General features: G+C 47.8%; 1 long non-coding RNA gene across 8 annotated transcripts; it reads right to left on the bottom strand.

Moving 5' to 3' along the window:
- Positions 1 to 36668: 36668 nt before the first annotated feature.
- Positions 36669 to 71710, bottom strand: LOC103351671 (uncharacterized). 8 transcript variants are annotated; one of them, XR_016226422.1, is made up of 6 exons: positions 71343 to 71704; positions 54423 to 54519; positions 51507 to 51638; positions 48399 to 48620; positions 41460 to 41566; positions 36669 to 36865 (listed from the first exon to the last, which is right to left on the bottom strand). It is a non-coding gene; the product is annotated as an uncharacterized LOC103351671 (long non-coding RNA). The 8 variants fall into 8 exon arrangements; XR_016226420.1 differs by having other exon boundaries at positions 71294 to 71702; XR_016226416.1 differs by having other exon boundaries at positions 71470 to 71691.
- Positions 71711 to 71915: the final 205 nt, after the last annotated feature.

Here is a 71915-nt window from a genome sequence, read left to right as displayed (position 1 = left end):
ATCACTTAAAATGTTTATTTGTCAAGGTTAGTAACAAATATTGACATGAAAGGGTTTTTTTTTCCATTTCTTTTCTTCTTAGCATCAGGCTCTCAGCAATTAGTGGGGCATACTCCAGAATCAATATGGCCCCAGGTCTGACGCAGTCCAATCCGTCCACTGTAGAATTAGTTGGTATAATGGCAATGACTCCATAAAGCAGGCACACTTGCAGCATCATTCAATTAGTGCTGATTAGCAGACAAAGGAGCACCAGTCAGGAGTGCCTTCTCCTTCAACTGGTTTTCTCTCTCAGACATTCTTGTGATAACCAAAATGGAGAGACTTCTTAATGGCAAACAATTTTATATTTCATCTTTACTGTTGAAAATATTTATTCCACAACGTATTCTTGAAAGTAGAGTGCAACGATTGAAAATGTCAGACTGCCTGAAGTCCAGCCATAACTCTACCATAATATTCTTTTTTTTTTTTTTTTTGACAGGCAGAGTGGACAGTGAGAGAGAGAGAGAAAGGGCTTCCTTTTGCCGTTGGTTCACCCTCCAATGGCTGCCATGGCTGGTGCGTTGCGGCCGACGCACTGCGCTGATCCGAAGGCAGGAGCCAGGTGCTTCTCCTGGTCCCCCATGGGGTGCAGGGCCCAAATACTTGGGCTATCCTCCACTGCACTCCCTGGCCACAGCAGAGAGCTGGCCTGGAAGAGGGGCAACCGGGACAGAATCCGGCGCCCCAGCTGGGACTAGAACCTTGTGTGCTGGCACCGCAGGTGGAGGATTAGCCTATTGAGCTGTGGCACCAGCCCTCTACCATAATATTCTAACTGTGACTTTGGGCAAGTTGTTCAACCTTCCTATCAGTTTCCTTATTTGTAAAATGAGCATACTAATCGTATCTACCTAATAACATAGCGTATATAGTGATGGAGAGAGTACATGCAAATGTCCTTATATGCAACAAGAGCTCATAATGTGCTTTAGTCAGGAGAGGCTGGGTAGGATGCAATGACATATAAGTCTCCCAACCCAGGGACTTTACTCAGTGAATTTAATTTCTCACTCAAGCTGGGGCCTCACCATGGGTGAGTGCGGGTAAGGGGCAACGAGAACTTTGTTCTCCCTAAGCCCTGTGAAATCCACCACTTCAGAGCAACACCAACTGGAACCATACACCAGGAGTGGGAGAAAACAGAAGAAACCCACCCAGAACTGTCATTGCCACCATCTAGGAGGGACACAAGTGACTTCCAACCTATCTCCCCCTGCAGAGCTGGTCTACAGGATGTCAAGGAGCCTGGGAAATGTTAGCTGCAGGCAGAATGTTCAGGGAGCACATTATCCTGCCATTATCATGACCACCACCATCATCATCATTGTTAATGTCATAGTTTCTATAAGGGAAGTTTCCCATGTGAAACTTGGAGAGAACAATTTGACCTGTGAGACAATGGAACCCCTGGAGAATCCAACCCTTCAATAGCTATTTATTGAATGCCTATGATGATGCATAATTGTCCCAGGTGTGGGGCAAGGGATGAACTTGACCAGATAAGGTTCCTCCTCTGGTGGATCTTATAGAACAAAAGTGATGAAACCAAATAAGTAAACCAGATGACATCTGACAGCATTCAGATAGCCCCAGAGGGGTAGTAGTTGGTGGGGAGCTGTGCTTGTGCTGAGACCTGAGTTATAAGAAGGAGCCAGCCAGAGGGAGATTTGCAGGAAGACGTTTATGGGCAGAGGGAAACCAAGGGGGTTTTAAGGGCTTGAAAAAGGGTAGTGTGGCTGGAGGGGGGTGGAGGGAAGTGGACTGAAGGGGGCATGAGCCAGCTCATCATGGCTGGCTTAATAGGCCATGGGAAGAGGTTTGGAACTCAGTCGGGGGCAGTTGGGAAGCTACGGGAGGACTTTAAGCAAGGAAGGGTGACATTTGGGTTTGTCTTGAAAAGAACTGTGCAAGAAAGAGATGGAGGCCAGCGCCGCGGCTCACTAGGCTAATCCTCCACCTAGCGGTGCCGGCACACCGGGTTCTAGTCCCGGTCGGGGCGCCGGATTCTGTCCCGGTTGCCCCTCTTCCAGGCCAGCCCTCTGCTGTGGCCAGGGAGTGCAGTGGAGGATGGCCCAGGTGCTTGGGCCCTGCACCCCATGGGAGACCAGGAAAAGCACCTGGCTCCTGGCTCCTGCCATCGGATCAGCGCGGTGCGCCGGCCACAGCACACCAACCGCGGTGGCCATTGGAGGGTGAACCAAGGGCAAAGGAAGACCTTTCTCTCTGTCTCTCTTTCTCTCACTGTCCACTCTGCCTGTCAAAAAAATAAAAAAATTAAAAAAAAAAAAAGAAAGAGATGGAAACAAGGTAAGAATGAGGGCAGTGAGGAGGCCGGCGAAGTCATCCAGGTACACGTGGTATGGCTTGCTTCAGGCTAGGGTGATAGAGAGAAGTGGTCAGATTTGCAGGGCATCTTGGCGGCAGAGCAGGTGATAATGGGTTCAGCTTCTCGATACGCCCTGCCCCAGAACCCAGCAAACACCTGGTGTGGAGACCAGCCTCTCTAAGGCTCCAGTGAAACTTCCCCTCCTTGAACGGGCCGTCGACACAGATGATCCCTTCTACTTCTCTAGACTTCCTTGGGTCCCCAGACAGAGTTGTAACAGATTCACTGCAAGTCTCACCCGCAGTGAAAAACAAGTCAGGTCCTAATGCTTGTTGAATGAATGAAGATGCCTAGTAGAGATCTCCGGTTCCCTGTAGCTAGAAATGCTTCAACGTACTTGCTGCGGTGCCAGGGGGGAGGCTGAGCATTTAGAGCTCCGAGGGGAATTAGAATCTTCTTCCCAACCACAGGCTTCTTGGTTTCCACTCATCCACTCAAGCTCTGGTTTTAGCTGAGATGAGGCTCAGCACCCCAGGGAACTCTGCCTGGAGCCTGGGCTTCCTGGCTCTGGTCTGTATTCTCACCTGCTGTGGGGCCTGGACGACATATCTGATGTCCCTGAAACAGCTCATGCCCCAGATAGTTTCAAGGGTCGGGCACAGGGCCTACGGAGACACAGAAAACAAAGTTGCTGACTTCACATACTTTATGGAGAGTGTGTGCAGAGGATCCTTATATTTCTACTTTTAGCTCCTGTCCATTTTCTAATATAGAGAAACCTCCCTGATCCGCTCCACAAGAGGAGGTTCGTGGAGCATGGAATGCCTGCTCATTTCCAGACCTGGATGCTGGTTCTCACCCATCATTTGCTCATCCAAGCATTAAAATACTTGTGTACCCACATGTCGGTGAATTTGTACACAAGAAGGGTTATAATAACTCCTCTCTGGGCTATGATGGGGATTAATGAGGTTTAAGGTCTATAAGGTCTTGCCAAGCAGGGTCAAGCAATCAGGAGTTTTTATGAATCAATTGCAGGATAAATCATGGTAATTAAGAATGATCTCTTTGTATAACAAGGACAAGGGCAGTAACCTTCTGCCGTAGAGCTGAGAATGCAGATGATGGTGGCTGAAGCCCAGAGCTACCAGTGCACAGGGTAAGTGTGCTGACAACACTTAACCAGGTCAAAGTGAGTTCCAGGGGTAGGCTCAGGCCATGGGTCAAGGGAAAAATGAACTGCATCCTAGTGGGTAGGGAGGCTGGTGCCCTGGGTATGGTGGGAGTCAGGGTGGGCATGGGGACAGTCACAGAAGTGGGGCCCAAAGTTCTTGAGAATGAGAGATTTGCACCATCTGTGGAATGGGGACAGTGAGACAGACCACCAACAGGGATCCCAGGAAGACTGAAGCAGTGTTGCTCACTTTTGGCTACAGCAACAGAATTTGGATTTATTCATTCAACTAGCATTGACCTATCTTGTTTTTCACTTCGTGGTGAGATGTGCAAAGACCTGCTCCCAGCTTCTGTCCAGAGACCTATGGGAGGTCTCTGAGAAGTAGGAGGGTTTAGTGGTATCATCTTTCTCCATGGCCCACACAAAGATAGGGAGTGTGTTAGTCTGTTTTTTGTTACTTTAACTAAAACAAACACCATAAGCTTCTTTGGAAAGAAAAGGTTTATTTGAATCACAGTTTGAGGTGACAGGATGGGGTGGCTCTGTAATCTGGCGTCTGGTGGAGGCTGGTTAATGGCAGACAGGGAGGCAGGATCACATGGTGAGGTAGGAAGCAGAGGAAACACAGGCAGAACTCAAATAACCAACCACCCCTTCGAGGGCACGCCCCCAGTGACCCAAAGACCTCCCTCAAGCTCCAGTTCCCAAAGTCAACATTAGATCAAGTCTCAGCCCTTTATCAATCAATCATTGGCATTGAGACATCAGAGTTTAAACAGTTGCATGAGTTTTGCAGAGACAAATCCTTTTCAACCCATAACTGGGAGTTGGGAGGGGTCCCTCCATCAGCCAATCCAGGTACTGAGTGATGGGGTATGGGGTAAGGGCCTTTGATGCTCACTCCATCATCCTCCACTCTGCCTCCAAAATCTCCCCTCAATCTGACCACTTCCCTAGACAAGTGGTTACAGCAGGCAGGTGCACCCATACCCCAGCGTTGGCATGTTCTACCTCTGGTCTTGGCTGCAGAGAGTTCCTGGAAAATGCTGGGATTGGAAGGTCAGCAGCATTTTCCACACTAAATATCTTTTTTTAAGATCTATTTTTTATTTATTTGAAAGATACAGTGACAGAGAGAGGTAGAGACAGACAGAGAGGTCTTCCATCCTCTGTTTCACTCCCCAAATGGCCACAATGGCCGGAGCTGAGCTGAACTGAAACCAAGAGCCAGGAGCTTCTTCTGAGTCTCCCTCGTGACTGCACTGAATATCTTAATAGAAAAATTCCTCTGCCTAAGTAGCAAGCTGAATAGTTGGGTAAAGGATATTACCAGGAAAAAATGCAGTTATAGAATTTTAATTGCGTTCATTAATTCTTCAAACATGAAGGAAGCACCTAAATTGAGAGTTACGAGGCTGAATTCCATCTGTACATGGTTTTCTACTTCAGGTATTGTTTCCCACTTAGTTGAATTTGAATGTCCTTAGGAGGGTATTTGCTTTCCCATTTGCTACAGTCCTCACTGCTTCCAAGAGCCTTATACCTGGTCTACCTCAGTCAAAGCGTTTAAACTACTTACCTGTTTCCTGAAATCCCTTGGTATGTGACTCCTTATTGGTGGGGAATGGAGCCAGCTCTTACTGACTCGTGACAATTGATGGTCACATTTTCAGAATTTTACCAGGGAATTCACATCGTATTGGTAGCTTGAAATCAGCGTGGGGGGGGGGGCAGCGTTGTGGCACAGTGGTGCAGTAGGGGAATCCTCTGCCTGCGGCAGCGGCATCCCATGTGGGCACAGGTTCTAGTCCCAGCTGCTCCTCTTCCAATCCAAATCTCTGCTATGCTCTGGGAAAGCAGTGGAAGATGGGCCAAGTTTTTGGGCCCCTGCACCTGCATGGGAGACCTGGAAGAAGCTCCTGGCTCCTGGCTTCGGATTGGCCCATCTCTGGCTGTTGCGGCCATTTGGGGAATGAACCAATGGAAGGAAGTCCTTTCTCTCTGTCTCTTCCTATCACTGTCTGTAACTCTACCTCTCAAATAAATAAATTTAAAAACATCTTTAAAAAAGAAATCAGCCATGGAGGAAAATACTTAAACCATGGAAATGTTAACATTCTACAGCTCAGGACCTTTTTTCCTCATTGGATGAAAGGCACTCCACTACCTTAAATACTATAAAACACAGGGCTAATGGGAACTAGAAGAGAGAGAAATAAGAGAGATAAAAATGTAGATCCAGTTCTTGCCTTTGAGGATATTATACTCTTTTAAAAACTGAATTCAAATCATTTCCAACTACTTCTGCTTAAAAGACATCCTATAATACTCTATATCCCATTGTGGAATTCAACCATGGTGACCACATACTGGCATCACATGGAGGCGTTAAGAAAAAAAATACCACATACGGGACCTACCCAAAGGAGATTCTCCTTTGACTGTACCTGGGCACCAGGGTGCTCGGAACCCCACCAGCTGACTGCAGCAGGGCCAGGAGCACATGTGTATGAACACAGCACAGGACATCTACTGCACCAGTTCACACAGGGCTCTCACAGTCCATTTTCAGTCTTTGTGAAACCAGGAGAGATTAACTGCTCTAATAAATGGCCCCCAACTCTCAGTAATAACACAGTAAAGGTGTGATGGAAAGAGTTCAAGGTGGCGGATGACTTTCCAAATTTACAGGCCACTCATCTGTAAAATGGGACAATGTGACAATCCCCACAGGGTTCTCACGAGGATTAAAGTCATGTTGGATGCTACTAGCAACACAAAAACTGAATGGTAGGTCAACATAGCGCATCGGGTTAAGCTGCCACTTACAGTGTTGGCATCCCATATTGAAGCTCCACTTTGGGTCCCAGTTGCACTGTTCCCAACCCAGTGCCCTGCTAATACACCGAAGAATGCAGTGGATTATTGCACAAGTACTTGAGCCTGTGACACACATGTGGGAGACTAGGATAAAGTTTCTGGCTCCTGGCGGAGGCCTGGCAGAGGCCTGACTGTTGCAGCCATTTGGGGAGTGAACCAGTGGATGGAAGATCTCTCTCTCTCCCCTCTCTGTACTCTGCATTTTAAATAAATAAATCTAGCTTTTTAAATAAATAAGACCCAAGTGAACATAGCTAGAATTTCAGGGGTAAGGCATTAATTCACGAGCTCAAAAAAATCACCAAAGACTCAGGCTCTTTCTACATTTCTGCTCCGCTATCTCCAGGGCCTTTTTGACCTTGGACTTAGGTCCAAGCTTGGCTGCTACCCTAATTTCGGGCAGCAGCAAATGCCCGAATGTGGACTTGTATGTGGACATGGCAACATCCCATGAAAGAAGAAAACACTTCTTCCCATTTGTAACATTTTATTGGTATGGAAAACTATTCCCAGATGCCTTCAACAGTGTTCTCGCTGGGTCTCATTGGCCAAGACGGGGGTCACACATTCTAGCTGGTTTCTGGTATTTTCAGTCTTTGTAAAATAGCAGATGGCTCTGCAAGCCAGGACAGAGGGGTGGGTAAGGGTTGTTGGGAGATAAATAAAAGGAGCCTGCCCAGGGCAGGCCACCGCAGAGCTCAGCGTAAACTACCTGTTCTCGCTCTTCATCCTCTTGTTCCACTATTGCAAACCCACCCCACCACCGGTTACTGTCACTATTTCTACATCAGTCTCGGAACTGGCCTCTCTCCCAAGACACAGAAGCAGCTAATGAACACCAGCAGGTCTATGACTCTCGTTAGACCCAGAGAGGCTATTACCTTGGCTATAAATATTCTCAGGTGTTTGGAATCCTCTTTCCCCTGGAGTGAAGCTACACACTAGCTGATAATGCTAGGTAGCTTTACCCGCTTCGCCACAATAAAAGATATCCAACCCTCACGGGTCCTCCAGTGCTGGAGCTATGGGATATCTTTGTCACACAGGTCCCCAGGGCAGGCCGGCCATCTGGAGAATTCCTACCTGCCAAGGAGACTATTGTGTTCATTACTGAAACCCCGCAGAGCAGTAATGAACTATTCTCCAGGGAGGTCACTCCCCGCAATTAACAACACACAGGTCAAATCCCGTTAGGGGCAACTCCTGCACCTTTCAGATTCTTTTGTTAGAATGAAATCAGGTCCTTTGGAACAAGCCAGTTTAGGGCTAGGATGAAAATGTTATGCTGCATGTAGTTTCAAGTCATACTTTCAAGTAATAAAACAACATAAGCACATCAAAGAAAACTTGGGAAATAAAGAAAAGACAAACCCAGCCACAATAATTCCACCAACGCAACCAGGGTTGTTCATTTTGTTGTAATTACTTTTCAACATTTTCCCATCACTGAAGTGTTTTAACCCAGCTATAATCATAGTATACATCCCATTTTATTCTACTTTTCCAACTAAAATTTAAGAAATATTTATTGGGTACATATTATAGCAGCAGGCTGAATCTTAGATGCTAGAGGTTCAATAAAGAACAAGACAGGCAAGGACGTAACAGACAAAGAGGACAATGCAATATGATAAGCAAGTGGAAGTATATGGCAGGGGTATGGAAACCTATTAGAGGCATCCCCAACTTGGATTTGTAGAAGGGAGCTCAAGGGACAGCTTTCTGGAGGAGGCACTCTGTAACTTTAGACTAAAATATGCAAAGTAATGAGCTTAGTGAAGAGGGGAAGTATTTGCCTTAGAGGGCAGAGTTTTTCATAACAGGGGCTGGACCCATTTTGAGCAAGTACACAGGATTTGGAGAGTAGGTCATGAGAGCAATTCAGTGTGGGGGGATCTCAGATCTAGCATAGACCGAATTGTCTCCCTCTTAAATTCATTGGCTGAAGCCCTACACTTCCACATGACTGTATTTGGAGACAGGGCCTTTAAGGAAGCGATCAGGTTAAATAATGTCGCAGGGTAAAGCACTCATCTAATGAGACTGGAGGCCAGTGAGAGAGAAAGGAAGTTGGTGCACACAGAAGAAAGCTCAGGTAAGAATGCAGTGAGAAGGCAGCTGTCCAAAGCCTCCCCAGGAACCAACCCTCTTGACACCTCGATCTTGGAATTACAAGACAATAAATGTTTGCTGTTTAAGGGACCCATCCATGGCACCTTGTCCATGACACCAAAACCTGAATTAGTCAAGGCTCTCCCAAGGCACAGAGCCAATAGGAGATGAAGGAAACATAGACAGATCATAGATAGATAAATATATAAATAGGTGGGTAGATAATTGTAGACATTTAGATAGAGAATTTGCTTATGCAATTATGGAGGCTGGAAAACCCACATGCTGCAGAGCGGATGTCCCAGTCGGAAGGCATGAGAATTCTCTTTTACTCTGGGTAATGTCAGCCTTTTTTTTTTGTTCTGTTCAGTTCTTTGATTTAGTGGGTGAGGTCCAAGCACACTTCAGAGGGCAATCGGCTTTGCTCAGTCCACTGACTGAATGTTAGTCTCATCTAAAATACACCTTCAAAGACACCCAGCATATCATTTGACCAACTGTCTGGGCATTCTGTGGCCTAGTCAAGCTGACACATGAAATGAACTAGTATAGGCTCCATGAAGAATAAAAGCATGTGGAAGGGATGGGGATGTTGGCAGGGGCCAGAGATGATTATGTTGTTTCATTAGCAAAAATAAGGAGTTTACACCCAATCCCCAGACCCGTGGGGAGGCACTGAATAGTTTTAATCAGGGAACATCATGTTCAATGTGTTCATTTTGAGACCATGCATTGAAGCTGCCTTGTATGGCTGGTCAGGATGGGCAGCACACAACCCTAGTGTGGACAGCATCCCATCCTGGTCATCTCCTGAAGTGTACAGGGTATAATCTGTAGCACTGCACACAACGGCCTGGAAACAGTAGAATGGGGCAAGACTGGAAGAAAAGAAACCAGTTAGGGATCCATGGCCACTCACTGTCTTTCACGTTTTGCACACGGTTAGCATTTGGTGGCTTCCTCCATAGGGATAAGCCATGATCTACTGAACCATTTCCCTGGCATTGTTTACAAGTCATGCTACATGTGAAAAAGTTTGCTCTGTATTCAAATGCCTCTTTAATGAGTACGACCAGCCCTTCCATCATCTCAACAGGACCCTTCTGTGGAAGAATGGGCTCAGTGCAGCCACAGTGAGAGAACAGGCACAACCCAGGCTGTCCTCACACCTGGGAGTGAATGGCCACCTTACTTAGCCCCCTCTGTCTCTGGATATCAAACCTGCTCTCCAGGGACTTTCAATTTCTAGAAGAACCAGGAACCGAGCACACACAATGCACTCACCTAGTGGCAAAAAGTTCTTCTGTGTCTTTCTGTGGATTGAAACCCTGTAATTTTTATGCTTTAGCAAAGTAAATTGCACTGTCTCTGTTTATTTATATTCCCTTCACATCTCCAGTGGCAAGAGACAGCTCAGAACATTTCATTCTCCTCCCACTAGGTTGCTGTGAATTCACAAGGGCCTTTTCTTTTTTGCTTTTGTTTTTATCTTCGGGTGAATGTAATCACCACCACCACCCCCAAGCCTTGATGGCAGGACTTCCAGATACAAGCAGACGGGAAACAATGAAAGACGGTTTCTCTGCTGGGTTTGAAGGAAAATCGAAAGAGGGAGTCAGATGCTAAATTGTCAAAATGATTTGACTGCCATATTCGATTTTTTTAAGCTGAGAATGACTCACTGGTCCTTCTTCAGCGTGAGGATAGTCTCTGTCTGCCTGTCCCTTTGCCTCTGACTCCAACAGAGGTATCCAGAAAAATATCAGTGTATGGCCACTCTCATGGAAACAGAAACGTCTGGGTTTCTTTCCAAACTTGCATGTACTACGGAGTTCCAACTTTCCTGGAAGAATGCGGCACAGACTGCTGCAGCTCACCGACATCCAGGTCCTGTGCTTCTTCCTGCACAGACTACATTTCCAGCCTCCCTTGGAGTTGGGTGTGGCCATGCTGTTGCATTCTGGCCCATGACACTTTCAGGCATGAGCCACATAAACCTCCCCCAAACAACTCTTGCTCCCCTTCCCAATCTTTCCCTGGAACAGAGAGGACTCTGAGGTCCTAGAGATGGGTGGATTAACCAGCTGGAAGGAACCTGGCTCTATTCCATGACTGTATCCCCAAACTGGAGCTACTGTTCCAGTGTGGAGTAACTGTGCGGCTCTCACGACACAATCTCCAAGCACAGTGTACTTGCTCAGTACAGATTTTGTCCATGCATGAAAAACACTCATCCTTCTGTAGAGAGCACTGTGTTGAGTAGCTGAGACGTGGAAATTGTCTGATAGAGAGTCCTGCCTGGCTAGGATGGACAAATGAGTTCATCTTCATCTCTACCCCATGAACTCAAAGAGATCTGAGATAAATAAAGATACCGAAAAGATTCTAGCAAATGAATTTTGCTGGGGTGCTCTCCACACTCATTCTGCTGCCTATCAGGACAGAGGCTCCAACCACAATTGCCTGCAGCTGTATCTGCTTCTTACGGGAGAGCCATGAGTTTCCTCTAGACCAGGAGGGCTTTTATTTGGCAAGAGGCTTGGTGAGCCATTTGCTGGTCAAAAGACAATCCTCTGCACACAACTCAAAGGCATGAAAAAAGGAGAGTTACAATTCCTCTTCATAATAACCCAACAAGTTTGGGGGTTTGGGAAAGAGATCACGAAGAACAGATTGGAGGAGAGACAGGATTGGAAAAGGTCAGAAATCTTCCAAGAAAAGAGAGGGGCTCTTGGCAGTGGGACTGAGAGGCCTGTTTGAACAGGGTTGCACAACGCCATTTTTAAGGCATTTACTGTCTGCTATAGCACATACCTCTCTACTCCCCAATCAGCAAAGCAGCTGCTCCGTTGGCTCCGAGTCCTCGTGTCGCTGGGGAGAGATAGAGGTGGGTCCCAGCCAAGTGAACCCAAAGTGAGTTTTGAGTGTTGGAGAGAAGTGACTGAAACAAGGATTCAACTCGGGAGTGCACAGGAGACAAACCCCTTCCCCCAAATAAATCAGAGAAGTGACTCTCGGGAGGGGTGCTGACATCAAGGTTCCATGACAAAGGTAGAGTAGGTTATGTAAAGAAAGATCAAGAAACAGCCCATCCACTTAGGGAGCCCTGCAAAATCACCCTAATGGCCAACTAAATAGGATGTCTACCAGCACATCCGATGGAGTAGCACATGGGGAGGTGGTAAATGTCACTATTGGTCAAGGTCAGGAGCCTCCACAAGGTGGGGAACCAAGTGTGTGTGACCCTCACCGAATATTGTACCTGCGCCAGTGCCGGGTTGTCCTTGAAGACAATTAATGGCTTTTTGGTGGGAGAGAAGAAGACTGAAGCTCTACTCGTGTCTGCTGGCTTTGTCACGGGGAGAGAGAGGGCATCATCTTGGCTGGAATTCAATCAGGCCTCTCAACTCCTGGCCCGCCACACTGGCCAGGCGTGAACCAGGCCAAGGAGCTAATGCAATTAGGGTGCCCGCTGGTGCAGCCACGCGCCTCCTCTCTCTGACTTATTGGCTGCCGTGCCCTCCAGGTGACCTCTTGGCGTTCTCCCTGAATGTCTGCAGCATTCTTCCTTGATGCTTCGTCAGCATGATAGGAAAATTCCTAGGATAATCACTTGGAGGCAATCACAAGTCATGAAGAAAAGAAACCACCAAATTCATCTTTTTCCTGCCCTGTCTGGGACATCCTAGGTGCCCATGGCTTCTTGGATGAGCTGTCAGCTTAGTGAGAATGCCATGGAGCCTGGCACTTGGTTTGTGTTGTCCCATGAATGGTGGCTTCTCTTTTTCTTCTTGCAGTCATTGTTATTATAATCCCTGCTGCTGTTATTATTGATGAGAACAAGGCTTGCCAGGACCGGGCCTGCCTCCTGACTGCCATGGAGGCTTGGGACTTGGTTAGTCCAATTGCTTTGCTGCCAGGATGTCAGCACGTCTTAACCCTGAAGAAAGACAGATGCCCTCCCAATGGCCCTAATGTGATAACACATCTCAGACAGCTTGGGAGGCAGAGGTCCCTGAAGGAGCTGGCCTATGCTGTCCATGGCTAAAGGAAGAGAGCTGGGGGCGCTCTGCTTAAACACCGAGCAATCCTTACCACCAAGAAACCATTCGGCTTTTCAGAATCTCACCACTTGTCCCTTATCCTCTCCCTCCTTTGTCTCCGTGAATGCTCTCCCTGAGGGAGGCCACAGAGCTACCTGTCCAGGCCCAGAGCAATAGCACCTGCTGCTTTCAAAACGCGATGTGAACAAACTGAATTTTAGCTGCACTCGCTGCTCTAGCAAGCCCTTGAGTTGATGCCGGTGGAGTCTCATGACCCACAGTCTTATCCTTGGGATTGCATTTTCAGAGAATCCAAGTTACTTAAACTCATTGGGCCTCTCTTTCCAAATCTGTAAATAGGGTTGGCAATTCCTATCTTGTAAGGTTGTCATAAAGATAAATTAAGATCCGAGAAGTTCTGGGTTCAGCGTGTTGTCCTACTTATGATACCCAAATGCTTAGCTGTAGTAGAAGTCATAGTGATGGTAGGGATAGTTAATCCAGAGTTTACTAAACTCAGCAGAAATTGATTCCACCTATCTCACAAGATCCCTACCAACTGACAAACTGGAGTGCCAATGAGAGGAGATATGCCTCCCTACACATAGCCTAGATTGTGAACACTTTCCACTGCAGGGAACGCTGTAGGTCTGTGTGAAAGCTCAGAGGGGGAGCAAATGCGTGCACAGGGAGTCAGCTGGTCTTCAAGGAGAATGATGATAAAGCCACTCTACAGCCCAAAGTCACGGCCTCCACTGAGAGGATAAAGGTCAGCTAACACCGGCCTGGTGGACGAAGATGCTGTCTTCACTCTCTTTTGTGCCAGACCTTCAGGAAGCCCTGCCCTCAGGGTGTCCCTCCTTCAGCCTGCCCAGCTGCCATCTCACTGTTGTGTGGCTGCCTGCCCCAAGGATGTGCAGGTCCCGATGATGTTCCCACATCTCCCTACTTGGACTGCTTTTTTCCAGGCCTCCTAGGTAGTACATTCACAAACAGTGCCTTGAGGTTGGTAACTTCTGCAAATGGGTATTCTCACTGTTTGAGGTTGGCTTTGAAAAAAATTTTAAAATTTATTGTATTTATCTGAAAGGGGAGAGAGAGAGAGAGAGAGAGAGAGAGAGAGAGAGAGAGAGAGATCTCCCATTATCAGATTTACTTACCAAATGTCCACAACAGCTGGGGCTGAACCAGCTCAAATCAGAAGCCCAGAACCCAATCTGGGTCTATCTATGTGGGTGGCAGGGACATAAGTACTAGAACCATCACCTGCTGCCTCCTGGGCTGCATAGTACTAGGAAGCTAGAATCAATAGTGGAGCCAGGACTTGAACTCAGAGACTCCAACACAGGATGTGGGCATCCCAAGGGTGTCTTGACCACTGCACAAAATGCCCACCCCAGATATTGGCTCTTTAGAACTTTGACTCTCATGGAGTAACCTGTTTTTTTCCTGATGATGAGCTCAAATTCAATGGATTCTTGCTTGCTTTCATCCCTCAGATATAGTCCTGTGCTACAGGGAGAAGGTGAGGGAGATGCAGGATGCTGAGGAGTTGGGTCTATATCACTCTTCCCTCTTTTATGCCACACCCACACCATCTTCAATACTGTCAAGGTTTTATCTGCCATCATTGAATCATATACATCTATATCTATGTCTATGTCTATGTCTATATATCTATGTATTCTCAACTTATAGTGCTGAGCTGGAACTGGCTTATAAGTACCTAGGAGAGCTGATTGTTAAATATGGAGGAGATGTACAATCTTATTTTTAATCTATTTGCAACCTGAAAGCAGCCTTGGTCACCATATTGAGCCATGGAGGTCATGGGGAATTTCTTCAGAGAGCAATTTGCCAGTAGACCAGTGGATGACACCCCTCTCAAATTCTGCCTGGTGGACATCTCCACCTAGATGACCCATGGACGTCTCAAACTTAACGGGCTCCTACATGAACTCAGTTCTTTCCCACTGCCCACCAACACTATCCAACAGAAGCCAGGGGCCAGGGAATTGAGCTATAAAAGGCAATGAGGCACGGGATTATTTCAGAGACAGGAGAAAATTCTTCCCTTCTCCATAGTGAGAAGCAGGAAGATCTGAAATCTATCAACCCCCCACATTTACTCTCATCCACTTGCTGTCAAGCCCCATTCGTGTCTCTTATCTCAAGCAACCATGATCTACCTCCCGACTCTCTGATTTTTCTAGGAATTTGATATCAATGAAATCAAATTCTCTATGTGTTCTTTTTGATCTGGTTTATCCCACAATGTTTCTTTCTTTTAGGACCATCCATGTCATTGCATGTATCCATAGTTTGTTCCTTATTATTACTGAATACTATTCCATTATATGGAGGCACCACACATTGCTTATGCATTTGCCAGCCAATGCCCTCTTCATAAATCCATTCTCTATTTAAATTAGCCAGAAGTGTGTTCTGTTAGCACCAAGACCCCTGACTCTGCCCTTCCCCACTGAGACTGTGAGCTCCTCCATGCCAATAGAATCGTCATGGCCTTTGGCTCCACAGTCCCTCGCATTGCTGGCACACAGTGAACGTTCCACACTGTTGCATTGGTGCATAGACCACTGATACTATCTAAGCCAACTCGGGGCAACGTTATGCATGTTAGCATTTACATCCTTTTGCTTCCAAAGAGGTAAAATAATTCTGTGTCCTTAGCAGGCAGAGATTCGCCTCAATTCAGTGGAATGCTGTTTGTGTTACCTCCACTCTCCCGCCCCTGACTCCTCTACTAGAATAAATACTTTCTTCCTGCATGACCTAGACTCATCAGTAGCCAACAGGTGATTTCTTGCTTTGGCTATCCTGTCTCCCTGTGCCTTCTTTCAACTGGGTTAGGAAGGTTGAGATGCCCTTCCCTGGGGGGCCTGGCTAATATATCCCATGCAATATTTATGCTCTGCATGAACCTGAACTTCCCAAGCTGTGCCCTACTTATGCATTCATGAGGAGGTGCCCAGAAGATTGTCATGTCGTCAAATGGAGCAGAACCATAGCTCCACTTTATGAGGGATTACAGGCTGTTTTTTCTTTATTTGTAAATGTGCCAGCCTGAAAATCGCTGTGTTTTGTCAGAGACAGCTGATTAAACACCTTTGAGGATCTGTCAGTGCAAACCGTGAGATCATTAATTTATGCTGTAAAAAGAATAGCTGGAGAAGTGTGACTTGGAGTGGTGTCATTCCTTTCCTGCTTTGAAACAAATAGCATTTACATCTTCGGAAAGAATGCTGTGAAAAAATCACCCTAATGGATGGATGTTTTCCAGAGTGACATCAGTGGTGTCACTTTGGTGCTCATCTATTTAAAGCCTCAAAGTGGATATTTTAGTCTTAAACAGCAGGTGTCCTGAAATGGAAAAGTTTCCAAATTTCCTTAGTCTTGGGAAGCTTTTGATCTTTTCTGATTGTTCTCCCTCTCACACCCTCCCTCTCTCCCTTCTTATTTCCTCATCAGCTACCAGAGTCTCACCATTACCACACAGCTTTGAAATAACTTTCTCATCCTGCTAATGTCTTGGCCTGGTTTTTGAGATCAAGGGGTTGTATCCTCTGGTGGAGTTTATGGGTTTGTTTTGAATGCTTGATTTTAAAGAAGTGTCAACTTGTAACTTTTCAAACAGATAAACATTCAGGAGGAGAAAACTTTTACTCGAAAAGTATATAGGTTATATTTACTGAGTTAGACAAACTGTTTATGAAGTGGAATGTGTCTATACCGTGTCATTTATAAACATGTCTCAAGAATCCTCATTCCATATAGAATTATAATTAACACATAGCATTTTTAGTGGCAGACTTTTTTTAATGTCATTTAAAGATTAATTTTATTTATTTGAAAGACAAAGTTAGAGAGAGAGGTAGATTGAGATTTAATGCTATAACTAGTACTCAAACAGTATTTTTCACTTTACGTTTCTGTGTGGGAGCAAACTGTTGAAATCTTTACTTAATGTATGCTAAACTGATCTTCTGTATATAAAGAGAATTGAAAATGAATCTTGATGTGAATGGAAGGGGAGAGGGAGTGGGAAAGGGGAGGGTTGTGGGTGGGAGGGACTTTATGGGGGGGAAGCCATTGTAATCCATAAGCTGTACTTTGGAAATTTATAAATTTATATTCATTAAATAAAAGTTAAAAAAAAAAAGAGAGAGAGAAAGAGGTCTTCCATCTGCTGGTTCACTCCCCAGATGGCTACAATGGCTGGAGCTACGCCACTCTGAAGCCAGGAGCCAGGAGCTTCCTCCTGGTTTCCCATGTGGATGCAGGGGCCCAAGGATCCAGGCCACAGCAGAGAGCTGGATTGGAAGAGGAGCAGCTAGGACTAGAACCAGTGCCCATATGAGATGCCAGTGCTTCAGGCCAGGGCTTTAACCCGCTGCACCACAGCGCCAGCCCAGTAACAGACTTTTTAATGCACTCCCTTTTTCCAATGAATTCAATGAATTCCAGAGTATATTCTCATCTCCGTAAATAATATAGGCCAGTTAATGAGGTTCATAACAAACATACAACTAATTGCTATTTAGCACTTTGAGCTTTATAAAGCTCATACTCTTGATTATTTTATTGATCGTCATAATAACCCTGTGAAGAAAACCAGATGCCATTCTGCAGGTGTGGAAAGTTTCAGACATTTCTGGAAGGACTGGTCCAGGATTGCGCAGAATCTGTGAACAGTTCAACTGAACATACAGTGACTTTGTGACATGTGCTCAGAACTAAAGTGTACAAAGATGAATTAAATACAACTTTTGCCTTCAAGTTCAGTTTAGCAATTATGGGGCCAGGAATTTAACACAAGTCTGTGTGTTATAAATTCTCATCTTCATCATCTAAGGTTGGAGCCAACCTTTGGCAAAATTTGTAAGTCTAAGAAATTTGCTTCCACGAAGCAGCATATTCTCTTAACCTCTTCATTAAACACCTCCTACTTTCCATGGCATTCTCTTCTATTTGCCTTCCAAATTCCCCAAATATTATCCCTCTCTCCTGGTCTCACCAAAACTTGGCCATGTGGATCTCATTCCAGTTAAGTATAATTTGCAAGTATCAACCTCTAGGGTCAGTTTCAAACTTTTTGATCATTACCTGTAGTAACAGGATCACTCACAGCCCACTCAGCTTCTATGATAAAACTTTAAAGCAGTGCCCTTCTCCAAGGGAGTCATAGCCCCGTAACTAGTGGCAGAATTTGACAACATCACAGCCCTTCTGAAACCCCTTAACCAAGTGCCTGCCAGTAGGGCACAACCTGAGCAATATAGGGCTGCCTGCACTGCAGGAAATGTGTTTGGTATTGCCACCGGGTCTGGTAGTTGTGCTGTTGGTTGAAGTGGTGAGGTCGCTGTCCGTGGTCCTGAAAAATCCAGTGTGAAAGGACATTGTGTCTTCTACCGGGTCTGGGACCCTAATGACATTTGTCCAATGTTCCTAACCCTCACAGGTTTTCTTTATATTAGTTTCCAATGTAATGAACAAACAGTTTGACTTTTTAAAAACACAGTTGCAAAACAAATAGGACTCAAGGTGCATGCAGAAGTGAAGCAGAGTAGATTCAGGTGTTGTGGGTTTGAATCCCAGACCCACCACTTGCTAATCAGATCTTGGGGGAGCTGCTTAACCTATTTGGATTTCAGTTTCTTCTTCTTTTAAGTGAGGATAAGAGTAATAAATAGTGTATATCTTTGAGAATTAAATGAGAGAATGTATGTAAACTGCTTTGGTAATGCATTGTTTGTAGAAAAAAATCAACAATACCTTACAGAAGTGATAAAAGTAACAATTCTGAATGTAGTAACTGACATAATTTTATAAGCTGTGCCATGTTTTCAACAGAAAACTTCCTTATTTTCAGGAATGTGAGGACACGTACACCCCTTCTCCACCTGTAACAGTCAGAATAGAATCAGCCAAGGCCTCAGGCAGGATCAACAAAGGGAAGAGATTGGTGTCTTCACAACTTTGAAGCTTGGAAGAGGGAGACCTCCTTGCCCCATGATGCTATTGATACATAATAGGAATTAAGAGCAGCAATATCTTGGTAGACTATTAGTCTAGGGACAAAGGAAGAACAGCCTCATATATGGCTTGATATACTAGATCCTCCATCTTCTGCAATGCATCTTGCAGGTGTCCTATTTTGTATATGAAAGCTGTTAAGAAAATTATTCAACAGCTGTAAAGAGGTGAAGAATGTTGCATGTCATCTAATACCTCATTGGAGCATTGTCTAACAGATATCCCCAGGTCTGCTTAATTCTCTAAGAAAATGTAACTGTAACTATTTACTATTTGTTATTAATTAGGGCCTAGACTATGCAAATTTCTATCCTAATTTAAGAAAGTTGACAAGCTGTAAATAATTTTCTTCAGTAGAGAGGCAAATCATCTCTGTCCAGTAAAAACATAAAAAATAGCACCTAAGATCACAGTTTTGTTGTCCTTTATGGCATTCACCAATTTTACATATCACTTAGTGATTTTATTGTGGCACTTCTTTCCTAGCAGACTAAAAATCTTGGATAAAGATGTTTCTGAATGTTCTTCAAGCTAGCATTGATACCCTGCAGATTTCTTCCTTAGTGAGTTAAATAAGCCTTTTATACTTACTCACTGTACAGCTGGATGAAAATCATGTTTTTAGGCCGGCGCCGCGGCTCACTAGGCTAATCCTCCGCCTAGCGGCGCCGGCACACCGGGTTCTAGTCCCGGTCGGGGCACCGGATTCTGTCCCGGTTGCCCCTCTTCCAGGCCAGCCCTCTGCTGTGGCCCGGGAGTGCAGTGGAGGATGGCCCAGGTGCTTGGGCCCTGCACCCCATGGGAGACCAGGAAAAGCACCTGGCTCCTGGCTCCTGCCATCGGATCAGCGCGGTGCGCCGGCCGCAGCGCGCCGGCCGCGGCGGCCATTGGAGGGTGAACCAACGGCAAAAGGAAGACCTTTCTCTCTGTCTCTCTCTCTCACTGTCCACTCTGCCTGTAAAAAAAAAAAAAAAAAAAAAAAGAAAATCATGTTTTTAAAAATGACCCTTTGATAAGAACTGGAATCAAAGAGAATATTTAGCCAACATCACAGAGGTAGAAAGTAGAAGAGTCAAAGTCCCACAAGTCAAGCCAACCCCAAACATGCATTATGACCTCTCAGCGACATTACTCCAGAAGGATCTGTCTCATAGATTATACAGGGAATTGCTGCCAAACACCTGCCCAAGTTTGACAAAACTGGGAATTAGCAAGAGTGACAAGCCAGTCTAAGTAATACTTAGGTAGATTTATAGACTGAGACAGATCAGAAGAGGTCAAGGGCTTATGGAAAGCAGGGAAGATTATGAAAATGGAAATGAGAGACCGAGGACAGCAGCAGTGTTGACAAAGATGAATTTTAAGACAAATGCCAGTATCCAGCTGTTTGAGAGCTGGACTTTTGGCCAATGGCCAGAGCTAAGCAAAGGCAAACAACTCACTTTCCCTTCCCTCTCTTCCTCAGCCGCCTCTCAGAGATTCCAGGATGGGTTTCACTGAAGAAAATGCCAGGCTGCTGGGCCAGGTCTCTTTGATAAAATCTTGAGGCATTTCCTATAGAACCAAAAGAAAAGGAGCTATTTGGGAATAACAAGAAACAGCAACAAGCATGCAGGTGGCTAAAGCAAACTTATATGCTTTGTTTATTTTTTTTTAGTAGCAGAATTTGACCTTCATCCAACTTTACAAATACATGGAGACATATGAACATAAAGCACTGTGAGCAGTATGAAAAAAAGACTCAACAAAAGAATTTTTCAAGGCCATCATGATCAATATGCCCACTCACTTGTTAACATTTTCACTGTGCTCTTTATAGGTGCCACATTGTGTTCCAGCCCCAGAAATACAGCAGAAACAAGAGCGATGAGGTCCTCACAGAGCTCAGTGAGAGATAATTAAGTGGTGAACATTTACAGTCATGCACCACATAACAACACCTCGCCAGTGATGGACCATATATTTGGTGGTGCACCCAAAAGATTATAATAGAGCTGAAAAATTGGCATCACCTAGCAACATTATAAATGTCAGGACATCCTTGTATAACACATTACTCTTGTATGTGTGCAGTGAAGCTAGCATGGACACTCTCCTGAACTGCCAGTCGTATAAAAGTGCAGCAAAGCAATTATGTACAGTACATCATACTCGATAATCGTGACAATAATAACTATGTTACTGGTTTATGTATTTACTACACTATCCTTTTCATCATCATTGTAGAGTGTATTCCTTCTTATAAAAAAGAAGTTTGCTGTAAACAAGTCTGCTGTGTTTTGCCAGCAGCAGCCTCACAATCTGCTTACTGCATCTCTCAATCACATCAAGAGGTCTCCTTGAGTGACTGACTGATGCCATTTAGGTTTGTGTGAGTGTGCTCTCTGATAGCCACACAACAAAGAATTGCCTGATAGTGCATTTATCAGAACATATCCACATCACTAAGCAACACTGACCATAACATAATTTCAGGTATAAGTGCCCTGAAGAAAATACAAGGAAAATTCCAAAAGTTTTTAGAAAACGGATGGATTGAGAAATATCTTGAAATCTGTGCAGTTTTTATATAATGTGCATTTTTTCATGAACTTTTTGAAGATGCCTTGTAGAGCGGGATAAAGGGTTAGGGTTGTGGTGGGTTTGGGGAGCTATTTTGAGCATTCAGGAAAGTCTTCTATATAAACTGCATCAAGTAAAGGAGCAAACTATTTGAAAATATAAGGGAAGGGTGTACCCATCAGAGGGAATAGTCACCTCAAAGTCTCATGGGGAAATGAATCTGGTGCTTGAAGAGCAACACCAGGCTGATGTGGCTGGAGTGGGCTCATCAAGGTGGAAGGCAGTAGGAGAGAAAGTCACCCAGGTAGCTAGGGGCCAGATCATACCAGGCATTGTTGGGTCAAGTAGGAGTTTGGGTTTAATTCCAGCCACTTTATCCTTGTCCATTTGTTCTGCTCATTTAGAAAATGAGGACACCACATCCCTCACTTGTTAAATAATGAACACACAGTGACTCTGTCCACTATTCTGCCCTGGCTATTCTTGAAAGTCTACAAAGATGAAAAGGGAGAGATACTTGCCCCCTCATGGGCCTCAAAACCCAGGATTCTCCTCCATGGGCTCAGAGAAGCAAAAGGTCTCTAGTCTTAGGGCCGCCAGCACTTTCAGGCCTCCTGTATTGTCTTCTCCTAATGCTGCTACTATTCACTTGCTGCTCAGTTAGAAATCTCATCTCAAAGTGGTCACCAAGTGCTACTGGTTGTATATCTTATCCAGTCCCCTTCCCTCCATTGCCAATGCCTCAAGAAATCTTTATAGACCCAGATCATTGCAATGGACGCCCAACTTCTCTCTATGACTCTGGGCCCACCACACCTCCAATCCAGGTTCCATGCTGGGGTCTTTCTAACACACAAGTTCCACTATGCCTCCTCTACTTGGAAAAAACTTCAGTGACTACACATCAACCAAAATTAACTAAAGCCAATTGCCTGTAGATCCCTTACCTTGGCTTAAGTTGCCTTTCTGGATTCCTGCTTTGCAGCCACACTGGGCTCTTGACACTCCCTAGCATACATTGCTCTTGCACCTGCCACTTCTTCTTTCTGGAATACCCACTGACCACTGACTCCCTGGAATAAAACCAGTTGACTGAACTCCTGCTTACCAGGACCCAATGCCAAACACTCTCTCCTTAAAGTGTCCTGCTTCCTCTCTGGGCAAAGTTAATTGTTTTCTGAAATCTTATCCATACGATGTATATTTACATAACAACATATTGATTCTATTGTCTCCTTTTATTTACTTTTTTTTTTAAAGATTTCTTTATTTATTTGAAAGGCAGAGTTACAGAGAGGCAGAGGCAGAGAGAGAGAGGTCTTCCATCTGCTGGTTCACTCCCCAGATGGCCGCAATGGTGGAGCTGTGCCCAGACAATCCAGAAGCCGAAGCTTCTTCCAGGTCTCCCATGCAGGTGCAGGGGCCCAATGCCTTGGGCCATCTTCTACTGCTTACCCAGGCCATAGCAGAGAGCTGGATTGGAAGTGGAGCAGCTGGGACTCAAACCAGTGCCTATGTGGGATGCCAGCACTGCAGGCAGTGGCTTTACCCACTAAGCCACAACGCCGACCCTTCCTTTTATTTACTTCTGATTCCCCTAGTACACAATGAGTCTTTGAATGGAAATAGCTTTTCTATTTATATTTGTATCACAGGCACATAGTAGAAGTTTTTTTATGAATAAATTTAGTATTTCCCAAGCTGCTTTTTAGATCATTAATAGAGGTGTTAATAAAAATTTTCCACACAAATAAGCTTAGCAAACAAAGGTTTAAATATAGTTAAATTGGTGATACTTGTATATGTATTGTGATCCCATTTGTGTTCTTGAAAATTAGATATACACTTCCAATTAGGAAATTTCCTGAAAGGGCTGGTGGGAAACTGCTAACAGCATCATCTCTGGGAATGATGGAAAGAGGGGAAGAGACTTTTCACCTTTTCTTTGCTATCACTCTGTGCTATTTAATTTAAAAAATAGTACATGCAATGGTTTTAAATAATTTATTTTAAAAAACATAGTAGCTGTATTTTAAAGAGCATACTAACCACCCTCTACTGAAAATGAGGAAAACAGTGATCCCTCTAAGTGTGTAGGGTGCTCCACCCTTTTACCTTGCACCCTGTGGTCCCCTGGTCCCCTTGCACCCTGTGGTCCCAGCCTTGCAGAGAACCACCACCAATGACATCGAGGTTTGGGGTCAGAGGGGCATCTGTCAAGCTGGTAATGGAGTTTTCATACCTGCAGTCAACAGAAACATGTCAGGCACTGTGCTGGACCCTACACTGTGCTGGGCAGGGCCTGGCTGCCCCGCTGAGCAGCCCCTGAAGTTCCTAACCAGTGCCCCGGAGTGGAGGAAGAGGACTTCTGTTGAGTGTGCCCAACACTCCCTCTGCACTGGAGAGCTGCTCCCTTCTAGCCCAGGTGTTTGGGAGTGAAAGCCAGACTTAGTGTCCCTCCACTGTGGGCAGGACAAAGGAGCCAGTGCTATCCAATCACGGTTACTCACACCCCACTCCCTATGATTGGTTCAAAGAGTGGGTGTGAGACCTTGAAGGTCCAGTCAGAGTCTTTCTAAGGACTTGATGGATGGACACCAGGAGAGAAAGGTTGCTGTTCCATTTGGATCTCAAACTGGAAGTCACTCTTAGAGTTGTTCTCAAGTTGTAAGCCATTTTCCCTGCCTGTGAAGAGGCCTTATACAAGGCAGGAGAGGACAAGATCAATGTACAAAGAAAGGGAGAAACGATGAAATCAATAACAGAGTTGTAGTAATATATCCTTGAAATATCACTTAAATTCCCAAATCCAGCCATACCTGAAGCTATTTGACCTTAGAAATTAACTTTTGTAAGCCAACAATTTCCCTCATTTGCAATCAAAAACTTACAATGGGAAACAGCCCTGCCCTGGGGAATGGAAGATCCGCCACCTTCTATTAACTGGTTGGATTTGTATTTCTTCTCTATGGGCCTTACTTTCTGCATCTGAAAATGGAATGAGAGACCACACTCTTTCTGACCAGGTGTCACCTCTCTTTAGCAGGTGAGATTGTCCCTGGGAACTTTTGGCTCCTTGCCCTTGATCCAAGCCATCAGAGACAGCTGATATAGCCAAGCCCATTTAAGGACAGAAGGGAACAGGAATGGATTCTTGGTCTTTGAGCCCACGGTCAAGTGACAGGCACTTTAAGATGGCTACTCCTTTTCTCTGTCTTTACCCCCCACCTGTCTCAACAAGATATATTGAACACGAGGAAGCCAGTGAGTAGTTGCACTTAAAAAGTGAACCTGAGAGGTTGGCACTGTAGCCTAGTGGGTAAAGCCACCACCTGTGGCACCGGCATTCATATGGGCACCAGTTCAAGTCCCAGTTACTCCACTGTGCCTGGGAGAGCAGTGGAGGAGGTCTCAAATGCTTGGGCCCCTGAACCCACATGGAGACATGGAAGAAGCCACTGACTCCTGACTTCCCACCAGCCCAAATCTGGTCACTGTGGCCATTTGGGGAGTAAACCAGCAGATGGAAGATTCTCTCTCTCTCTCTCTCTGCTTTTCAAATAAATAAATTAACCTTAAAAAATGAAAAGTGAATCTGTGAGGTTAGAAGATTCTTTGCCCAGCACACCGGGTTCTAGTCCCGGCCGGGGCGCCAGATTCTGTCCCGGTTGCTCCTCTTCTAGTCCAGCTCTCTGCTGTGGCCCAGGAGTGCAGTGGAGGATGGTCCAGGTACTTGGGCCCTGCACCTGCATGGGAGACCAGGAGAAGCACCTGGCTCCTGGCTTCGGATCAGTGTGGTGCACTGGCCGCAGCATGCCAGCTGCAGCGGCCATCAGAGGGTGAACCAAGGGCAAAGGAAGACCTTTCTCTCTGTCTCTCTCTCTCACTGTCCACTCTGCCTGTCAAAAAGAAGGAGGAGGAGGAGGAGGAGGAGGAGGAGGAGGAGGAGGAGGAGGAGGAGGAGGAGGAGATTCTTTGCTCCAGAGCCACGTAAGTTGCGGCCTTGTAATTGGATATTTTCCCCACATCATGGGAACTGCATTTGATTCACAGTCTTCTGCAGCTGTCCAGGTCCTGGAGGGCTGAGAGAAGTGCGGGCTCGGGTTGGACAAGTGATGGGAGTAGGGCAGGGGAAGGAGGGGAATCAAGAATGACCACATTGGGCAATACAACACCAGTAGATGCCAGTGTCAGGAAAAGTGGGAGAACTAACATCTGGCTTACCTCTTCTGCTCAGGTTTGGTCCTGGGTGCTTTACTTCGATTTTCTTATTTAATCCGCAATGGTTATATTAACTCCCTATTACATAGGTTAAGGAACTGAGGTTTAGGAAGGTAAAGGAATTCCCCAAGGTCACACAGCTAGTAAGTGGCAAACCTGCAACTCAAGCCATGTGACTTCAGCTGGGGTGAATGGGTGCATAATTTGGAACCAAAGCTTGGAAAAGTCTAGTGGCCAGAGCTGTGGTTTTGGGTTCAGTTGGTCCACTGGTGAGGCTGCCCACAGCCAGCCCCCAGGCTCCCATGGTGGGCAAGGGCTCCTCTGGGCACTCCGTGGTAAGCACACCCTCTGGGTCCCCATTCTCTTGAGGCCCAGTCCAGCAAGGTCAAAATAATAATGACAAATGATCACCTAAGGAAACAATTGCCTACTGCAGTGAGGGCTATGATTGTGGGTGAGAGGGAGGGCCAGAGGCCAAGGAGCCTTCCTCAAATATTCTTAGTTCCCTACGGCTGCTATAACACATTTTCGAAAATGTAAGATCTCTTTTTTTAATTTATTTTTTGACAGGCAGAGTGAACAGAGAGAGAGAGAGACAGAGAGAGAGAGAAAGGTCTTCCTTTTGCCGTTGGTTCACCCTCCAATGGCTGCCACGGCCAGCGCGTTGTGGCCAGTGCACCACGCTGATCCGAAGACAGGAGCCAGGTGCTTCTCCTGTTCTCCCATGGGGTGCAGGGCCCAAGCACCTGGGCCATCCTCCACTGCACTCCCGGGCCACAGCAGGGAGCTGGCCTGAAAGAGGGGCAACCGGGACAGAATCTGGCGCCCCAACCGGGACTAGAATCCGGGGTGCCAGCGTCGCAGGCGGAGGATTAGCCTAGTGAGCTGTGGTGCTGGCCCAAAAATGTAAGATCTTAAATCAATACAGCTGCATTTTCTCACAGTTTTGGAGGCGAGAAGTCCAAGACAGGTCTCACTGTGCTGGAAGCAGGGAACGTGGAGGTCCCTGGGAGAGTCTCGTTCCTTGCCCTCCCCAGGTCCTAGAGAACCTGCACTGGCCCAGCAATCCCACTGCTTCAGCCTCTGCTTCCACTGTCACATCTTCTCTTGTTCTCTTGTCATCACCTTGTAATGACACGGGGCCACCCGGGGAGTCTAGGATCAGCTTCTCAACTCGAGATTCTTACCTAATCCGGAGAGCAGTTCCTGTGGCCATTCCAAGTGATGGATTCACAGCCCCAGGGGATTAGAGCACAGCCGTCCTTGGGTGCCATTCTTCTGCCTACCACAAGGAGGAAGCGATGCCTACATGGAAAGAGCAGAGAGTTCATTGGGGCCAGTGCAGTGGCACAGAAGGCAAGCCTGTGCCTGCAGTGCCTGCCTCCCACATGAGTGCCGGTTTGAGTCTCGGCTGCTCCGCTTCCAATCCAGCTCCTTGCTAATGTGCCTGGGAAAGCTGCCGAAGATGGCACGAATACTTGGGCCCCTGCACCCACATGGGAGACCTGGAAGAAGCTCCTGGCTCCTGGCTTTGGCCTCGCCCAGCCCCAGCCGTTGCAGCCACTTGGGGAGTGAAACAGTGGATGGAAGTTCTCTCTCTCTCTCTCTGCCTCTCTGTAACTCTGCCTTTCAAATAAAATAACAAGTAAATCTTTAAAAACAAAATGAAACAAAGCATGGAAAGACGGCCATCTCCTTGGGGCAGAGATTTCTCCTCTGGCATCTGCTGTGCTTGTCCTTGCCACAGCCAGAGCCTCCTCCCGCAGCATCCCTGCTGCTCGTGGCAGGGCAGGGGCCTGGAGGAAGTGCACCCCACTCTCCAGGTAGGGTGACAAAGGTCCTGCGCCTGCTCATCTCAGGCTGGGACTCTCCCGGAAGCTAGGGGAGAAGGCCCTTCCAAAATGATAAAAGGAGCTCACACAGCCCACATGCTGAAGTGGCTCCTGCCAGGGACACCTGCAGGGAGGCGGCCTTCATTCCGAATTCCGCGGCACTGCTGGGTGCGGGGGTGGGGGGCGGTGAGCCCTCCAATTACATCTTCCCTACCATCGTGGGTCCGTGACTATGTCAAGGAGGAGCGCGATGCTGTTGACGTTCCTTCTCTCAAATGAAGACTCCCCCGAGCCTCTTCTCCATCCTCTCCAGACTATCTGGGGCCGCTCTCCTTGCTGTCTATTGTTATGTGACAAAACACCGGAATGCAGTGGTTTCATATAGCGATCTTTTCCTTAGGCTCCTGATCCCTGGAGGAGTAGGGTGGAGGTCAGCGGGGCAACACTGCTCCAGCTGGTGTTTGGCTGGTCCCTGATTTGTCCTGGAGAGTCTGAGAAGTCTGCACCCCTGTCTGGGGCTTGCGTGGGTGTGGCTGGACTGCACTCTCTTTCCACATAGTCTCTGGGCCTCTCACCTGGCCTACCCCACAGAATAATCAGACTCATGGCGTGGGGCTCCAAAACCACACGTCCGCAGGAGCAGAAGGTGGGAGCTGTCATCCCTTCAGGCCTAGACACTGGCAAGGCGTCTCTACCAGCTCTTCCCCCTCCCTTCCACTTCCTCTTCCTCCTTTTCCTATTATTATTGTCATTAATAAGATAATTATTAAAATCATCATTATCATTATCTTATTGTTCAAGGTAGTTGTTAACCTTGACCCAGATTCAAGGGGACACACTTCTCAGTGGAAGGAACATCACAGAGCATTTCCATCCTGGTAAAATAATCCATTACACCTGCCCCACAACAAAGGGACTGTCAGGTCCATTAACACTGTGCTGGGAGGAATGTCAGGAATTCTGTGCCAGGAAGCCCTCCCTCCACCCAGCAATATTCCAGAAAGGGAAGGGGAGGAGAAATGCGGGGGAGGAGGGACTCATAGTCACATCCATAAAAACTCCAGCCTGAAGTCTGGAACATTTCTCTATATGGAACTTTGCTACCTCACTTATCACCAAATAAATAAATACATTATGGATACTCTTTTTAAAAACAGATTTAATTATTTATTTTAAAGTCAAAGTTACAGAGAGAGATATCTCCTATCTGCTGGTTCACTCCCAAGATGGCCACAATGGCCAAGGCTGGGCCAGGCCAAAGCCAGGAGCTTCCTCCAGGTCTCTCACGTGGGTGCAGGAGCCCAAGCACTTGGACCAACTTCTGCTTTTCCCAGGCTATTAGCAGAGAGCTGGATAGGATATGGAGCAGCGAGGACTCAAACCTGAGCCCATATGGAATGCAGGCGTTGCAGGCAGCAGCTTTACCCGGGATGCCACAGTGCTGGCCCTGTAGAGAACTTCTGAAGCTAAAAGCAGTGTCTTTGCTAACTTCTGAAGAGCAAACCTGATTGTAGGACCCCAAAAGCGGTGTCCTTTTGTGATGACCCCAGAAACACAGACTCCAGACCAGACGATGCAAAAGAACAGGAGGTAATTTTATTTCATTTGCGCAAATGGGCCCTCTACTGCTGCAAGCAGCAAGCAAGCGAGAGGAGCCCCGAGCAGCTATCTCACACAGCTTTTAAGGGGCAAAACCACAAAATTAACATACCATAGGGTGGCGTAAGTTTATTGGGCAACTACAAGGGGAGGAGGTCGTCGAGGAGGAGGAGAAACGGAAGCTTGGATAAGGGGAGGGGGTCATTGAAGAGCAGAAAGGGGTGGCTACGTGCCCTACATGCCTCGCGGTTTTTTTTTTTTGTTAAGCTTGAACAAGCACAGGGGAGGGGACTTATCTACATAGCAGGATGTTCTGTTGCCCGTATCTGGTTAGTAGCTAACTGCTTTCTCTGTGAACCGGTTTACTCCCCATTTCCCAAGGCCGTCTCTGGAACTGTTTGTCTCAGGAGCCCCATTTTTTTTTATTAAGGCTACTTTTATGGTGGCTCACAGCCGCTTCTTTCACTGATGAACCAAGCCAATGTGATAACAAGCCTGGCTAACTCTGCTGAAAGTACTTCTGTTCTTGTAGAACTGACTCACATGTCGCCTCTGTTTTTCTGCAGGTGAAGATCCCAGCGATGGAGTTGACAAGGCTCAGAAAAGAGGCCCACCTGGGCCGGAGCCCTGGGCTTTACAGTGTGACCTTTGGCAAAACACCATTAGTAAAATGGGGATAGAAATGCCCGGTTACATTGCATGAGAATTAAAAACAGCATGAAGCATTTGATCCAGTGTCGAAAACACATAACCAGAACTTAAATATTGATCTAGTTCTCTTCTCTTCCCTCTCTTTTTCTTTGTTCCTTTTTTACTGATACTAATTGTTTTCATCTATTTGAAAGGGAGGGAGGGAGGGAGGGGGAAAGGGAGAAAGGCAGGGGGAGAGAGAGAGAGAGAGAGCGTGCGAGAATCTTCCATCTGCCAATTAACTCCTCAAATGCCCGCAACAGCTAGGACACTAGTCCAGGCCAAAGCCAGGAACCCCAAACTCCATATGACTCTCTCCCATGGGTGCCAGGGGCCCATCACAGCTGCCTCCCAGGGAGCTTGGGAAGATGGATTGGAAATAAAGTAGCCACAATTCAAGCCCATTCCAATATGGCATGAGGATGTCAACCCACTGCATCACAATACCTGTCCTGATCGTCCTCATTTCTCTCCTCCATGGCCTTTTGGTTTTGTTTTCCTTTCCTTGCGCTGTTTCCTCTCCTCCTCTTATTCTCTCTCCCAGGAGAGAGAGAGAGAGAGAGAGAGAGAGAGAGAGAGGTCTTCCAATCACTGGTTCACTCCCCAAATGACCACAATAGCCGGAGCTGGGCCCATCCGAAGCCAGGAACCAGGAGCTTCCTCCAGGTCTCCCACACAGGTGAAGGGGCCCAAGGACTTGGGCCATCTTCTACTGCTTTCCCAGGCCATAGCAGAGCTGGATCAGAAGTGGAGCAGACGGGTCTTGAACTGGCGCCCATATGGGATGCCGGCACTACAGGCGGCAGCTTTACCACTACGCCTCAGTGCCAGCCCCCCTTCCTAGTTTTTATGCTATTCTCTCTGTAAAATATTTCCTGCTCCTCTCAGTTGGGAACCATCTCTCCTCACTGTGAACTCCCACAGCGCTGGTCCTTTAGCTAATCTGTGGCAGGAGAAGAGCTTCACAGCCCAGGAGCCAGGAGACACAATTTATATGAAGCTCTGCCACCAAATAGTTACATGGTCTTCGGGAAGTCATTACCTTCCATAAACTTTATTTCAGCCATCTGCAAAAGGAGTCCAAGAGACGTGCTCATACTCTAGAGGGAATTCTTTCTGCTGCAAAATGACCGAAAACACTACCCAAACTACCTCAAACCATAAAGATAATTTACTGCATTAGGTAACTGACAATCCAAGGTTAGAGTCAAACATGGCTGGATCCAGGAGCCCAAGTTATCATCAATAAGTCTATTTCTTGCTATTTTTTATGGTAGCTTGATTCTCAGGCAGGCTTTTACTAATCAATGTCAAAGATGCCTACTTGTAGCTCCAGATTTTTATTCTACCAGTTTGGCAATAAAAAATGACTACAGGTTTAATATCCCTTATCTGAAATGCTTAGGATTGGCAGTTTTTCAGATCTGGGGATTTTATAAATTTGGGAATATCTGAATATACATAATGAGGTATCTTGGGAATGGGACCTAAGTCTAAGCGTGGAATTCATTTGTTTCATAATATGCCTCATATATGTAGTCTGAAGGTAATTTTATATAATGTTTTTAACAATTTTGTTTCATAGTATGGAATTTTCCACTTGTGGCATCATGTCAGCACTCAAAGTTGGATCAGAAATGCTCAACCTGTGGTCTCTTTCCTAACTGTGTCAGCGAAACTCTCAATGCTGACTCTTACCAGGCTTCAGCAGGGCGTGAGCTTATCCCAAAACCAACCCCAAGGGCCAGAATACATGTTCTAAATTCTGTATGAAGGACTTCATCCACAGCCGCCCGTGCAGCTGGGGGTGTGGCCAAGGCACATCGCTGAGAACGAAGAGACAGTTCTCTAAAGAAAAGCCTGGGTATTGCTGTCAGAGGAAGGGGCGGTGGGTGTTGAGAATGCAGGAATAGATGTCCGTCGAAGTCCCTCCCTTGAATGTCCTCTGCAGCCCACCCCCTGGGTGCTCTTCTCCCATGCACATTTCCTCCCATAAACCCAGCTTCAGAAGTACCCTGGAAATCCAAGACAACGGCTCCATGTGCAAAACTAAACCCAGCTGTCTCATTCTCCAAAGTAAAACAACTCAAATTCTTACAAAGTCACTGCAACCACTATAATCCAGTTCTCATCCTATTGAGTGCGACTTGTCATGACCTATAATCTTTATTAAATATTTATTTATTTGAAGGAGGGGGGAAGGGAGAGTGGAAAGGGGAGGGAGGGAGAGAGGGGGAGAGAGAGAGAGAAAGAGAGAAGGGCCAGTGCTGTGGCATAGTGGGTAAAGCCGCTGCCTGCAGTGCTGGCATCCCATGAGTGCCAGTTTGAGTCCCGGCTGCTCCACTTCCAATACAGCTCTCTGCTGTGGCCTGGGAAAGCAGTAGAAGATGGCCCAAGTCCTTGGGCCCCTGCACCCATGTGGGAGACCCGGAAAAAGCTCCTGTCTCCTGGCTTTGGATCGGCGCAGCTCCAGTGGTTGGGGAGTGAACCAACGGATGGAAGGCCTCTCTCTCTCTCTCTCTCTCTCTCTTTGCCTCTCCTTCTCTCTGTGTAGCTCTGACTTTCAAATAAATAAATAAATCTTTAAAAGAGAGAGAGAGAGAGATCCTCCTCAAATGGCCACAACAGCCAGGTCTGGGCCAGGTTGCAACCAGGAATGTGGAACTACATCCGAGTCTCCCACATGGATGGCAGGGGCCCAGGTAGTTGGGCCATCTTCCTGCCTGCCTAGGCTCATTAGCTGGCAGCTGAATTGGAAGCAGATCAGCCAGGATTCAAACCAGCACTCCTATGGGAGATGCCGGGGTTGCACGTGACTGCTTAACCCATTGTGCCGTGATGCCAGCCCCAATGTACAGTTGTTAAATAAATAAATAAATAAATGTCATTTAACCATCCACCCACATACATGCTAGTGGAGAAACAAGGGCAATTGCTATTAGGACATCCATTTACAAAAGACAACCAACAAAGAGCGGTTGTGAGTGCGTGCACGCACAGCGTCCTGCTGGGGAAGGGTCACAGACTCCCTGGCCCGGCAGTGGAACGCGTCCTCCATGTGGCCGACCCTGCTTTCTAGGGCTCTGTTCTCCCTGATGCCTTCCACCGGCCCGGGAGAGGTGGGATTGGCTGCACTGTGCTCTGGCTGAAGCAGTTCTTCCGCAGCTGGCTTCCTGTTGCGTAAGTTCAGGGGCATCAGGTAACAGAGTGCTCCCGGAGCAGTGGCCTACACGAGCAAGAGCGCCTTTTCCCACAGAATATACCTGGAGGGAAGCAGTCAGCAGCGCGGAGGCAGTGAGCGTGCACGCACTGTGACTACAAGGGCGCTTCCAGATCCCCGGCCGGCGCAGCTCCGCTGGCATGTCTGTATGGAGGGGGAAGGCGGCACTTCATCCGCCCTCTTTTATCTGCAAACGCCCTCCCAGGAGCCCTCTGCAGACCTCCATGTAGATCTCATGGGACAGAATGGTGTCACTACCCACCTCTGGCTAGGAGGGAGGCTGAGAGAGCCAGCATTTTGTCCATTGTTCCTGCAACGGGATTAAGTTTTGTTAGCAAAGAAAGCCTTCAGAGTGCCTTAGGGCTGGAGAGGTGTGTGAGCCGGTGGTGTGATTTCCAAGGAAAGTCAGGAATCCATCACCTACAGGAGCGGGGAAGGGAGGCCACTAAGTAGGGAAAAGCAACAGATTACCACTGCAACCCCAAGCAGCTTATTTCTAGCTCTACATAAATCTTTGGTCCTGGGCTGGCACTGTGGCGTAGCGGGTAAAGCCACAGCCTACAGTGCCAGCATCTCATATGGGCACCAGTTTGAGTCCCAGCTACTCCACTTCTGATCCAGCTCTCTGCTATGGCCTGGGAAAGTAGTGGAAGATGGCCCAAGTTCTTGAGCCCCTGCACCCAGTGGGAGTCCTGGAAGAAGCTCCTGGCTCCTGGCTTTGGATCAGCGCAGCTCTGGCCGTTGCAGCCATCTGGGGAGTGAGCCAGCGGATGGAAGACCTCTCTCTCTTTCTCTCTCTGCCTCTCCTTCTCTCCGTGTGTAATTCTGACTTTCAAATAAATAAATAAATCTTAAAAAAAAAAGGAAATCTTTGGTCCGAAGTGGGGTGATTGTCTCTGGAGTTAAATAAAATAATAGTAAAAATACCTCCAAGGAATTTTGGAAAGTGAAATCAATGGCAATTTGTGTTTTGAAACAACAGCTTCTGGAGACAACAGACAATAACAGCTTATGCTTTTATTGGCAATTTCAGAAAGAATGAGAAAGGAGACTTGAAACGTGCAGATGTGTCCCTTGCACCTCTAGAGGAAGGTGAATGTCTCAGGGGGGCTCCAAGGAATCGGGGCTGCCACCCAGCAGGCGCTTCCCCCTTCCCTGGCCTTGGGGTGTGCTGGAGTCCTCTTTCTAATTTGCATAACCACTGAGGCCAAATGGCCCAGAGCCTCAGCTGTCCCCCATTCCCACCCCTACCCACTAGTTAATATCCCTAGGTCCAGAGATAAGAAGGCTTAGGAGAGATTTTTAGATGAGTCATTGGGAGCAAAGTTTCATTATTTCCAGGCTGGATTAGTTGGCTCGCCCGGCTAACATAAGCCTCCATGCCCACTCAGAGTCCCCAGCCGCTGGATGGTGGTTGTAGGGGAGTCTCTGGCAGGGATGGGGGTGGGGTGCAGGAGTGCAGCAGAGTGGGTTACAATTCTGGGGCAGAGGAGCACTCTGAAGGGGGGGGGGCGGGGGAATGTGACTAGAACAGACATCCTCATTGGAAACCAGTTAATTTTTGAAATGATGATGAAAATAGGCCTCCCCTCTTTTCCTTTCTCACCAACCCAGCCCAATATGACCTAAAACAATAGTAGAAGTGATTAGGAGCCAGTCTACCATGCAGAACAAAATGAACCTGCTGAACAACAGTGAAGGATTCTGTGGAGAGCACATGGCCATGGCTTTGGCTGTTGTCTCAACTAATAGAAGAATGCACCTGCTAGTTCACGCCCCGGACTTCTACAACAGGGAGGATCTCCCTCTCCCTCTCTCTCTCCCTCCCCACCCCACCCCCTTCTCTTTCACATAGGTAAATAAATAAATCCTTTTGGAAAAAGCACAAGAGTGTCACTCCATGAGTGTCTGGATTCCAGGGCCTTTTAAATTTATCAGCCCACAGGGAGGGAATAGAAATCCTTTTTGGATTCAATCTGTTTTCTATTTTTAACCTTGGAAGAGAAGATGAAGCCCTGCAAACTAAAAGGAGCCATTATCTTTGCAAAAGTAATTTCAGCTCTAGTAGAGAGAGTCCAATTTAGCTTTTAAAGGTTTTTTTTTTTTTTAATTTCTTGCAAATTAGAGCAGATGATTGCAAGAAAACTGGGGAAGCGAGGGAAATGGATCCTGGATGTGCCAGGAAACAGGGCCAGATATGTCAATGGGGTTCTTTAAAGTCACACATCGCTACTCTCCCTTTCCCTGCAACACTACCCCATCCTAGACAGCAGGGTTCTGTAATCCTCCTTGATTCTGCTTGAGTTCTTTGTCTACACTTAGTTCTCATCACCACATTCCTGTGCTTAAAAACCACCGTGAACTTCACACTATCCACGACAGAAGCCTTCCCTCCAACCTGTCTGCCGGCTCCTGCCGACCTCTTCAAGTTCTCCCTGTCCATAGTCCTTGCCCGTTGCCTAGCACAGCACTCAATGCACATCGGGTTATATTTGTCAGGCAAATGTTAACTATATCTACCAGTTGCCGCCTCCTGCATATGACACCTGCCTACGCATCTCTGTGGTTTGTACATTCAAGTCGTTCTCCTTGCCAGGAACAGTTTTTCCCATTCCGTTTACTTAGGGAATGGGTACTTACTCCTAATCTCCTACTCAATTGTCACTTTTTTCCATAGCTTCCTCTGGCACTCCCTCAATGATCCACACATTTCCAGACAGAATTATTTTGGGTTACCTCTTCCTGTAACTCCTGCATTGTATAATCTACATACTTTGATAGTTATAAAGAAATAATTGGATTCCTAAGAAAACTTACTTATCAAAATTGAATTATAAAACCAATTGATTCAGTAGGAGATAAAAGGGGTTGAGGTTAGGGTGTTCAAAGCTCAAAATAACAAAGTTAGATTTCCTACAAGAATTTCAATAACAAAAGTGCTTTGTAGCTATCAGAGTATTTAATTGCAACTAAAATATCAAATCACTTTATCAAGAAAGACAAATATCTCATCTGCCACACATACTCATGAGCTTTCCAAACCCTCATTATCTTTGGCTTTGACCTTGCAATTTTGCTCATGTCACAATTCATAACACACAGTCAACAAAAGGGCACAAGCATGGGTAAGTATACAAAGGAGGCATCTCTCCTACACTGGAGGTCCCAGGGCTCTGCTCCCGGTAAACTATCAAGGAGGAATTCCTAGTGACAAACCTGTTGTGAGCAGTAGCAATCAGAGTAACGCAAATTGTGCTGGTTAATTCATTAACCTTGTGGCCAATATTCAACCTTTAATTGGCTTACAATTCTCCACTCCAAACAGGAAGTCAATTCATTTATTTGCACGCTCACAAATTTTGCAATTAGTTTATCATAGAATTTAGCTGCCTAATATGACATTCAATAGCTGGCTTTGTTTTTATGGTTGAAATGGTGCTAATTTGAATATTCTTAAACTAAAATGACAGTAACTTTTTTTTTTTTTGCAGCAGAAAACCAAGGTCCTCAACCAAACATTTGCCCAGTGTACTGTGGGCCAGAGATATTTTCTTTTCTTTTTTAAAGATTTATTTATATATTTTGAAAGTCAGAGTTACAGAGACAGAGGGAAAGACAGAGAGAAAGATATCTTCCATCTGCTGGTTCACTCCCCAGATGGCAAAACCAAGAGCCAGAAACTCCATCTGGGTCTCCCACATGGGTAGCAGGGGCCTAAACACTTGGGTCATCTGCTGCTGCTTTTCCCAGACCATAGTCAGGGAGATGGACTGGAAAGGAAGCAGCCAAGACTTGAACCGGAGCTCACATGGATGGTGTTGCAGGCTTTACCCTCTATGCTATAACATCAGAGATGTTTTCTTTCTTTTTTTTTTTTTTTTAAGATTTTTTATTTATTTGACAGGTAGGGTTACAGACAGTGAGGGAGACAGAGAGAAAGGTCTTCCTTCCGTTCGTTCACTCTCCAAATGGCCGCTACGGCTGGAGCTACACCGATCTGAAGTCAGGAGCCAGGTGCCTCTTCCCAGTCTCCCATGCACATGCAGGGGCCCAAGCACTTGGGCCATCCTCCACTGCTTTCCCAGGCCACAGAAGAGAGCTGGACTGGAAGAGAAGCAACCGGGACTAGAATCAGCGCCCATATGGGATGCCAGAGGATTAACCTAGTGCGCCACCGCGCCGGTCCTAGAATTGTTTTCTAAAGGGTATCTTGGCCATATCCAGGGACTCCATTCACTTGCAGTGAGGTTTGAGAACATGGAACTGCTATATTTGTACAAAAAGGACGTCAATCCTCTTCAAGAGCTGGCTGACTATTGGAGCATGTGGAGCCATATTTAATGCACACCACAATACATGTTCTCTAGGACACTCAGGGCACCCCCTCAAACTCCTCGCTTCCTAATTCTTATCAAAAGCCCAGTCTGCAGAAACAAGCTTGAAGAACGATGTCTTAGAGGAATATTACACATATAGTCATTTAGATGCAGCTATTTTAAATCCATTTTGGTTTGAGGTATTACATATAATTAGTTAATTGGGGTGATTTCAACAGGACATTTAATCTCTTTGTACCTTAGTTTTCCCACTGGTGTTATGAAGCAGTTGGTCTAGATGATCTCAAACTGTTTTCCAGTGCTGACATTTCATGAAGTAGTCCCAACTCTACGTGTTCTAGAGTCACAGCACAACTCACCAGAAGCAGTGGAGGATGCAAGCGTTATTTCTTTCTGGACTAGGAATACATTAGAGTTTGTGACTTCCTTGGATGGGTCGTCAGTGTGCAATGGATGCCTTCCTAGCCTCCATGATCCCTTCCAAGGAAGCTGAGTCCACTTCCGATGAGCAGAGACTTACATTAGAGATGATGATGATGGACAGGGTGATGGTCATGAGATGGACTCAAGAAGTAGTTTTGATGATTTGGAAGTAGGAGGTCAGAGAGATGAAACAGGAAGAACTACGTTTCTGACCCATCTCCCTGGTGGATGGTGGAACTATTTACCAAGGAAGAAGACCAAGGAGGAACAGGCTGGGTGTGGGTGTAGAGTTAAGACTGCAATTTTGAATGTTACGCTTGGGTTACAAGTGGAAATGTCAACAAGACTCGATGTCTAAGTCTAGAGTTGAGAGGACTAAAGATAGGCTCTAGGCTAAAGACAAAAGTTTGGAAATCACCAGCATCCAGGTTGTAGTTAAAACTCTAGGACTGGATAAAATCACTGAAGGGCAGAACAGAGAGAGAAAAAGAGAAAGGCAAGAATGTGGTTTCCCACATTTCCTAGATACTGTTAGGTTTTTAGCCCATTTCTCTCCCCTCCCAGTCTTCCCTATAATCATTTTTAATAGGCAATGAATTAATCAATAAACAAAATAATCAATGTTTTCAAATCTGATCTTGCACCTGAATGTCTGTGCTTCAGTGTTCTTTTATTCAACAATTGGGATTCAGTGAAGATGAAATTGAGTGCTATCTCAATCCCAGTGCCTTCTCCAAAGAGGCATTCTTACACAAGGCAAAAAGTTTGTGCCCAATGGTAAAAAAAAAAAAAAAAAAAAAAAACCAAGCATGGATTTCAAAATTTTTTTGCTCCAGAACAAACTTATCTTTTAAGTCCACTTTTCCATGAATTTTTTGAGGCCCATGTGTATGGTCACTCTCCCCCTCCCCAAGCAAGTAGGGCAGTCAACATTAGGCCCCACGAAATCTGTTTGGTATTGTCACATGAACCTGTTCCCACCGCTCAGCAGCCAGCTAATTAATTAAAAGATCCTTAAGGGGACTGAGCTTAACCTGCTCATCTTTGAGTTCACCACAGCACCTGGTACAGAACCAGGTCAGCAGAGATTTGCTAGCTGACTCGTTGGCCATTTTTAACCAGGATCTTCATGGTATTAAAAAGTGATCAGGAATGTATGAGCCAAGACCTGGACTCGACTTTGGCCTGAGAGGGAGTTTACTGGGGGGTGGAATTGGGTTTATGGGACAGCTAAAACCGGCAACTCAAGTATCCCTAGGGTCTTCTCCCCCACACCCTAATTTCCACTTCTTCCTGGGCATTAGCCTAGTGCTCTGTCACTCATCTACTCACATCCACTGTGACACTTAGCACTGCCACAAATAATCGTGTGTATTGACTTGTTTGTTACCTGCCTCAGTACTTCCCACCCACCCCATCATGTAAACATTCTAAAGAGAGGAGATGTCACTGTTTTGTTCATGGCTCTTTTCCCAGGCAGTGCCCGGAGTAGTGCTCTATCTAGGCAGAGGCCTCCCAAATAGTCTATGATTGAACGAAGGGTGTCTCCATGCAATGAGCAAGGAGCCCAAGCACCACATTCCAGAATCTGGGGTACTATGATTGGTTCCTCTTCAGCCACGCCCCTTTGTCTGGAGCTTGGGAGGAAGCCCTAGCACCAGAAGTACAGCAGAGGGAAACCACAGGGGAATAGGAGACCCTTGGCCAGGACTAAGGGCAGAAAGACCTAAAAAGTAGTCTCTAGAACTCTGCTGAATGTGAGGAACCTTGGTCCTGAACTCTCCTTGGAAACATGTGAGCATTGTGCCCTCCGGCCTCCTCACTTCTGAGGTATAGGGATTTGCAATTGTTTTCAAGACACATTCTTTGAGAAATATATTTCAACCTTGAGTACAGAGACAATATTCTCCAAAGTTCAAAATCCGTGGTCTGATCAACATGTGGACAACAGGATGGAACGTTCCAAAATTTTCATGAGGGATGTTGGCTGTTCCTGGGGTGTCCACTCCAAGTTAGCTGGGGAGCCATTCTCCACTTGAGCGTTGACCCCATGAATGGTATTTACCCAGACAAGGATTGGCATTAACTCACTCATGTCATTCCCAATTTGCTTGCCTCTGGTAGCCAGCGATGAGTCCAATTTCCCTTAACCACCTGGAAAAGTGGCAAATTACAGGGAACAAATGTCCCTTCCAGCAGCGGTAGGGACACCTGCCTAACGCATCGGCAGTGGTGCAGATGGTGAGACAGAGACGCCAAGCAGGCAGGATCCAGCCTGCTTGCGTGGATGGACAATCAGGGCCAGAGCATCTTTGCCCTCTCTAATCCTGCTGGGCTGGGCCACGTGGCTTTCCACACAAATGTAGGTCATTTAAAATGCTGTCAGTGAGCTGCCGGTTCTCATTGCCAAGGCACTGGAAAACCTACAGTGACTGGCAGAAATTATTTCCGAGCTGGTGCTTCTCACTTAACACAGAGAACCCAGAGTGCAAGAATTGCATTCTACAACTCTACAGTCAGAGCCACTAGTACCCCCTCACTGTTGTCCAAGGAGCCGCCAAATTTGCAGGTGTGTGTGTTGGGGAGCGGGGCATGGGACAGGCAGGAGGAAAGGCAAGGCAGTGTGGGGCCCCGTTTTCCAAGGCAGGAGTTAAGTTTTGCAATGTAATCTTGAAGATATTTGAAAACATGATACTCAGTAATCCTCAGAATCAAAGCGCCAAGGTCTGGAGAAACATTTGGGCCTTGGTTTGACTGAAAAGGAAAAATATCTGTTCTACTGATTGAATTTACCATTTTGCAAAAGTGCTTCTGTTTAATTCATGAAATTTAATCACAATCATGCTGGGATTTATTGCTTCTCATTAATGCTTCCTTTGAAGATGAGTGCAAAGGCGCAGGGTTTGAGAGCAAAGAAAGATTCTTTCCAAAGTGTTATGAGCCTTAATTTGGGCTTCATTAAATCTCATTAGTTCACTAATGGAAAATTTATGACACTTTGGACAGAGAGTGGGCTGGTATTTATCCTGGTTTAATCTATGAAAAAGTGATTTTTCTCTGCAGGTGAATGATATAAAAAAGATCTTATGGAAAAAGTCTATATATCTGGTAGAATAAATATTCATTAGATTTTTTTCAAAATTTTTAATGGTTTCATTATAAAAAATAGAGACTGCCCCTTGGCAATACTTTCTGCTCTGCCTACTATTATTGTTGCTCATTTATTTACTATTCTTCCAAATTTTTAAGATAGTCTACAATAAAAGATGCATTTACATTGCTAAGATCAAGTGTTTGATTACCGAATCACATAGAAGTGTGATGTAGCAGGTTAAGCCAGCACCTGCATGCCGGCATTCCTTATGGGCACCAGTTCAAGTCCCAGCTGCTCCACTTCCAAGGCAGCTCCCTGCTAAGGCACCTGGGAAAGCAGTGGAAGATGACCCAAGTTCTTGGGCCCCTGCACCCACGTGGGAGACCTGGAAGAAGCCCCCGGCTCCTGGCTTTGTCCTGGCCCAGCCCTGCTGTTGCAGCTTCTGCAGAACAAATCTATGACGTACCTCCTAAGACATCCGCACGTGCCAGGCTCTGTGCTGTCTTGGGGCACAGCTACAATTCAGCCATGCTCCCTACTGTCAAGGTGCTAGGAGAAGACAAGCCCGTGATGAAATGAACACACTTGATAAAGAGACCGCCACCGCCACCGTGGTTATGCGAATTTCACCCGCGGGAGGGGATAATTCATTTCCGGAAGAAGCAGGACTCGGGGATGTTTTCACAAGGAGGGCCTGAGTTCATTACCCAAGATTATACACGCAGTAGCCAAAGCAGCTGGAATGCGGCCCAGGTCAGTCAGACTCCAAAAACATCCCCGCTATTCTTTCCACTCCATGAAGACATTCATAAAAGGGCAAAATTAATGAGGTAGAAGTACGTACCCCAGATGGTCTGACCTGGTCCAAATTAGAACTGAGAATGCGTTGGGAGGTGGCTGTGACATTTGTCTGAGTCTCCTGTTCTCTGATGTCACAGTCTCCTCAGGCTGCTGCAGGGGAAGACAGAATGCAAAATATTCAAAATTCCTCTCTCCGAGGATGCCCGAGAGTGTTGGTTTGCTGCCTCCCAGACTGGGGTGAGCAATCAGACGGTCTTACTCTGTTTTCTTTAAAAAAAAATTTTGATTGTGAATTTTCTCCAAAGACTTAAACTTTTTGACATGCAGTCATTTAAACTGACTTCTCTCAATTCATCTAAATAGGAAGATCAATTTGCACACTCTTTAGGGTGATGGCAGTGACCTTTTCAGGTTGGTGTTGTCCACCAGGTCCAGCCCAAGTTCACACACAGAGGGGACTTGTTGAGTCCAATGGAGTCCTATTCAACAACCCCATCTGACACTGAACCCCACTAAGAAGTCAAATCTGGTTCATTTTTATCTCAGTTAAAAGCAGTAAAGCCTGTAGGTAATATAATTCAGTGAGGAATTATTATCTGAATGAAAGATTATCTTATGCACTATCCTAAATATTTTAGCCATTGAAAATAATGGATTCAAAGTGATCTTATAGTTAACGCTATGAGCTCCTGTCAAAAGGCTAACTTAAAAGAGTAAGATCACATTTGCAGATTGCTGTGAGCTAAGAGATGTGGGGCAGGAGAATTTTATCTGAATAATCACTTTCTTTTTCCTGATGTTTTCTTTCATTGCCATTGTCATTCAAAGAGCAAGGCTCTCGGGAAGGGTTGGGACAGTACTCACAGACCTCCTCCTGGTTCTGGTTCCTAAAAGCCTAAAGCCCCACGGCTACTGAAGAAGACTCCACTATGCCTTGGAAGAAAGGAGGACTTCCCTAAGATCAAGCAAGGGCTTCCTGGGTGGTGGAAAAGGGAAAAGGAAAGGAGATGATGGGGATACAAGCGCCAAGAAGCTGTTAAACAGGGTGCCTGGCACTCTGCTTGCTGGTAGATTCAACGAGACCCCAGAGAGGAGGTCGTGGTTGGTGAGACCAAGCAGGAAAATTATTGCGACCCCGCAGGAGCAGGGAGAACCCCACACCCAAAGGCTCTCGGTGGACAGGAAAAGGAGTGTCCCAGCCGTAACCTGCACAGGCTGACCTTGGCCGCACCTCTTGGTGCATCCCTCAAAACACCTCTGCAACAAGGCTCGAACAGTGGTTGAAGCATTGGCTTGAATTAGAAATGGTTTTTGGGTTTTTTGCTTGTTTGTTTTGTTGTGGTGGTGTTGGTGATATGGTGTGGTAGAAAGTTTACTGAACACGTAGAGTTTAATTTGCTGAAGTCAAACATAATGAACTCCTCTGTGCTACCCAGAGTTGAGAACAGGTTGGGAGAACACTTAAGCTTAGCACTGCTAGGTACTACATAAAGGACAATTGGGCAAATTCTATCACCAGCTTGAAAAGCATGCAGGTTTTTGGACCCTAGACAGATATCTACTTGCTACGCATTCATCCTAAGAAATCCACATGTTCCTTGACTTCATGATCGAGGTCACTTCCCAATAAAGCCATCACAAGTTGAAAATATTATAAGTTCAGCCGGTGTATAAATCGAGCCGGCGCCGCGGCTCACTAGGCTAATCTTCCGCCTAGCGGCGCCGGCACACCGGGTTCTAGTCCCGGTCGGGACGCCGGATTCTGTCCCGGTTGCCCCTCTTCCAGGCCAGCTCTCTGCTGTGGCCGGGGAGTGCAGTGGAGGATTGCCCAAGTCCTTGGGCCCTGCATCCCATGGGAGACCAGGAGAAGCACCTGGCTCCTGCCATCGGATCAGCGCGGTGCGCCGGCCGCACCTGCTGCGGCGGCCATTGGAGGGTGAACCAACAGCAAAAAGGAAGACCTTTCTCTCTGTCTCTCTCTCTCTCAGTCCACTCTGCCTATCAAAAAAAAAAAAAAAGAAAATATTATAAGTTGAACATTAACACACCCAACCCACAAACATCCTAGGTGACAACACAGCAAACTGTAGCGGTTGCCTGCAGCCTGAACGATCACAGGGCTAACTGAGAGCTGTGCTCATTCACTGCTGCGCCCAGCATGACGAGAAAGAAGTATACTGGAGATTGCTAGCAGGGGAAAGATCAAAATTCAAAGTTCAACACTGTTTCTATTGAATGTACGTTGCTGTTACACCTTCATAACATTAAAAAATCAGAAATGCAATCAATCATCCTAAGTTGGGAGACTTCCTGTAATCACTTTTACCCTAAACATTAAACCGAAAATTTAGTGACCAGAATGGTCAGCTGAGCATTGAGTAGAAAAACATACTCGGAAACTATCAAACTCTCCCGTCTCATGGCTGAATCCATCATGAAAGGTGACAGCTTTTAGAACTGACCCCTATTTTTCCACCAGAAAATGTGATGACCATGGCCCCCCGTGGGCCAGGGGGCTCTGCAAATGAATGCACTCCATCCGCCACTCCCCCCAGCTCAGGTCCATGTTCAGTAGGAGTCTGTTGGACTTGTCCAGCAGTGGCTTGTGGCAGCTGTACGCGTTTATGTAGTCTCATCAAGTAACTCAATACTATGCAAACTGATGCAACATGAATGCAGGGGGAAAGAATGTTCCTATGAAAATGATGTTAAATGCCCAGGGAAGACTTCATGAATAGGACGTTGCTATGGAGTTGCTGTGGAATAGCGTGTGAGTGAGACTATAAAGAGGCGGGCAAAACTGGGAGGACTTTGGGCCAGGATTGCCCTGCTGTGTCTTCTAAGCTCTCACTCCATATTAAAGACAAACCAGAGTCTGTGTCCAGATCGCCAGTGTTTATCAGTGTCATGGCTTGAATGTCTGTCTCCCAGAGTTCAAGTGTTGCAAACCCAATCCCCCGGGGCATATGTTAATAGGATTGGAGGTGGGGCCTTGGGGAGGCAGTTAGGATGGGATGAGGTCCTTGGATGGTGCTAGTGGCTCTGCAAGAGGAAGGGGGAGGCCTGACCCACCACGCTTGCTCGCCTCACCATGGGCTGCCTCTGTTGTGTTAGGATGCGGTGAGAAGGCCGCCACCAGATATGAGCCGATGTCAGCACCGTGCTCCGGACTTCCCAGCCCCCAGAACCATGAACTAGCCGAGCTTCCTTTCTTCATACATTGACCTCTCGGGTACTTTGTATTAGAGACAGCAAACAGACTGAGATAATCAGGAGACCAGACATACCGGATTAGGGGCCCAGGTTACTGCATTATGACCTCATTCTAATTGCATGTATGAGGGGGGCTGGCACCGCGGCACACTAGGTTAATCCTCTGCCTGCCGCACTGGCATCCCATATGGGTGCCGGTTCAAGTGCCGGTTGCTCCTCTTCCAGTCCAGCTCTCTGCTGTGGCCCATGAGGGCAGTGGAGGATGGCCCAAGTGCTTGGGCCTGCACCCCATGGGAGACCAGGAAGAAGCACATGGCTCCTGGCTTCGGATTGGTGCAGCACACCGGCCATAGCGGCCACCTAGGGGGTGAACCAACTGAAGGAAGACCTTTCTCTCTGTCTCTCTTACTGTCTATAACGCTACCTGTCAACTAAATAAATAAAATCTTTAAAAAAAAAAACTAATTGCATGTGTGACAACCCTGACTCCAAACAAGGTCACATTAGGAGGCACAGGGTTAGGGTATCAATATGTGGACTTTTAAGGGATACGGTAGAACCCCAAACAGCCAAGCACACAGTGGGGACCCATGGATCTGACCCACTTTGCCTGTGACACAGGCTCCTCTGCCTCTGTCTGGATGCCCAGTGTGGCTTGACTCACAATCATCTCCTCAACACGTCCCCTCCATTTGTCGCATGGAGCGGAACAGTGGGAGGGGGGTCTGTCCTCCCAGGTACCACATCTCTTCTCACTGTAGGGCTTGGTCTCTGCAGACACTGAGGGAGGGGGCTGTTTAGGGGCTCAAAAGCTTTGAAGTGAAAACTCCCCACCATGTACAGGCAGCTCCCCATCAAGCTCCGATTCTGGAAGACAGCCGCTGGGATTTTCCTGATTCTGCTGGCTTGGGTCATGCCTCCCTCTTCTGGGAAGCCCTCCCCAGCTGCCCCCAACCCCAGGACCCCTCCACACACCTATGTGCTCACACTCCTTCTCAGTCCATGGGTTGGTCATAGCCTGTTTGCCCATCTGCTTCCCTGCTGGACAGAGGCTGTTGGCAACATGTGCCTGTCTCAGCCATTGGAGCATCCCCTATGCCCAGCCCCCAACTAGGCCAGGGGTCAATGAACAACATCCCCAGGGCCAAATCCCATTCATTACCCGGCCTGGGAGCCAAGACAGCTTATGCAATCTTTGCAGGGCTCAGGTCTGAAGTCTGACTTCTCTTTCTGCTGAGCACTCTGCCTCCAGGTGGAGAAAGTTCTCAACCTTAAAGGGCTCATGGGATTAAGTTGCCCACCCCACCTCCTCATGCTCTGATCATCCAAGAATCTCCCTATTTTCAGGCCTTCATGGCATCTGCAAAGTCCTTTCAACCCACATAAGGAATGCGGATCACATTCATGGGACCCAGGGGTCAAGGTGTTGACACCTTTGGGAGCCATCACTCTGCTCATCACAACAGGATCGAGAATTTGGGTCATTGGGGTTTCTTAGAATACTCCTGCCTCCTGTCTATGTTTGAAGTAAGTTCTAGTTTGACCGGAAAGCAGGACATCTTGGGGCTCTTGGCATGCCCACCCACCCAGTTGTAGGTGCAACATGCTTCCTGGTACTCACTTTTGAGTGTCCCTGAACTCCCACACATCATGAGTCCACCAGCACTCTGTGTTCAGGGAGCATCATTTGGATAAATATATGCAAATGCACGGCAAGGCCTCTGCTCAGGTGCAGGCTCCATTGTTCAAGTTCAATGACAATGAATTTCAAGGTGGCAACTGCAGAGAATTAAATCAAGCTTTGGACCCTTCTGAACAACAGGGCCAATGCCACATACCCATGACATCAGCCCTGCCTACATATCCAAGGCGTCCTTGTAGGAGTCTGGGCCATGCTTGCTGGGAGCACAAGGAGGGTTTGCTGGAGTCCTTTGGGCTGTTCTGGCTCTGCGTGTGTACAAAGCCCTCATGAGAAATCCCCGGCAGCTGGGTGATGCTGACTCAGAGAACAGCAAGGTGAGCAGGTGGCTCGGCAGGTGGATCAGGGCTGAAGACCAGGTTAGAAGTTCAGGCAGAAATGGCTGAGTTTGCAGGAGTGGATATGACCCAAAGGGCTTGTTCATAGTTTAAGGCCTTTTAATCCAGTTTTCCCTAGCTCAGAAGAGCATACTCCAAGGTTCCAGCAACTGATAGCAATGATCACAATGGTAACAAAGCCAAAATCTCTTCAACAACACGCCAGGCACTATGCCAAGTGTATTACATATCTTATTTCTTTTAAAGTCTACATTTTTTTTCCAGAACGGCTAATTCTCAAATATTTGCTATATGTCAGGTACCATTCTAGGCATTAAACCTCATGTAGTGAACAGGATGGCCAAGGTCGCCGTCTTCACAGAGCTGACCCACTAGTGGATGAGAAAGACAATACACAGTTCCATAACTAATATAAAGGCAATGGAGAAAGACAGAGGAGTCTACTTTGAGGTGAGGCTGGAATTTAGTCAAATTCACAGATAGGGAAATCTACTTTCGTAGATGCAAACACCTCACCCAGATTCTCACCCTAGAAAGCAGGGGGGCTGGCACAACAGCAAACAACAGCTATGTCTCTATTCTCCCATCCAGCCATGCACCGCCCCCCAACTGCTTTGAAACCTGTGTCATTTCTCCTCAAAATTGTAAATCTTATATTTTAATCATTTGCCTAGTCCTTCCAGTAGATTCTTAATTTATTCAAAAGGCAGAGTTACATACAGAGGAGGAGAGAAACAGAGAGAGAGAGAGAGAGAGAGAGAGAGAGAGAGAGAATCTTCCATCTACTGGTTCACTCCCCAAATGGCTGTGAAGGCTGGGGCTGGGCCAGGCCAAAGCCAAGAGCCAGGAGTTTCTTCCAGGTCCCCCAGGTGAGTGCGGGAGCCCAAGCACTTGGGCCGTCCTCTGCTCCTTTCCTAGGCACATTAGCAGGGAGCTGGATTAGAAACAGAGCAGCCAGATCTGGAACCGGTTCCTGTATGGGATGCCAGTGTTAAACCTGCTACGCCACAATGCTGGCCCCTCCAATAGATTCTTGACTCCCCATTGTGGACCTTTATCCTTGGGACAGAATATGGATGCCCTGGGGTTACTTTTTAAAACCATAAAACTACATAAGGGAGAGAACATTTATCCTAGCGGTTCCGTATTAGGCAGGGAGAAGGCAGACAGGCATGAGCCCATAGGCATGACAAGGAAAGAAAAAAGAAAAAAAAAACTAGAATTTCCTGCAGCTGAATCAGGGAAGAACCTAGAGGTCTTTGAAGCTTGCCTTGAAAGCAACCTGACATTTGCACATCAAAAGTCCCTCTGGAAACCTTGGAGGGAACACCTCCACCAGGAACTCCTCCTGCCCAGGCCGCTGACACTGTAGGGAAGATCCAGCGGCCAGGAAATCTTCCCGTCCAATAACACCCCAGGGAAGGGGGATCCGCACCCCCCAAGGACAGCTGAGGGCGGGGCTTCCTGGCCCAGTGCATATGGACCTTCCTGTTGGATCACAATGGACAAGAATACCCCCTCCCCTCCAGGCACCCTCGCACCCTGGAAGCTTCCTGCCCAGCAACATCCCTGAGGGGGTGGAGTAGGAACGGCAGGAAAAAGTCCCCCCTGCACCCATGAAACCCCCAGTCTAAGCATAGACAGGGCGCTCGGTTTTCTGCTGAGCTCCCCACCAGCCCCTTGCATCCCCCACCCCCACTCTTCCATTAACCTCTGCAGGGTGATCACCAACCTCTGTCTCTTGTCTGAATCCTCTTCCTCCAGGGATGCAAGGATCCCCCAGCGTGTCGTGGGGTTGAGTCTCAGCGTCTGCCTGCAGCTTCCCACCAGTGAAGAGTCCAGGAGGCGGGGTGGGGGGGTGGTTTCTGCCACTCCTGTGGGAGATCTGCACGGAGTTCCAACTCCTGGCTCGACCCAGGTGAAGGGAGCGGCCGTGAGCCGCCATAAAAGTGGCCTTGATAAAATAGAAAAACAGGAACTGAGACAAACAGTTCCAGAAACAGTCATGGGAAATGGGGGAGTAAACTGGTTCACAGAAAAAGCAGTTGGATACTACTCAGAGATACGGGCGACAGAACATCCTGTTATGTACATAAGCCCCCTCCCCTGTGCTTGCTCAAGCTCAACAAAGAAACCGCAAGGCACTAAGGCAGGTAGCCACCCGTTTCTCCTCCTCAACGACCCCCTCCCCTTGTAGTTGCCCAATGAACTTACGCCACCCTATAATATGTTAATCTTGTGGTTTTGCCCTTTAAAAGCTGTGTGAAAAGATTGCTCGGGGCTCTCTCTCTCTTTCCTGCTGCTTGCAGCAGTAGGAGGGCCCATTTGCGCAAATGAAATAAAACTGCCTCTTGCTTTTTGCATCGCCTGGTCTGGAGTCTGTGTTTCTGGGGTCGTCACAAAAGGGCACCACTTTTTGGGGTCCTTCACAGGCATTGCCAGCATTTGCGGAGTGAACCAGCAGATGGGAGCTTGCGCCCTCTCTGTCTCTCAAATAAATAAGATGCAGTTAAAAAAATGTAATGGGATACTCCTTTCTGATAATTTGAGCTCACTTTTGAAGGCACTGATGTCCACTAAGTAGGAAGTAGAGAGGAACAACTTATCCAGCCGGGTCTCAGGAGCCTGGTGAGCAAGAGCAGGTGGGTGCACACCAGGGGCACCAGCACCTCAGGTTCCTTTCAACAAACACAGTGACTTCCAGGGAACTTCAAGCCGAGGCCAGGCGGGCAGGTGTGGCCAAGCCCAAAACCCAACAGCCACAGGAACAGAAGTCAAAGAAACCAGCAGTAGCTGCTCAGCCAAGAACGTATTGAAGAGCCCAAGAAAGGTGAAAAGCTAAAAAGCCAAAAAGAATTGCCAGGAGTCTGGTTAAGGCCAAAGCTCCTACACTTAGGACAGCCAAGCCCCAATAAATGACAACATAGGCTCCAAAGTCAAAGACAGTGACCCCCAAGGAGTTCAACTGTAGCAGGACATCTGCCTTGAGAATCTCAATGGCTGGCACCCAAGACTGCCTGGGGCAGTGGGCCTGGCCTCCTGGCAGGAGGCCCTGCGGCCTTGTGCTGTAACTTTGGAACAATGGCTTCCAGACTGGACCCCTGGGGAGCCCCATCACCATCTGCTGACCTTCTGATTGCACTGGGCTTGCAGAGGACCCAGACATCGGAGGGCAAAGAAGCACCGCGGGTGACTCTGAGACCCACCCTCTGAGACTCTGACCCTCTGAGACACAGGCTCTGCGAGGGAGTGCAAGAGGCACTTGACCAGTGACTCTGGGAGGTGATGTGCAAGGGAAAGTTTCACCAGTGGCTCCTGGAGGGTGACCGCAGTGTGTGGTCACCCTCCCGAAGGCCCCTGCTGTCACCGCAACCCCTCACAGGACAGCTAATCCTAGCGCCCACCAGGCACCGAGTCCACACCTCGGCCCTGATGGCCGACTCTGACATGATCCCAAAATCAGTGTGCAGTGGGCTTTCTCACCCTTCCCCTCCGAATCTCACCTCCACCCTGTCTCCTACTCCATGGATCATTTCTTCCACCACAACGTACTGAAACTCTACACATCGACATGGGTGGGGAGGGTCTGAGGTCCTTGTTTTCGTTTGTGTGTTTTGTTTTTTTATTGCAGCTGTCACAATCACCACACTCAGTAGCTTAAAACAGCAGACATTAATTATCGTACATTTGTGGAGGTGAGACGGCCAACTGGGGCCTCAGAGGACTGGAATCAAGGTGTCAGCAGGGCTGCGTTCCTCTATTCTAGGACTCCCCAGGCCTGGTTGGAGGAAGTGCTCTACAGCCCCGCAACCTGGGTCAATGCCAGCCCCTCTCTGGGCTTCTAAAGGTGAGGGACTTCCAGGCGGAGAGCCGCCGCCTTAGGTAGATCTACAACCAGCAGAGCCAGGTGTGTGCAGGTCGGAATGTTGTTGACACGGCTGGGTAGAGGGTGGGGTGGCGATGGCATGTGAGGGCAGTTTCCCCAGGGGCTGCACTTTGCAGAGCTCCCCTCCCTGTTGGCAGTGACCATGGGAACCACCCTCTGGGCAGAAGGAAGATGCTGGGACATTCAACTTGGAACCCGGGTGAGGGTTCTGTAGGTGCTGTGGCGGAAGGGCAGTGCAACTCACAGGACGTAACCTTCCCCCACTCCCCTTTCTGTTGAAACCCTCAGCAAAAGCAGGAACCGAGCCCAACCTCCCCCAAACTCCGTGCAAAACATCTGGCGAAGCAGAGAAGTGCACAGGGCACCTTGTGAAGCAGACACCCCCTACTTCCGCCAGTCTCCAGCCACAGGCTCCCTTTCCCGCCCGAGGCAAGTTGTCTCTGCAACCAGATAAAGGCACAGTCTACGGACACCTGCCGCAGTCTCTTCGCATGAACAGACTGTTGCCCCTCTTGGCTTTAATAAAGCAACCTGTCTGTTGAGGTCGGCTCTGTCTCCTTTTTCTGTCTCTCTTTTCTGGGGGGGGGGTACAAAAAGCCAGAACCCCGAATTATTCCAAACCTGACAGTGGTCACCCCCACCAGTCACAGAGACCAAAGACCCAGCTGCTTCTCATGGTGCCCTTTGTGCTAAGTTCCCCAGGCCTCTCTTTTCACTTCCCACCCCCCCAAGGACATTTTTTTTTTCTGTACAGTTGAGTTTAATTTGACTTGGTCAGGCTGCCCTAGAAGTTCAGGAAGTGGGATTATTCCCACCCTCCTCAGACCAGCCCTGCCTCTGGCGAGCATCCCACATTCACAAATGCCTTTTTCTCCGCCCAGACGAGGGATCCCAGTGGACCCAGTTAGCTTCTACTGCAGCAGCGCCCTGGCCGGTAAGCAACTGGAAAATAACCTGGTTCCTCTGGTTATGCTGGGATTTCAAAGGAGAAGAGACTCTTTGAAAGCTTGGCCATCTTAGGCAAAGAAACGTTCAAATGCTGTTGGTGGAGCCTGGGTTTCTTCTACTGAGGGGTTATGTCCTTTCCTGTTAAGACAAAGAGAAGTCAAAAAAACAGGGTTTAGAAGTCAAGGAGATGAGGAAGGGGACCCTCTGAGCAATCTCATCGGAGGAATCACCCCCAGTGACCAGAGGGCCACATGTCCCTGCAAACTGCTCTCACAGCCACACCGTCACTGTTTCACCCAGTGGGTATTCACTGAGAACCTACTGTGAATCAGGCCCTGGAGATGCGGGAATGTGTGGGTCTGGGCATTTTGAGAAGTAGATACCAAATCGGGATTGGCCACGCGAGAGATTTACTAGAGGACAGCTGCGAGGGAAAATGAGGAGATGGGGGAGGCTGGGAGAGCTGTCTCACCGGAACACAGAGAGGCCGGTGGAACAGTTAGTGCTGTGTGTCGAGTTGGCTGGACTACAATGCCTCCATATTTGGTCAAACATTGTTTTATTTATCTACTGGCGGGGGATGGGGGAGTGGAGAGAAAGAGAAAGAGAATGAGAATGAATTTCCAGACCAAGTCAGATCCGGGACCAAAACTGGGAGCCAGGGACCCCATCCAAGTCTCTCATGTGAGTGGCAGAAACCCAAGCATTTGGGCCATCACTGCTGCCTCCTAGGGTCTGCAGCCGACTCAGGAGCCGGAGACGGGGATCAAATTCAGGCTCTCTGATTTGGGACAGGGGCATCTCAACCAATGTCTAACTGCCAGGCCAACTATCTGCCCTCAAACATTAGTACAGACGTTTCTATGGAGGTGTTTTGTGGGTGATCTAAACTTTGATCAGTAGGTGGAATAAAGCAGATTACTCCCCACATTATGGGCAGGTGAGCCTCACTCAATCAGTTGAAGGCCTTACTATTAGGATACTTCAAAAAGCACGTGGAAAAGGGAATTAAAAGATATCATTTTGGTGCAAAAATTTTGAAACACATGCAAAGATTTTTTTCTGATAATATGCATGTTCCATGAACTTTTTAAAGTAACCTTGTATAATCACCACCGTTGTAGTTCTTTCTGATTCTGCTTAATGTGAAGGGAGATTTGAGCCCCCAAGAAGTCTCATCATTTTTTATTTACTCATTCATCTAGTTGTACCCAGCCTTCTGCCTACAAATGGATGTTAGACTGCTTTATGGGTAAGTGTAAAATACGATGAGTCAGACAGGAAACTATAAACCCTACCAGGTGTTTTCAATCACAGGGATTTGATACAGGGAATTGTTTACATGGGTGCTGGAAGGACAGAAAGAGGTCTCCATGGAACCCCATAAATTAGCCCCTGAAGGAAGCCACCAACTGTGTCTGTCACCATTCACCACTCTCTGAGGTCCTTCTCTGGAGGGCTGACTCTGTAAACAGCCTCTCACTAACTGTGGGCCCTGGGTCGGTCACACACACACACACACACACACACACACACTAATTCTCATGGAATTATGAATTTCAATAGGAAAGATCTCAATGCAAATGAAATTTGGCTTTTCACAAGCTTCATGCACACTGCCAAAGCAACCTGAGACTGGGGGCAGCAAGCATTTGGGACGCATTTCAGCCGAACAAATGATTCGCTTTGAGTCATAACACAGGAAACGGGCTCTCAACACACAGAAACAGGTCAGGTGCGAGCGCCAACCTGATCCTCGGGCTCAAAGGTTATTCCTGTGTCTGTGGTATTGTTGGTTTCTAGAAGCTTCTCTTGGCAGGATTGTGGTATTATTTCCTGGCACACCATAGAGAAAGCCTTTTAGTCTATGAAAACTGTTTTCATAAATATAACCCATCTCTGCAGAGGCAGAACTCTTGGAAGGTAATTGGTTTATAGTGCTCTTTTAGAGACGTGGGGGAGATGTTTTGAGAAGATAATAGGGAAGACAGAAGCCATGTGCTTCCAAAAATGATCAGGTTAGGCAAGAGCTGAATGAAATTGGGTTTTAGCTCCCAGCCCTTCCAGCTCCTTCCTTCCGGAGGCCCCGGGAGGGAGAGGAGGCCTTCTGTGGCAGTTGCTACCCCTGCCTGGCTGGCTTAGACTCGGAGAGAAACCATCTCCTTCTGGAATAAAACACCATCTGATTTAGCAGAAACAATTGCCAACATTTTACCTCTAGGGAAATATTTTTATAGCAGAGATTGGCAGTCATGTAACTCAGTGAAAATCCATGGAGGTTTGTTCTAATGACATTAAACCCAGGGAAAAAGAGACGATTAAAGGCTGGGATGGCTGGGTATTTATCAATGGGCCAACTTGGATACAGATTAACACCAAGGGAGTAAATTACCCAACTCTGCCCAGTGGCGCCAAGCCCCTATGGTGGCCGGGATGAATATCAGTTCCACCCTCGGACTTTTATGAGCCACTTCACATGCTAATAGAGTTCATTGGCAGCCCGGGTTTCAGCCTCACGTGGATCCACTGGCATTTAAAATTGGGAATTGGAGGGGACAACAGGAACTCTCCTTGTACAGCATGCTAGGCCAGTGGCCTTGTCTGACCTTTGGTTCTGGGTCTCCTCGCTCCCTCTGTGTTCTAGAGAGTAATAATAATAATAAACAATTGACAAGAGAATCACTTGTTAGCATGGAGGTGAATGGTATACAGATGATTTTTAAACAAACACAACTAACTAATCTATGGTGGTAGAGGTCAGATAGCGGGTTGTCCTCAAGGAATACTGACTGCCACGGAGCTACAGGGAGCCTTTGGGATGACTGGAAAAGCCCTCCATTTTGATGTAGATTGGATACGCATGAATGTTTTGCAGGCACATACATATTTACCAAGCGTACCATTAATATGTATGCAGCTTACCTGAAGTTATTCCTTAGTTCAAAATGTTTTTCGGTCCAGAAGTGCGAAACCAACCAGGTAAGAAGTCCGGGGATTATTAAGTACTCTGGAGTAGAACCTGCAGTGTGGCGGGCAGCGTGGGAGAAGTTTCGTTCATTTAAGACACGCTAGGCGTGCACCCACCACAGGCACATGATTGCCTCCATGTACGGGATGCAGCCCTCTTGGTGACTACACTTTTGTGCAGGAGACAGCAATGCGAACAGTAAGCAATATGTAAACAATGTAATTTTAAGTGTGAAGAAAACACACTAAAGCAAGCTAAAAGGACAGCGATGATAAGAGTTGCCATTTTCATAAGGAAAAGACCAGAAAGGCTTCTCTGACCTTTGGCCTATAACCTGACAGGACTAACGGAGTGAGCCATGTGACTATCAGGGGGTTGATTGCTCCAGGTCACAGGACTAGCACGTGCAAATGCCCTGAGGTGGGCTTGGAACAGTGCAGAAACCACAGTGGCTGAATAGGGTAACAGAGAGAAGAGGAGAGTAGGGCAGTAAGGAAGGAAACTGGAGAGACTGCAAAGGGCTGATTAAAAAAGCATCTGGTGGGCCGGCGCCCCGGCTCAATAGGCTAATCCTCCGCCTTGTGGTGCCGGCGCACCAGGTTCTAGTCCCGGTCGGGGCACCGGATTCTGTCCTGGTTGCCCCTCTTCCAGGCCAGCTCTCTGCTATGGTCAGGGAGTGCAGTGGAGGATGGCCCAAGTGCTTGGGCCCTGCACCCCATGGGAGACCAGGAGAAGCACCTGGCTCCTGCTTCAGATCGGCGTGGTGCGCTGGCTGCAGCGCGCCAGCCGCGGCAGCCATTGGAGGGTGAACCAACGGCAAAGGAAGACCTTTCTCTCTGTCTCTCTCTCTCACTGTCCACTCTGCCTGTCAAAAAAAAAAAAAAAAAAAAAAAAGCCAGAGAGGAAGAGGGAAAGAGAGAGGTCTTCTATCCTCTGGTTCACTCCCCAAATGGCATCAGCAATAGGAACTGGGCCAGGTCAAAGTTAGGAGCTGGACCTTAATCAGCGTCTCCCATGTGGGTGGCAGGGACCCAACTACTTGGACCTTCACCTGTTGGATTAGCAGGAAGCTGGAATCGGGAATGGAGCCAAGACTCGAACCCAGGCACTCCAACATGGGGTGTAGGTGTAGGTGGCCCAAGTGGTGGTTTAACTGCGGCATCAAACACCCACCCTTAGAAAGCTCACTTGAGCAGCCATGTGGAGACTTGAGCTTGACAGTGGGTAGGCAGTAGACTGTGGGCAAGGAAGCCAGTTGAGCAGCCATTGGAACACTCCAGAATCTTCTCTAGGATCAACATTCTAACATCTTCTAGACAGGCAGGGATGCTGATTGGTTGGAAGTTCTGGTTAACAGAATGCCCAGTGCTTGAGAGCTTTCCCTGTGGGACCCATGATAAACCCACAGCAGTCTCCTTGGCTCTTTCTTACAGTGTTTGACATGGAGGAAAAATGGACAGCCGCCTTCTAAATGGCCTTCCCCCCTTATTTTAAAACAAAATGACAGCCAGAGCTGAGAGTTCAGAACCACGAGGATTGGGCTGCGAATCTGGGGTGAGCTCAGCCTCCAGGTTCACAGTCAGTCCTGTGCTGGGGGCAGGAGTTTGTTTCCAGGCCCACAGATGAAGCCCAGCTGTGGCAGGGGCCACTGTGGGAGAAGGGCGCAGGGAGAACTCATTGTTACCATAGTGTCTCCGTTGATCCCAGGCTAGCATGGAAAATGGGGAGACAACTGGAACTTTCTTACTTGCAAAGTCAGCCTGTGGAGGAATCACAGGAGACGGGGGCGTGCAGCCATTGCCAAACACTGCCATTACCAAGAAGACTGCACTGGGGCTCCGTTCACTTAGGAAGGCGATGGCACCCTTCAAAGGAAAGTGCAGCAAATGCTTCACTGATCCTAGGGCTTTAGGGATAGGTTTTATTTTTTTATTTTTTATTTTTTTTTTATTTAACAGGTAGAGTTATAGACAGTGAGGAGAGAGACAGAGAGAAAGGTCTTCCTTCCGTTGGTTCACTCCCCAAATGGCTGCTACGGCTGGCACTGCGCCAGTCCGAAGCCAGGAGCCAGGAGCTTCCTCCTGGTCTCCCATGCGGGTGCAGGGCCCAAGCACTTGGGCCATCCTCTGCTGCCCTCCCAGGCCACAAGAGAGAGCTGGACTGGAAGAGGAGCAACCAGGACTGGAACCGGTGCCCATATAGGATGCCAGCGCCACAGGCAGAAGATTAACCAAGTGAGCCACAGCGCCGGCCCCAGGGATTGGTTTTAAACCTGGATATTGCTTGCCATGTTCAAAAGCTGTACACGTAATAATAAAGGCAAGCCTTTAATTTGAGAAGCACTGAGCAATGGGGTGGTTAGCAGAAAATGACAGACCTGGGTTCCAACCCCAACTCTACCACTCACCAGCCAAAAGATGCTTGAAAACATTAAATCTCTGAGCAAATTTTTCTCTCTGTAGAATGGTGGTAAAATCCTTACTTTCAATGTTGTTGTGAATATTAAACTTAAAAATGTACTTAAAACACTGGGCTCATAGTATGTGCTCAATAAAGGAAAGATTGCCATTAACATGTCTTCAATAATGTCACACTTTCATGAATGCAACTGAGGGTGCTTCAAAACATTCCTGGAGAATGGAACTGAAAATAAACTTATTTTGGTGCAAAAAGTTTTGAAATCCATGCCTATGGGGGCCACTTAATGAGAAAGTGTGAGATTAGGACACCGTGGTTAAGATTCCACTTGGGAACACTGTGACCCATATCAAAGTAGGTGGATTCGATTCCTAGCTTCGCTCTCCGTTCTAGCTTCCTGCTGACGCTTTCCTTGGAAGGCAGAGGGTGATGGCTCAAGCACATGGTCTCACCCACATGAGAGACCAAAATTGAATTTCAGGTTCCTGACCTTGCTTGGGCCAGCCCTGGCTGATGAGGGCATTTGGTAAGTGAACCAACAGATGGAAGATCTCTGTCTGTCTCTATCTCTCTCTGGTTTTCAAAGAAAATGAAAATAAATGAATACATAATTGTAAAGGTTTATGAAAAATGCATATGATGACAAAGCAATGTGCATGGACTTAAGAATTTGGAAACATAAACTCAAATGTCCATTTTAACCATTTCTGGACCAGGCCTGCGACATCCCCTGTGTTAGACCAGGTTCTTTCCAGGAGACATCCCAGCATCTCCAGATGGCCACAGTCTTCAACGGGAATCTGGGGTGTCTGAGAGTCATCGCAGGTGTTTCAAGAAGATGCCAACAAAGGGTCTTCCTTTATAAGCCTGCTCAGACTATCTAAAAGGCCAACTGCTGGTGCTTCTGTCTGGAATTGAGAGCCTCCGAGATGCCGTCTCCCACAAAGAGAAGCTTAGATTCTTTGCCATCCACCGCTTTGATGATTAAAATGGGTAAAGGAATGAAATACTTCGGTTTAGATGAAATCTTTCTCACAGAACCCCTGTGTCAGTCGGGTCTCCCTTCTCTGAGATCTGAGGCAAATGGCTCAAAGCTCCTGATTCCACGGCAATAGAATCAAGAGACAGTTCAGTCTCTAAGGTAGCTAGCCAGAGGCAAAGGGTCTAGCGTGGAGAGCCAGGTCCAAGACAAGGGGACTGGGAATGAACAAGACAGAAGAACTGAAGGTAAGGGCAGGAGGACTGGAAATTAGCAAGATAAGAGAGCTGCAGATAAGGTCCTGGGAGCAGAGACTAACCATAGGAAGGAATACAAAATCAGGATGAGACCACAGCAGGAAGGGAGAGCACTGAGTACTGAATAACCGCTTGGAAGACCCCGTATTTAACTTTCCCATAGTCCGGAAGGGTATACAACCCCAGAAGCCACTCCCCCTACCCCTCCACGGCCTTGCTGCTTGGCAGACCCCTCTCACTGCCCTGCGGGACTTTTCCTTTGTGTCCATAGACTTTGCTCGCTCTTTCTTGTCCACGTTCTCGTTTGTCATGGACACAAAACATGAAACCGACCGGCTAGAACTACAGATGCCGGCCCCAATGTCTGAGAAAACCTGAAGCCTCTGCAGAGGCATCTGCAGGTGTCTGGGGACTGGGTTCCTGTGGAGACTTCAACCTCCAACTCCTGCAGACACAAGCACTGCGGGGCACAGTGGTCCTTCTCCCCTCACCCCCGAAAGGCGGTCTCTTCTTCTGCTGAGCGGCAATGAGCAAAAAATGGCTCCCATGTTATTCAACTGAATCTACATTTCTTTGAGGACTATCATCAAGGTGGTGATGGGCGGTGTGTTTGCTAACCAAAGGGTAGGAACCATTCATCTCGGGGGCAGTGGGTCCCACGAATGTGGCCGCTAGCCCAGGAGCATGGGCATCATGGGGAAGGGCAAGTTCCGCACCCTGACCCCCACCCTAAGGAGCAGACACTCTGGGCATGGGACCCAGCAATTCACATCTTAATGCGCCGTCCACCTGCAGAAGTTGGAGAGGCACTGCTCTCGAAGGAAAACGATGGCTATAACCAGAATGGATCTCCGAACCTGGATGGCCCTGGAGACCAGGCAGTGGTATAAAGAGGATTAGGCAGAAGGGCGTGGGATGAGGTTGAGAGGAAACCGTGACTGGTTTTTGACACATGAAACCGGAGGCCGGGATGATTGGGTTTCCTACGCTTCCAAGAGAACGCAGGAATCTGACTTTTCTGTGGACTCTCCAAGTGTTTAAATGTTTACAACCAAATTGCCCGGTCCTTCCGGGTTAATGCAGAGGCCGGCAGATGCTGCCTGCGCCACCTCCCCCTTTCATGTGGAGAAATGGATTTTTTTTTTTTTTTTTTTTGCGCGGTAATCCAAGGCTATGGAGGAGGGCGCCAGTGACAGGGCAGGGGGACTGACGTGACGCATTGTTTCAGGACAGCCCTTTTATTTCTGCCTGTATTGTTTCTGAAGTCACCAGGGAATCGGTCTTGCTCCCTGCACCGCATGTAAAGCCAGGCCCATGGAATATATGCAGCCTCCACCATTGCCATGGCAACCATTATCTTCTCCTAATTCCTTTTCTTTTCTAAAAATAAAGTGCCCTTTCTCAAAGTATCTTTTTCCACTTTGTATTTAAATCTCACTTTCTGCAGAGGCCCCCATCTCTCTGTGACCCGAAGGTTACTTTTGTTTTGCTTGGGGAGAGCTGTTGATAACACACCTTCCGGATCTGACCATCTGCCTCCGCCTCCGCCTCCAGGAGTTAAATCAGAAAACTAACGAGAGCCAGAGCACGGGAGGGAGGCTGTGAAACTACCCCAGCGACTGCATGGAAGAGGTGGCCATCCTGTTCCTATAACACAACTGCCCCTTGCAACACTGTTTCTCCAGGCCAGTCTAATCCTATGCTTCCTAAGGGCTGTATTTCCACTGCAGAGAACCACAGTGTGAGAGAGAAGAGGTGGGCAGAGGGCCCAAGGCTCAGCCACCCTGATGATGGACATTGACCCCCCAGCCCCTCTGATGGGCACCTATGATGCCCCTTTCCCAATTCCTTGGCACTGTCACAGGCAGAGACGTCTTCAGGCTCCACTTCTGGGCATCACAAACGCTGGATGGAGGGAAATACTGAACACTGGCCTCAATTCTGTAGCCTCTGTACATCAAGACGAGGCCTGGAGCAATCCACCCACGAAAAGTGATTGCATTGGACTTCTGAGCCAAAAGGGACACACTCCTAGACTGTGTCCATTCAGAGGCCATGGGCCATGCTGAGAGCCTAGAGAGGGATCTTCTCCTGAGATAAGAGTTAAAACATCAGTTTGCGGGGCAAGCACTGTGGCATAGAACATTAAGCCTCTGCCAGTATCCCATATAAGAGCTGGTTCAAGTCCTGGCTGCTCTACTTCTGATCCAGCTCCCTGCTAATGCACCTGGGAAAGCAGTGGAAGATGGCCCAAGTGCTTAGGCCCCTGCACCCACAAGGGAAACCTGCAAGAAGCTCCTGGCTTCAGCCCGGCCCAGCCCTGGCCATTGTGGCCATTTGGGGAGTGAACCAACAGACGGAAGATCTTTCTGCCTCTGTCTCTGTCTCTGTCTCTCTCTCTGCCTTTCAAATAAATAAATAAATCTTTTTTAAAAAATCAATTTACCCAAGATGCAATATGCCAATTAAGTGTGATCCCTGCCTTCATTGGGTCTATGCCCAACCAGGCCACACTGATGCAACCAGCAGACAAGGGGACACATTTATAAAGTCACAGAGCCCCCTCGCTCTCAGCAGAATGTGCATCTGGAGTTTCCTACAGGCAGGGGCTGAATCATCCACACTCCTCTCTCTCCATCCCTCCTATGGCCAACCTGCTCCTTGACAGGTTAAATGTGCAATGATGGCCAGCACCATGGCTCAATAGGCTAATCCTCCGCCTTGTGGCACCGGCACCCCAGGATCTAGTCCCAGTTGGGGCGCCGGATTCTGTCCCGGTTGCCCTTCTTCCAGGCCAGCTCTCTGCTATGGCCAGGGAGTGCAGTGGAGGATGGCCCAAGTGCTTGGGCCCTGCACCCCATGGGAGACCAGGAGAAGCACCTGGCTCCTGCCTTCAGATCAGCGCGGTGCGCCAGCCACAGCGGCCATTGGAGGGTGAACCAATGTCAAAGGAAGACCTTTTTCTCTGTCTCTCTCTCACTGTCCACTCTTCCTGTCAAAAAAAAAAAGTGTGCAATGATGAAGAAGGCATAGTCTTCTCTACCAAGCTGAGTGGCCAAGGTAGGAATGGGAAGTGTGACTTCGGCTCATAAACAGCCATGTCTGGGGCACAGTGTGTCTAATGGGCATCTTAGATAATAGAGTTAGGCAAAGTCATCATCTCCATTCTCTTGGGAAGTTCTGACCACCAGTCTTTCCTACTCCATTGTTGTTTGTTTGGCGGGTGGCCGTTGGCACAGCTAGCCTGAGCTCTGTGCTGTCCGTGCTGAGGGAGTGTTGCTTGCCGTGTTACTGTGTACTGCGGCAGGGGTCAGGCTGGGCTTCCTGGGCTGGCCAGTGGGGCCGGAATGTGCACCCAAGAAGCCCAGGGCAGCTTGGTGTCCTAGGCCACACCTTCAGATGGGCAAACTACTCTGTGTGTTGAGCTGGGTGTTGAAACACCACCCACTTGCACTATGAGGACAAGAACACCCAAGGGTGGGAACTGCACTGTTGCAGGGTAGGGGCACAAACACACAGAAGGAAGGGTTCCTGCCGAAGCACCGGCCCACGAATCTCACGTCCCTGCAAGCTCCCTTGCATGCCAGTCAGACCCTGGTTTTCACAATGCTGTATCTACAGTTTTTCTCATCACAGGCTTGATCATTTTCATGCTAATACTTGATTTTAAAAGCACTTACTGGGGCCAGCACTGTGGCATAGTGGGTAAAGCTGCCACCTGCAGTGCCGGTGTTCCTTATGGGCATCAGTTTGAGTCCCAGCTGCTGCTATGGCCTGGGAAAGCAACAGAAGATGGCCCAAGTCCTTGGGCCCCTGCACCCATGTGGGAGACCCAGAAGAAGCTCCTGGTTGCTGGCTTCGGATTGTCTCAGCTCCGGCCCTTGCAGCCATTTGGGGAGTGAACCAGTGGATGGAAGACCCTTCTTCCTCTTTATCTACCTCTCTCTGTAACTCTGCCTTTCAAACAAATAAAATAAATCTTTATAAAAAAGAAAAAGAAAGAAAGGGTGCTATGACTTACAGTGAGCAACACAGATGGGATAATGGAGAATGTCAAGCCACCACGTCCGCATCACCTGCAATGAGGCCTTGTGACCATTAATGACTCAAACGTTGGAAAGGGAGGGAGAGATGACACAATGGGCCCCAGCCAGTGCTGACCTACCCTTTTTTTTTTCTTTTTTTTTCTTTTTTCTTTTTTGACAGGCAGAGTGGACAGTGAGAGAGAGAGACAGAGAGAAAGGTCTTCCTTTGCCGTTGGTTCACCCTCCAATGGCCGGCGCACTGTGCTGATCTGATGGCAGGAGCCAGGTGCTTTTCCTGGTCTCCCATGCGGGTACAGGGCCCAAGTACTTGGGCCATCCTGCACTGCACTCCCTGGCCACAGCAGAGAGCTGGCCTGGAAGAGGGGCAACTGGGACAGAATCCGGCACCCCGACCGGGACTAGAATCCGGAGTGCCGGCACCGCAGGCGGAGGATTAGCCAGCCTAGTGAGCCACGGCGCCGGCTCCTGACCCACTCTTGAGAGACAGAACAGTGAAATCAGTTCTCGTGGCTTTCAGGCCCCACCCTTACTTGGGGTCTTTTCCTGCCCTCCCACCGCCCCCAGTCTTGCATCCTGCCTTTGCAGAAAGCTAGGTGAAGTGCTACACTCGCAGATGTTTGGGGGTGGGGAGCCATATCTTTGCACAATTACAAGGAACCCTGGGGGAAGCAGAGCCTTAGGCTAAAAGAGCAAAGGCCAGTAATGCAAGTTCAGACCTTAGCAATAGGGAGAATGTGTTGAGATCAGAGCCTGAAGGTTGAGGGGACAGTCAGTCTCCTTAGCAATCTTCCCATTGCAACATGCTGGGTTCCCCATCTTCAGTCACGTTGCCATTGGGTGATAAACAGCAAAGGCTGATGCTAAGAAACAGGACTCGGGGGCCCACATTATGGCATGGTGGATTAAACTGTCTGCAACACAGGTATCCCATTTGAGCACAAGTTTGGATCCTGGCTGCCCCACTTCCAATCCAGCTCCCTGCTAACACACCTGGGAAAGCAGCAGAAGATGGCCTGAGTGCTTGGGCCCCTACCATCCATGTGGGAGTCCCAGATGGAGTTCCAGCCTCCTGGTTTTGGCCTGTCCCAGCCCTGGCTGTTGTAGCCACTTGCACCTGCCTCCTCAGTTTGTTGGAAAGAGTAGATGAGTCATTATTCACAAGATAATTATTTGGGGAGTGGCCCATACAAAGGACTATATAAATATCTGCTAAGTAAAACTCAGAACAATTTTCAACCCCTGTTTCTATTCGCCGGTTTCTCCATTTGACCTTATCCTCCCTGTCCCTCCCACCATCTGATTCCCTGTTGGAAAATGTATTCTCCACCCATGCCCCGGCCACAGACAGATTAAGTCTTTCAGCTGGGATTCCTTGCTGCTAATAAAACTGGCTTTCAGACCTCATTTTCTAGTGAGTTCCCTAATTTAGACACCTTGTCAATTTGCATTACATAGAAATAACGCAATAAAAACTTCAAAGCTGCTGGAACCATGCCCTGTAGCCCATCGCTCTGAACTTTTCAAAGTGGGTTGGAGCAATTGTAAATTATTTGACAGCATGAAACTTCTTCCTTGCCAATTTTTCTGTGATCACAAAGCTAGGGCAATTTTTGGTGTAACAGCATAGAAACAAAATGGCCAAAAATGTGCTGATTTCTACCCAAAGATGTAAGCTGAATGAAGTGAAATCTTTTCATCCAAATGGTTTGTATTATTCTGTTGTTGCTGCTCTTGCTTATTTTTCATTCCTCCTACGTCTTTTCTTTTCTGTAATCTAATGAATTTCTGTTTAAGTTTAGCTAAAATAGTTAAAACGCACAAAAGCACCTTGTACCCAGATTTTAAATACTTATTTATTTAAAAGGCAAAGTTAGGCCGGTGCCGCGGCTCAATAGGCTAATCCTCCGCCTAGTGGCGCCGGCACACCGGGTTCTAGCCCCGGTCGGGGCGCCGGATTCTGTCCCGGTTGCCCCTCTTCCAGGCCAGCTCTCTGCTATGGCCTGGGAGTGCAGTGGAGGATGGCCCAAGTGCTTAAGAAGCACCTGGCTCCTGCCTTCGGATCAGCGCGGTGCACCGGCCGCAGCATGCCAGCCACTGCGGCCATTGGAGGGTGAACCAACGGCAAAAGGAAGACCTTTCTCTCTGTCTCTCTCTCACTGTCCGCTCTGCCTGTAAAAAAAATTAAAAAAAAAATTAAAAAAAATAAAAGGCAAAGTTAGAGAGAGACAGGGGAGGGGGAGAAAGAGAGAAAGAGAGAGAGAGAGAGATCCTCCATCCATTGGTTTACTCCCCAAATGACCCCAACGCTGGGTCTGAGTCAGGCTGAAGTCAGGAGTCTGGAACTCATTCCAGGTTTCCCACTGCGAGTACAGGGGCCCAAGAACGTGGGCCGCACCCCCCTGCTTTCCCAAGCACATTAGGAGTGGGCTAGATTGGAAATGGAGCATCCAGGATTCAAACCTGTCCTCCCTTGGGATGCCAACATTTCAGGAAGCAGCTTAGCCTGCTGTACTGCAGTGCCTGCCCTTTTTACTTTTTCTTAAAGATTTGTTTTACCCGGAGTTTGAAAAGAAAATTACGGGGGCCAGTGGCGTGGCTCACTTGGTTAATCCTCCTCCTGCGGCGCTGCTATCCCATATGGGCACCGGGTTCTAGTCCCGGTTGCTCCTCTTCCAGGCCAGCTCTCTGCTGTGGCCCGGGAAGGCAGTGGATGGCGGCCCAGGTGCTTGGGCCCTGCACCCGCATGGGAGACCAGGAGGAAGCGCCTGGCTCCTGGCTTCAGATCGGCACAGCGCGCCAACTGTAGCAGCCATTTAGGGGGGTGAACCAACGGAAGGAAGACCTTTCTCTCTGTCTCTTTCTCTCAGTCTAACTCTGCCTGTCAAATAAAAAAAAAAAAAAAGAAAGAAAGAAAGAAAGAAAGAAGCCCTGTGACCATGACCCCACCTAGTCATACCATCCCATCCCGACCATGGCTCTCCTCGTGAGGACATAGAATCCCCTGGACTGTTATGATGCCTCAAGTGGGTGGGATTTCACACGTTTGCAGTTTCGTGTCTGTTTCCACTCCATGTTACCTCTGTGAGAGTCCCTCTTCCTGTGGCAGGCAGTTGTGGTCTGCTCATGCCCCATCGCCACACAGTATTCCTCTGATAGAAATGTGTGCAGTTTCTAGTTGGGCCAATTTCGAGCAGTGCTGCCAGGAGCCTTTTTGGACACGCCTGGTGTGTGAAATCCAGCCTGTACGGCCATCTCATATCCGCCCCCCCCCCTTTTTTGACCGGCAGAGTGGACAGTGAGAGAGAGACAGGTCTTCCTTTTTGCCATTGGTTCACCCTCCAATGGCTGCCATGGCTGGCACGCTGTGGCCGGTGCACCGCACTGATCCGACGGCAGGAGCCAGGTACTTCTCCTGGTCTCCCATGGGGTGCAGGGCCCAAGCACTTGGGTCATCCTCCACTGCACTCCCTGGCCACAGCAGAGAGCTGGCCTGGAAGAGGGGCAACCAGGACAGAATCCGGCGCCCCGACCGGGACTAGAACCCTGGTGTGCCGGCACCGCAAGGCGGAAGATTAGCCTAGTGAGCTGCGGCGCCGGCCCTCATCTCCCCTTTTTAACCAGCTTCCCTCTCCTTGTCAGAGAGAGCCGGGGGAGTCCAGAGTGGGGGTCTGCAAGGAAAGGGACTGCACTGCCGGACCTCTGGCTCCCTCCCTCCCTGCTTCCTCCCCCGCACTCCTCCCGGGACCTGAGGTTCTCCCTGTCGCATCAGAGGCTGCTTCCCTGTGACATCTCTGGAGTCCCAGCTGCTGTGCCCACGTGTTGCCACAGCTTCTCACCCACCTGCGGGCCAGAGTTGCTGGAACCTCAGGTGAACCCTCTGAATGCAGGCTGTAACCTGGCCTGTCCCTGTCTCCCTCGAATGCCGTGATCCAGCTGCTCTGCTGGACTCCATCCATCCTGGAAGCTGTGGCCCTGGGATTTCATCACCAGGGAGATCTTCTTCACCACTTATAGACGAGTGTGGGATTTGGAAGCCAGGGAGTCCAGACTTGAACTTCACTTCTGTGGTCTTAGAAGGTCTTGTTGTGAGACCTGTACAAGGGACTTAGTCTTCCCAAACCTCAGTTTCCTCATCTGTAGTAATACTAATAATATACACTGAGCTCCTAATATTGCCATTCAGTTAAGGAAAATAGTAATTATCACTGTAGTTACTGTTATATATTCCCTGTTATATACTCTGCCTTTTAGATGAATAACTTTAAAAATAACTTCAAAGTTGGGGCCGGTGCTGTGGCTCACTTGGTTAATCCTCCACCTGTGATGTCCCATATGGGCACCGGGTTCTAGTCCCGGTTGCTCCTCTTCCAGTCCAGTTCTCTGCTGTGGCCCGGGAAGGCAGTGAGGATGGCCCAAGTGCTTGGGCCCTGCACCCTCATGGGAGACCAGGAAGAAGCACCTGGCTCCTGGCTTCAGATCGGTGTAGCTCCGGCCATAGTGGCCATTTAGGGGTGTGAACCAATGGAAGGAAGATCTTTCTGTCTGTCTCTTTCTCACTAACTCTGTCAAATAAAAAAAATTAAAAAAAAAAAACCTTCAAAGTCAACAGTTCTTACAATAAAAACTATTTGGGGGAATGCTATCTAGAAGTAATCAAAATCAGCCTAATTTTATTTTTTAATATTTATTTGAAAGGCAGAGTTACAGAGAGAGAGAGAGAGAAAGAGACAGAGAGAGAAAGACTCTTCCATTCGCTGGTTCATCCCCCAAATGGCTGCAACTGCTGGAGCTGGGCCAGTCTGAAGCCAGGAGCCTCTGCCAGGTCTCCCACATGGGTGCAGTTAAGGAAGCACTCAGCAGGGAGCTGGAAGTGCAGCAATTGGGACTTCAACTGTTGCAGGCAGCAGCTCCACCCGCTGCACTGCAATGCCGTCCCTCCCCCCTGCCTTTTTTAAAAGAGGCAGATGGGGCCTAGTGATTAGGATGCTGACTCCTACTCCAGATTCCCCACTTCCTGTAATGCAGACCATGGCAGGCAGCCGTCATGACTCAAGTAACTGAGTGTCAGTCACCCACGTGGGAGACCTGGATTGAATTCCCGGCTCCCAGCTTCAGCCCCATGGCCATTGCATTTAGGGAATGGACCAATGTATGGGAGCTCCCTCTCATTCCTCTCTCTCCTTCTACCTCTCAAATAAGTAAATAACTTAAAATTGAGATACCAACTTATGGGGCCGGTGCCGTGGCATAACAGGTAAAGCTGCTACCTGCAGTGCCAGCATCCCATGTGCGTGCCAGTTCGAGTCCTGGCTGCTCCACTTCCAATCCAGCTCTCTGGCCTGGGAAAGCAGAAGATGGCCCAGTTCCTTGGGTCCCTGAACCCATGTGGGAGACCCAGAGGAAGCTCCTGGCTCCTGGCTTTGGATTGGCGCAGTTCTGGCCATTGCGGCCAACTGGGGAGTGAACCAGCGGATGGAAGACCTCTCTCTCTCTCTCTCTCTGCCTCTCCTCTCTGTGTAACTCTGACTTTCAAATAAGAAAATAAATCTTAAAAAAAAGATACCAACTTATATATTAATGTGTAGCTTGTTATTTTATAAAAATCAAAGAAATGATCATTTATAGAGTGTTTTTCATGGTTTTCCTAGTGCTTCTGATATGTATACACACATACATAGATATTACCAGGGACTCATACTTTTACACACATATAATTATAAACCAGCATTTCTGAGTAGCCCAAACCGAGCAATGGACAGGAAATAAATTGAATGTCCTGATCACCTCAGAGTCAGATCATGGTTAGATAGCAGTTTCCTGGGTCTCGTTGGTTCTTTCTATGCAAAACTGAATTTAGCTGTTGCTGCACAAGGGAGTTAGGGAGGAACCTGGGGGCTTGGCACCCAGGGGATCCCCTTGGTGCCTCTTAGTACTTGTGCCATTTTGGCACTAAGTGCACACATACAACAAGCCCAGCCCCAGAAAGGCATGGTGACCAGGGCACAGAGCCCTGAGGGATGCAGGTCCAGGTCTAAGCCATCCAGCTCGGCAGAGGTGCTGGCTGCGGGCAGAAGATGTAGACTGGATGCAAGGGGAGCGGATGAGGGTCAGCCGATTGCAAGCCCAGCTGTGTTGCCCTGCAGTGAAAATTCAGTGATGAGGAGCACACACGCACTGCAGATGCTTTCTTAGGGGTGCTTGGGAGATTCACTTGCCACCACTAAATACACTTATTAACTTGGTGCTATTAACCTGAAGTTTCCTCCAGAGAGATGCCTCCATGGGAGCCTGCTGGAGAGCGAGTTTTGTCGCAGTCCCTGGGACCCTTGTAGACTTGGGGGTCCACATTCAACCACTCTTCATTTGTCAGTGTCATTACATCTCACCATTCACCCCAGCAGTCTCACCCTGAGACTTCGCAGAAGAAATCTTTAATCCAATCAATCAAACTTTCACCTCCAAATGGTCAAGAAAGTCCTCTCCAATCCTTTCACATGATGAAACAGAAGGAAACAGCTGGAATTTGTTGCATGTACAAGGTGGATCCTGAGCAACAACAGGACTCTTCTAGATAAAAGCGAGCCTGCCCTTCTCTCTGGGTGATGTCTTTCCTCTTCACTCAACTCTACTTGAAGAAGAGGCTGCCAACAGACAGCTAATTCCTGGCCTGCCCCCACAATTGCATCCCATCCCACAACCCATCTCCATTCTCATGGACCTCTGTAACTCAGGTTTCTAACAGTAAACTCCTGTTTTTCTCATTCATTTTAAAACAGCACTGGGTGAGCAGGCATTTGGCACAATGATGAAGATACCATGAGGGGCTGGCGCTGTGGCTCACTAGGCTAATCCTCCACCTGCAGCGCCGGCATACCGGGTTCTAGTCCTGGTCGGGGCACCAGATTCTGTCCCGGTTTCCCCCTTCCAGTCCAGCTCTCTGCTGTGGCCCGGGAGTGCAGTGGAGGATGGCCCAAGTGCTTGGGCCCTGCACCTGCATGGGAGACCAGGAGAAGCACCTGGCTCCTGGCTTCAGATCAGCGCGGTGCGCCGGCCGCAGTGCACCGGCCGCGGTGGCCATTGGAGGGTGAACCAATGGCAAAGGAAGACCTTGCTAACGTGCACCCTGAGTGGCAGCAAGCCATGGCCCAAGTACTTGGGTCCATGCCACCCATGTGGGAGACCTGGATTGAGTTCCAGACTCCTGAGTTTGGCCTGGCCCAGCTCTACCTATTGCATGTATTTGGAGAGTGAACCAGCCGATAGAAGATCTTTGTCTGCATCTGTCTCTCTTTCTCCCTCCATTTGCCATCTCTCTGCCTTTCAAATACAAATTAATTAATTAATTAATTAATTAAAAACCAACACTAGAAGAAACGGTGGAGCTGAAATCACTTGACTCCAGCCGGCTGCTTTTCATCCCAGCAGTTCAGAGAGAGAAGTTAAGAGAAGAAATGCTAGGTTTGCAGACCCAGTCCACTTTTTGGCTTTAAGGAACTCACATAATATTCAGAGTTTCCACTGCATCACAAGGGGACTTTTTCATATGAGGACCACGTGAAACAACATATATGAAAGTGCCGACGTCTGTTGGAGCCGAGCACCTCAGACCTGGATGTGTGCACAAATACAGGGGCTTGGAAGAGACATTCTAGCTCCGCTGAGCAGCAGTGGTGCCTGAGACTCTGCATTTTAACGAGCTCCCAGGTGATGCCAACACTGTTGGCCATAGAGTATAACTTGAACAGCAAGATGTGTGCTGTGCTATTCATTATGGTGTCATTGGCCACACTTGGTCATTTTAATTTAAATTCGTTAAATTTAAAATTCCATTTGTTGATTGCAGGTGCTGAATTTTCAAGTGTTCACGGTTACCTGGGGCTGGCAGCTACCATATGGAACAATACACATATAAGCCATTGCCACCACTGCAGAGCATTTGCTTGGATTGCGTTGTATTGCACACTAAGAGAGGTTTAAACAGCCATGCAACAGCATTCCCACAGTACTGAGCACTTCCCGTGTGTGCTTTTCCTTTAACAGTCACCTTCTGTTCACTATTGATTTGAATAAATGAGATCATTACTAAATGGACTTGGACATGGCTGTTCTCTCATAAGTAGACTACCTTTATCTTCTGACAGCCACACAGCAGAACTCAAGTCTTCATTGTATCTCCCTCCAAAGCACAGTCATTCAAATAACTCAAGTAATTCAAATACTTCAAGAATTCAAATAATTCAAGTAAGAATTAGTCCAGAGATTTCTTAAAGGATGCTAAAGGGAAGTTTATGTTGTACAACACAGAACACTTTTTAACTTTTGTTTCCTTTTGTAATTATGCAAGTAGTAAGTGGCAAAGAGAAGTGTTTCTGCTTCCCACTTCCAACCAACCCCCTATATGGTACATCTGCCCACACCTCTCCGTGGTCACCCATGGCAGAGCTCTCCCCAACATTTCTCCTTTTTTAAAGAGATTTATTTATTGATCTGAAAGGCAGAATGACAGAGAGAGAGAAGGAGAGACACAGAGAGAGATCTTCCACTCACTAGTTCACTTCCCCAAAGGCCACAACAGCCAGGGCTGAGCCAGGCAGATGACAAGAGCATTTGTATTTTCACGCATGAGTGGCAGGGACCCACGTACTAGGGCTTCCGGTGCCTTCCCTGGTGCGTTAGCAGGAAGCTGAATTGGAAGCAGAGCAGGCAGGGTTTAAATCGATGCTCCAACATGGGATGCCTATGTCTCAAATCGTGGCTCAAGTCACTGTGCCACAATGCCAGCCCCAACATTCCTCCTTTTTCATGCCAAGAAATTAATCCCCACCAAGCTCCTTACAGTTTGCATCTCTATACCTTTTACTTCTAGCACAGTCTAATTGTGGATGAAGTACAGCTGCCCTCACACGGTTCACAATGAAACAGTGACAGCAACCTGGAAGCAGCCCTCACCAGCTCACGACAGCCAATAATTCCTCTCTCTCCCATCTGTGCACTCAGTAACCTCACATGGAAAGCTTGAAAGTGATCATAGTAAGAATATTTACACCATAGAAATTGGCATGCACTATAGATCAGGGCTTTCTCCAACCCCCATCCCTACAGAGAGAAAATTATTAAACACTTACCAGTACTGTATTAAGTGTAGAAAGAGTCGAGAGATGACATGGTACTTACGGACACTCAGTGTAACTTAGAAGCCCCTCAGAGAATTATTTTGCAGCCCCAAAGGCTTCTTCCTCTTCGTTTTCTACTGTGGGGTCTGATCTGGGAAACCCACCTCCCTTCTCTGGGGAGAACTCACCCTGGCAAGCTAGAGGAGAAACAGCCATTGGGGCAAGCCCTAGCACGCCATTCCATGGCTTGGAACGCAGTGGTCATCCACGCCAGAAGAGATCCCAGGGAGAAAATGAGAAGAAACTGACACCTCCAGAGCCTGCCCCTATCACTTCTTGGCTACACCTGACAATTACCTAAAAGCTGGGCTGCCTTTGTAATCAACGCAGCTGAATTCATGTTTCTCTGTGATGATGAAACTGAACATCAAAGATGAGCAGAGGGGACGAGGGAAACCTGGGCTCACCTTTCATGACTCACAGCCGCCGTTAGCGGGCCGCACCTGCCACAGGAACACAAAGATCTAGCTGGTGGCCACCTCTGCTCGGAGCCAGGGGTGAGCAGACTCAATGCAACCGTGGGAAAATCACCTGGAGGACCTGAGAGCAGCCTTGGGGAAGGCAGCCCCGGGCA

This window comes from Oryctolagus cuniculus, chromosome 20, assembly GCF_051225735.1.
Source record: "Oryctolagus cuniculus isolate XC-2025 breed Fujian yellow rabbit chromosome 20, ASM5122573v1, whole genome shotgun sequence".
Taxonomy (NCBI): domain Eukaryota; kingdom Metazoa; phylum Chordata; class Mammalia; order Lagomorpha; family Leporidae; genus Oryctolagus; species Oryctolagus cuniculus.
Note: the sequence above shows the minus strand (reverse complement) of the source record. Positions and strands in the feature narration are given on the sequence as shown.